Source organism: Mastacembelus armatus, chromosome 15 (genome assembly GCF_900324485.2).
Source record: "Mastacembelus armatus chromosome 15, fMasArm1.2, whole genome shotgun sequence".
Lineage (NCBI taxonomy): Eukaryota > Metazoa > Chordata > Actinopteri > Synbranchiformes > Mastacembelidae > Mastacembelus > Mastacembelus armatus.
Genome location: NC_046647.1, coordinates 22,699,793 through 22,756,661, shown reverse-complemented (window position 1 = coordinate 22,756,661; position 56,869 = coordinate 22,699,793). Strand labels below are relative to the sequence as shown.

The 56,869-nt window shown below is 40.7% G+C and overlaps 3 protein-coding genes and 2 long non-coding RNA genes across 5 annotated transcripts; 2 read left to right on the top strand and 3 right to left on the bottom strand.

Moving 5' to 3' along the window:
• Positions 1-18,154: 18,154 nt before the first annotated feature.
• LOC113132003 (protein phosphatase 1 regulatory subunit 3C-B) lies at positions 18,155-20,701 on the bottom strand. Its single transcript, XM_026309800.2, has 2 exons — positions 20,495-20,701; positions 18,155-20,230 (listed from the first exon to the last, which is right to left on the bottom strand). Exons 1-2 carry the CDS (start codon positions 20,506-20,508, stop codon positions 19,207-19,209), a joined length of 1,038 nt encoding a protein of 345 aa, XP_026165585.1. The 5' UTR covers positions 20,509-20,701; the 3' UTR covers positions 18,155-19,206.
• Positions 20,702-20,860: 159 nt separating this feature from the next.
• Positions 20,861-43,485, top strand: LOC113132005 (uncharacterized). The gene is made up of 3 exons (XR_003295860.2): positions 20,861-21,059; positions 38,425-38,489; positions 43,265-43,485. It is a non-coding gene; the product is annotated as an uncharacterized LOC113132005 (long non-coding RNA).
• On the top strand, positions 25,196-30,925 carry LOC113132006 (uncharacterized). Its single transcript, XR_003295861.2, has 3 exons — positions 25,196-25,432; positions 26,677-26,734; positions 29,907-30,925. It is a non-coding gene; the product is annotated as an uncharacterized LOC113132006 (long non-coding RNA).
• On the bottom strand, positions 35,165-42,166 carry fgfbp3 (fibroblast growth factor binding protein 3). The gene is made up of 3 exons (XM_026309802.1): positions 42,068-42,166; positions 36,858-37,137; positions 35,165-36,591 (listed from the first exon to the last, which is right to left on the bottom strand). The coding sequence occupies exons 2-3, from the start codon at positions 37,130-37,132 to the stop codon at positions 36,162-36,164; spliced, it is 705 nt and encodes a 234-aa protein (XP_026165587.1). The 5' UTR covers positions 37,133-37,137; positions 42,068-42,166; the 3' UTR covers positions 35,165-36,161.
• Positions 43,486-48,663: 5,178 nt separating the features above from the next.
• On the bottom strand, positions 48,664-50,133 carry LOC113131916 (D(1)-like dopamine receptor). The gene has a single exon (XM_026309678.1). It carries the CDS (start codon positions 50,131-50,133, stop codon positions 48,664-48,666), a length of 1,470 nt encoding a protein of 489 aa, XP_026165463.1.
• Between the last annotated feature and the right edge of the window lie 6,736 nt (positions 50,134-56,869).

Here is a 56,869-nt window from a genome sequence, read left to right as displayed (position 1 = left end):
TGCAGCTCCTCTCTGCTCCTCTCTGCTCCTCTGTGCAGCTCCTCTCTGCTCCTCTGTGCAGCTCCTCTCTGCTCCTCTCTGCTCCTCTGTGCAGCTCCTCTCTGCTCCTCTCTGCTCCTCTGTGCAGCTCCTCTCTGCTCCTCTCTGCTCCTCTCTGCTCCTCTCTGCTCTGACTCTGCCCTGGGTCTCCAGACAGTCATGACTCAGTTTGTCACTGGTGATGAGCAACTTAATTAAACTCAGTCATTTATGATTACTGCTCAATAAAGTCTGTAATAACAGTCTGTAATAACAGTCTGTAATAACAGTCTGTAATAACAGTCTGTAATAACAGTCTGTAATAACACAGTACATAATTGTACAATCAGTTAACATCAGCTGCCTGACTGACTGATTCATCTTCATGTCGCTGGTTAAAAGTGGACGAGGGTGGATCAGTAAAATCCCATTAGAAATAAAAACGTGCACAACAAAAGCCATTTAATCCTCCTGTTCTCCATTTGTGTTTTAAATGGATCTTCCTTCATAAATGATTCATTGTGGTACTTTGTTTACACTGGCACCGCGGTGAAATTCCAGATTTATTCTACATCCTCTGTAAAACCTGCGGTGCCAAACAGGACAATGGCCCAAGATAGAATCCCCAGTTCCAGTGTGTCAGGAACACGTGTGTTTGATTACCAGCTCGGAAAAGTCTCATTCCAACATGAGGATAGAGGACCAGGGTCCAGCTCACAGGCAGGACAGAACTCTAGTCCAGAGCACCTTGCTGTTGAAAAAAATATACTGAACTTAATTTAAAAAATGAAAGTGATTGTTTGTTTGTAATCAATCAGTTCAGCTGACCCCAGCAGCTCCTGATAAATATGCAGCTCAGCACAACATTAAACTGATTAAACAGAAAATTGGCTTCATAACAAACTTTACGAAAATTCTCACTTTTCAACCAGATTCAACAAAGTTTTTAGGTTTTGCCACATCTGCAGGTTTTTACTTCACTGTGTATGAGCAAAGTTCACGTCAGCAGCGATCAGATACAACCCGCGTTAATGACCTCGGCATCTCACTCGTTTTGTTGCGTCCATCCACGTCCGCCTATCAGCTACAACATCTGTCCTGCAGAGCCTCAAACTCTGATCCCTCAGCGTCCGATACGTGTCCGTCCAGTTTGTTTTGGTGCCGTCGTTGCCAGAAAGTCTTTGGCGTCTGGTGTAAACAACTGAGAATGGAAACCTGATGTGTGTCCACACTCTCCTGTCACCTCTGCACATGGATGTGGATCCAACAGTGTGTGTGCGTGTGTGCGTGCGTGCGTGTGTGTGTGTGTGTGTAATAAAGTTCATGGCTTGTTGACACTGGTGGATCTCCAGGTGACATAAGTGTGTAACTGACCCATTTCATCATGTTTTGTTTATTTGTGCAACCTGTGTGTGTCAAGATCACTGGAATAAAAGTGGTTTATTTAAAGCATCAATATTTCTTATGGATTTTGAGGCAGAATTATGGATTTAGAAGTTTTGTTAGAACATTTGAGATAAATGCTACAATATTTTTGTTTTGTCATATGTCAATATAAATATCACAGCAGCCGAGGACAACAGAAACATTTACTGCAACGCTGCTGATGATCAGGAGTGTGGTAGGAAAAGTGCATAATGGGAAAATGATTTCCTATGATCAGTTTTTGTCTGTACAACATATCAATCGAGCTCGATGAGCCTTTTCAGTTCAACAGAGTTTGGTCTTCAGGACTGACTGTCCCCCATCCAGGCCCAGACTGCTCAAACATCTGGAGAGGATTGAGGATGCCAGTTCCACTCTGAGAGGATCAGTCAGGAACAACTGGACAAACTGCCCAAATCTAGGTGTGTAAACCTTGTCCAGACTCAGATTCAGTTATTGATGAAAAAACTTTTCACTCATTTCAAATTAAATTACTGCACAGTGAAGTGTAGAGGTCTGAGCCTTGTCTCATAGTGGACTTATTTCAGACTCTTCCACTCTAGAGTCAACATACGTATTGACTTTTCCTCTTGTGTCTGATCAGTGTTTCTTCTCAACATCGGCAGAAACACAAAACATTATGCAACTTTAGGCCAAGTGGCTCGACCATGAAGACCAAGTGAAGCCCCTTCTGCTCAGACACAAATGAAAATTCTCAGGAACTGCTTCCCCCGTAGAACATGTTATACCTGAAACCAGCAAAGCATAAAAACTTATTTCTCAATCGAGTCTGACTCAGGTGTCGAGGCCAGGTAGGGCAGGTAGGAGACAATGGAGGTGACTGACAACTCACAGCGTAACACTTGAATTTCCCATCACCCTGATGATGATTCAGGCCTCAGTCAACAACATCTATGTGCAAGAGTCACAGCGTAGATGTTCTCTGATCGCCAAACAGAAAAAACACAGAAACTCATTATTTCATGATTTAAGCCAGTTCTCCAGGAGAACAACTTCTTCGGGTTCAGGCATTAATTATGGTTCTGTGATGAAAAAACCATCCTACTGTCTGTCCAAAAAGACAGTAGAGTCACATGCTCCTTATTACAAATCTTGTTTTCAGGTATCAGGTGTGAGGTACTGGTTAATAGTCGGGTCCCTGCAGTGGCCATAGCCACAGAACCAGAGGCCAGACCTTCGCAAAGGGCCGCAGTCCACAGAATTATGAGTCTTTGTGCAAACCGAATGTAAACACAACAAGTGGGAATAGTTTCTCAAAAGCAGAGTCACAGTTTCTGTTTTTCTGCAGGCTTTCGAGCTGCGTAACGAGTCAGCGGTTTGATTTAGAAGTGAAGAACTTTTCCTCTCATTTGTGGTTGAATCCTCCTGCTGTCCTCAGCTGACCTGTGTGGCTGCTTTCTCCGCCACTGGCTCCTTAAAGCAGGTGAGACTGCCAAAGCCAAACACACTGGCAAATAAATAAGCATCGTTAAAGGTCACTGAAACCACAATTACACCTTAGTCTGTAAAATGGTTTTGTTGGCTGTTAGTGTCGTTAAAAACTCTCACGCTTCTTGCTTTGCTGTACTCTGTACTTTATTGTAAATGTCTTTGAATTATCAGTGTTAGAGTGTGTTAAAAACACACATGCTGTCACACAACATCAGCCAGGATTTCTGGTCCTTCATGGTGAATCCTGGTCCTCGATCCGTGTGGTCAGACGCTAACGGGCCTCGAGCTCAGAGCTTCCAAACAAAAGTTCTGCTGTTTCACTGTTTTGCTCCCGACCTGCAGGGAGAAGCAGGAACTTGCGTCTTGGGAAACCATGACAGCCTCATGGAGATGGAAGATCTGTGTGTTTGTGGGAGCAGCTCTGGCTCAGGGATGTGAGGTGATGTTACAAATGAGTGTTATTTTTCTCACTACACTTGTGTTTTTCTGTCATTGTGCATTAATGCCGGTCTGACAGAGAGCAGCGGCCCCGTCTGCAGGCCAGGTGGCAGAGTTTCTGTGCAGTCTGGATGGGGTTCACAGTTTGACTCGAAGGATTTACAGCCTTTAACGACCTGGTTTGGTGGAAAAAACCAACTTGGCAGAAAGTGAGATGTGTTGCACAAAGTGGCTGTTCCAGTTTTCTTATTGATTCCTTCTCACAGTGAAAGGACACAACATAAGAATCAGCTCCACGTTTCCATCCCCTCATCCATTAGATTCTCCTCACATGCAATTTACTTTCTCAGCTGAATCAGGAGAAAATTATAGTTGAGGACAAATTGGTCAGTGAAGAGAGTTTTCCAATGATAATACAACCTGGCAACAAAACTCAGAGTTGAGTTTTACCAGTTTACTGTGTGTTTGGATCGAACACAGCCAAAGTCTCATGTATTGTTTGTCATATATTATATCAGTTTGTAGTTACTGTCCTTGCTGCTAAACTACCTAACTACCTTCATCCACCTTAATCTGCACTTTTCCTTTCTGCAAACCACATGAAAACGCTGCACAGTGCATTGGATTAGATTAGATTAGATTAGATTAGATTAGATTAGATTAGATTTATATTAGATTTAGATTAGATTAGATTAGATTAGATTAGATTTAGATTAGATTAGATTAGATTTAGATTAGATTTAGATTAGATTAGATTAGATTTAGATTAGATTAGATTAGATTAGATTAGATTAGATTTATATTAGATTTAGATTAGATTAGATTATATTAGATTAGATTGGGTTAGATTTATATTAGATTTAGATTAGATTAGATTAGATTAGATTAGATTAGATTAGATTAGATTAGATTAGATTAGATTAGATTTAGATTAGATTAGATTAGATTAGATTTATATTAGATTTATATTAGATTTAGATTAGATTAGATTAGATTTAGATTAGATTAGATTAGATTAGATTAGATTAGATTTATATTAGATTTAGATTAGATTAGATTAGATTAGATTAGATTAGATTAGATTTATATTAGATTTAGATTAGATTAGATTATATTAGATTAGATTGGGTTAGATTTATATTAGATTAGATTAGATTAGATTTAGATTAGATTAGATTAGATTAGATTAGATTAGATTTATATTAGATTTAGATTAGATTAGATTAGATTAGATTAGATTTATATTAGATTTAGATTAGATTAGATTATATTAGATTAGATTGGGTTAGATTTATATTAGATTAGATTAGATTAGATTTAGATTAGATTAGATTAGATTAGATTAGATTAGATTAGATTTATATTAGATTTAGATTAGATTAGATTAGATTAGATTAGATTAGATTGGGTTAGATTTATATTAGATTTAGATTAGATTTGATTTATATTATATTATATTAGATTGGATTAAACCTTACTGATTCAGAAATTCAGGTGTTATGACAATTACCTGGTTCAATCCACATCCCATACCAGGGACTTTCCTACTCAGGGTCACACTCGAGTTGTTTGGATGCTTCAGTACCTGGTGAAGTGCCAGACTGTTAAAAAACATGCCCACATGTTTACTCTTCTGTGGCAGGAAGACAAAATAGTGCATTTAAGTAGCATTTTATGGCACAATCGTGGTTCAAATTTTCTGTTTCTAAACTTGTAAAATCTGTAGGAGCTGCTGTTAAAACAATGTGTCATGGTATAATCATAGAGCCAATTATTCTGCTATTTTCTATGTATGTTTTCATTTGACGTAACATTAAATTGCTACTGTAGCACTTCCCATTGGCAAAATAACTCGATATGTGCATGTGTCATCTAGATCAGCAGCTCAGACCAGGTCTGTGTAACAGGTCACATTTAGCAGAAACATCAGAAAATAAACTATAAATTTTAATCAGTGGTAAATCCCGCTGAGGGTCGAAAGACCACCCAAGGGACCTGGCTAAGACAGCAGCGTTACTGAAAACCAGGTAACATTTAGGAGGTTACAAGGCATTTGTCACTGTTAAAGCCCAGACATAAAGGAATCATCCACTGCAGTGACCAAAAGCCTCGATAAACCAAGTTATTTATATGATATTACCGTCTGTAAACTATCCCAAGTGTCTGGAACAGAAAATCAAAGCGCTGCCTTTCCCACCTCTGCCCATACGACAGATACACTACGTGTCTTATGAGCTGAGCTTATGATGAGACGATGAAATGAGCTCAGTTTGCAAAGACATTGAGGTGAGTCTGTTTACACTGCTTTTATAATTAAACCCGAGCAAACATGCACACAGCCCCCTCTGCAGTGCCCAGACCAGTGACAGGTTAATGACTGTAAGGGCTTAATGCATGATAATAAGTTCCATATGCACCTGTGAATTATTTATGTAACGAGAGAATAAAAGTGGGCTGAGGACTCCATTAGTAACAGTTAGCTGGTCTGAGCTGAGCCCATTAGCTTTCACACTGAGACCTGTTAGAAATAAGAACATCATTATTTAAAGCTGCACAGCTCTGCTTCCTCACAATGAGCTCAGGCTTCACTGCAGCAGCGGTACAGCTAAAGAAAAAAGGCTGTGTGTGTGTCAAGCTGTGACCTCAGGGAGGGTTTGACATGATTTTCTTTGTGACCTGATCGGCATCTATGCACTGCACCTACAGCTGCAACAAGAAAAAGATCAGTGTCAGTGAAAACAGTCTGCAATAAATCTGAGGTCACAACAGAAATGTGTTATCATGGGAAGGCCCACATGATGAAATACAGCAGCCAAAGGTTGAAGGAGTGAACTGCAAGTGTGGTCTGATCATATGAGACTGTCACCCAGTTCTGACCTGCAGTGACCTGCGTCGTTTAATGTTGAGACTGCAGTAACAAATGTCCTAAACTGAGCTCAAACACCAGGTTAAACTGTGTCTCTGTGCTAAACAACATCACAGCACTGGCTAAAGCAGATGAATGACCCTGTGGAAAAGCAGCTCACGCTCTGTGCCTGCTGTATATTTACAGGGTCAGTCACTCTGTCCCGATCAAACGGAGGCCTGGCGTTCCTCCATACGGACGCCACGTTGTTCCACTGATGTGCTGCTAATATGTGTTTGTGTTTTTCCTTCTCCAGCTGACAGAAACTGATGGATGTGGAGAAGCCTGTTTGACATTTGACCAGGGAAAAGAGTTGGGGGGAGGGGGGACCCACAGTAAAACAGGTTTGCTGTTCATTTCTGAAATGTCCACACTCAGGATGTAGATGCATGAATTGATGAGCAAAGAGCGTTTCAAATAATTCGAGGTGTTTGAGGAATCTGTTGAGACACAGGAGAGGAGAGAAAGCGTTTCAACTTTTAAAATTTACAAAACTCTCCATTCTTGCACTCTTTCCTCTGTGTCTCTGTGTCTGCTGTTTGGTCTGATATTTATTTCCCCTTCTGGACCATCAAGGAACAGATTGTGATTTATCATAGCAGTGTAGTCAGAGATCTAAGTGTTTATTCTGTTTTCGGGGTCATATTTTAGTTTATAAAGCTGCACTGCTGTAATTCTGTACTTACTAGCACACCCTCTCTGTGTATTTAGATATTTCTCATTATTTCAGGTATTCACTGCTGAATGTACTGTGCAAAATCACTGTGTTGATGGTATTTTATTTATATAAAAGCTTCTTTCTAATTACGTTTTATGTCACTGAGAGGTGGGACCCTACCTGACTAATTAAGAATAAAAAATAAACTGTAACTCAGGCTCCATTCTGTAAATTTACTCGACTTTCTTCAGCCAGTTCAGGCATCGGACTGCAGGTCAAAGTGCAGTATGTATCTTTATATATATCCATACGTCCTACATTCCTTGCAGGACATACAAACGGGACATGTGACGTCTCTTGCGGCTAAATCTCTTCACCTGTTGACCTCAACCTTTACAGACACCTACTGAGACGTGCCAGCAGCTAAAATAACCCACAGAAACCTGTGACGCTGATGAGTGAGGCCCATTGCAGTGACAAGCCATACTTATATTTTCTATAGTTTAGCTCATTCGCTGTTCTTCTTCTTCATCTTTACTTATCTCCACAGACGGGTGCAATAGCTTGTATCTTTCTTTTTGATGCATCTGGAGTTTTACTGCTGCAAATACTGCGTAGTACCCACAGTAAATATCAGTGTGTACTGTATATGCTCCTTCCTTGTTTTCTCTTGGATGCTGTGAAACACTGCCCAGCTCTCACTGGCAGTTTATTATTGCAACACTCAACCTTGTGCTGCTTGAGTGCTGTGCAGCAGCTAAACAGGCTGTGAAAACCACTATAGGATCTTTACACACCTGAGCTTTCAGGTTTAATTCACTTCAGTCATCATTTTGGGGCATTAAGGGTTAGGGTTAGGGTGTAAAATATTGTCCGAGATAAATGCATTAACATGCATTTATTGCAGATCTACAGGTGTAAAATATTGTGCTTCATGTCCATCTGTAACTTGAGCAGAACACATGAATAGGTGATATTCTAGGCTCTAGTAGGAACAGTACTGCTGCTCCACAGAGAATAAAAGATCTAGACAGCACCATAAAATCTTTATTATACATTATTTCTTGCCAGCACATAAATCAGGGCATGGAGAAGGTGCAGCTGAGGTGCTCAGCTCTAGCTCTCTGTTGATATCTGACATACTGATGTGAAAATATACGCCACATTTCTGTTTCTCCTCTAAAGTAAAGCATGAATGAAACAGTAGGAAGGATCCACTTGTAACACTAACATATCTCTGTCTTTGTGGAGAAGAAAGTAACATCTTGGACTCCAAAATCCTCCAGTTTGTTTATCTTCATGGGAGCTGACTCTAGTTTCATCTACAGGTGATTCGTAGGTAGAATCACACCCATCAACACTCATATCATCAGTATTTGGGCTTCTGGGAACGCGTATGTTGTGAAACTTTGGACACACAGAATGTCTTACATAACACGCTGAGTCTTGCCCTACTAAACTAACAGTAATAAGTTCAGTAGGCCAAGTTTGGTGTTGTAGTCAGAATTAATCAGCAGCGTATCTCCTCTGTGGTATGACCTTAGTACTTTCACAGAAAACGGAAATAAGACATCACAGGAAGTAAAACAAGTGCACATCACCAAACTTGGTTCCACATTTGTCAAAAGCATACTGGCTGAAGCAGCAGCCTGTCAGACTCGGTGTAGAGCTGTGCTGCCAGTTGTCCAGCCTAAACACGAGCTGGCACTGATGTGCACTGCTGTAGTGAATGATCAGTGCTTTGTATGTGGGTGCAGCATCATGACTGACAGGGTGCGGTGCCTCTTTGTCTTACTAAACTGGTCTGATAGCAGATCACACACTGTTGGAACTGGCAGCAGAAGTGCTTTTGTTGTGTCATGACAGATGTTTCTACTGAGCTGATTAAACTGTGTTGCTCGAAATCTGTCCACAAATTGTCACACCTGCTTGTTTGCATCGTTTTTAACATGCACACAAAAGCTGCATGGCTTGTTTTTTCAGCAACGAAAACTGGCAACTAAACTTCTCCTTTGACTTCCTTTAGTTTGTTTTGCACTCAGCACAAACCAAAGGAGCCGACAGAGACAGCAGAAACCTTTATATAAATGATAACATCGTCAGCGTAGAGAGGTAACTTTAGTAACTCTAGTACCAAACTACCTGATGTGGTTTGACATGGTGTTTTTCATGGACTGGTCTGACTGTTAATCCAAAGTGGTTTAGGGAGCTCCTGAAAATGTTCTTTTAATTCGTCAACACACTTTCTTTTTAAATGAATCTGATTAGATTAGGACTTTTTTTTTGTACTAGACCAGTACTAGTGCAGTAGACTACATTGGATTTGCAAGATTTGACCTTATGTCCCACCTCTGTCTCTCGCTGTCCTTATATCGACGGTGAGCTGAGGGCGCAGTTGTTGCTGCATTCTGGACAACCTGAACTGTCCTGATTTATCTTTCTGTTCCCAGATATTTCACCCAGTATCTCTCTCTGCCCAAGCATTTATCCTTTCTCTCGTCTCATTAGCTGCTGTCTTTTCGGTTTTCTTTCACCTCTCCCTCAGATTCTCTCCAGCTCTTTGCTTCCCTCTCATCCCCTCTCACTTTTCTCTCACCTCTCTCCCTCTCTGCAGTGTTAGGGCTATGGTATGATCAGCGTTTGGCCAGTGGCCTCATGGTCTTTATTCTAGCTCAGGCATCTGTCTCTCTCATGAGCTGCCACTCAAATTTATCACCTCTGGACAATTAATACGTTCAGTGTTCAGTGTGTATAGTACATTTAATGCTTTAGTACATTTAATACTTTATTACATTTGATGCTTTAGTACATTTGAGGCTTTAGTACATTTGATGTTTTAATGTTTGTCTTTTGTCGGTGTCCGGTTTCAACATTAATTATGAAAATAAGAAAGTAATGAAAAAATACTGCACAAAATTACAACTTCCCAGAGGCCTGAAAAGAATCTGCCAATCAAATTAAAATGCAAAGTGTTGAAACAATATGAATCACTCAGATTTGGATTTGGATTTAGAAAGTGATGAGTGGACTGGTTTCCCCTGTCATTCTGCTTCCTGCACTGCTCAGCCTCATGCTGTGTGTGCCTTCCTGTTACATTTGGTCCTTGTTGTGTGACTTTCAACACCACTTAATCATCCCAGCCTCATTCTGCACCTGCTGCACTTGGCAAAAAGAAGCCTTGAGCAAGCACAATGAAGTGAATGCCCTCTATCTAGTTAGGTCACAGGAACACAGTTAAACCTGTGGCTGGTGTTTTAAACAGTTCTTCATGCTGAAAGACTGAAGAACAGTCCATATATAACAACAGAGCAGCTTCATTAGTTCACACAGCTACAGCACAAAGTCAAAGGGACCTCTGACTGTCCCCCTCCTTTACCTCACCTCATTTGGAATTTGACCTCCGACCTCTGTGAACTTTAGCTGCTCCAAATAATTTGTGAGACTCATGGCAGTGGCAGCATGTTCTCACATTCTGCATGTACAGTATGTCTGTTTGTCTCCAGAGTCTGTGTGTCCGTCTTTGTTTGGATAAGACTCATGTGGACACAGTGTTGGCCTTAATGCATGTGCTACGCTAGCACTACTGCAGTTAAGGCAGAGCTTTGATGCCCTTTTTAGGAACTAATCACAGAAGAACAATCCTAAGGTGATCAAATTATAAAATAATGAAAAAGGAATCCACTGCAGTAGTTTGTTAAAAAGTGCATCTACCAATTGTAGATTTCCAACACCCAGGTACTGTGATGAGTATTTATTACTTCCAGCATGTGCAGTGAGGAAGGTTGTACAGTTAACTACAATATGAAGAGCTTGGAGGGCATCAGCCTGTCTGTCCTAGTGTTTAAAGTGATATTGTCCCTAAGAGAAAGCAACACTCTCATATCTGTCACCATAAGAAATTACCATGGGCAGTAGCTGGTCGTCCTCATTAGCATCCACACAAAATCTTAGAACTGGAACAATCAACCGCAAAATCTCCCCTGGACTAAATCAGACCATGTATGGGACCGTAATTGTTCATCAGAGTCTATTTGAGGGTTGGTGACTGACATGGTGTTCTACATGGAAAGTGAAGGCTTTGTTGACACACGGTGCTCAGTCTAGATTTATCCCAGTTGCACTCTCTCTCCAGTCCGTCTCTCTGTAAATCCTTCACCTCTCTACTATGACTCCCTCCCCCTCTCCAGCCGATCACGCTCTCACAGCGTGCACCGAGCGTGGGGGTACTATCTTGGCATTGCACTGCAGCTACACACTCCTGTGTCACACCCCTTCAGCAGCTGCAGCTCTGCAGGAATAGCTGCTCTTTAAACTTAAACGTGACCCTGGTTGACTTGTAGGGGAGAAGCCGATGCATCAAGCTGAAATGTTTTTCTTGGATGTTCAGGTGCAGCATAAACGGCTGATTTGTTATGTTTTATTACGTTCTGACATTGCAGCCATGTGTACATGTCTAAGTTCAAATGTAACCATAACATTTAGGGGACAGACAGCACTGGGGTGACTTCCTAAGAATTATATAAATTAAATTTTAAAATGCATTTTGGATGAAGTTTGTCCAAACTGCTTTTTTCTAATCATGTCCAAGTGCGTTCAACATTTCTACTGAACTAAAAATATGAAATTAAGGAACAGTGGTTTCATTTGCTGTCTTAAAAATTTTATATGTTTTAAAGACAAACTACTAGATCGTCTGCAGAGACATGGAGACATTGGAGCTTAAGAATCTTATCTGAACCTTGTTAGTTTCTAAAATTCACTGTTACTGAAATAAAACTATGTCCTTTAGTTTCTGTTGAGCGTTTTTACAGCTACAGACGTTTGAGAGTAGCATAAAATATAGTAAATAACCATAAATGTCAGCAGTAGATGTAGAAGGAAAAGGTGCAATACTTCTGTTTGACATAACAAATAGTGAACAATAGTAAGAAGCACTTCCTGTGTCCTGGTGACTTGTGACATTAATTCCACATGCATGTTTTTGCAGATGGCAGGTCATGGTAGGAAAGTGTTTCTTCTGCTGTGTGTTCTTGTGCTGCTGCTGGCTGATGTCAGGGCTTTAAAGCAGTGGATTTTATTAAACACACAATTCCATTACGCATTCCTTTTAATGATTTATGTAACTGAACCTTTATTAAAAAGGCTCTTTGTGAAGCAGCTTGCTACTGGCCAGAAAACATCCACTCTGCTTTCATTCGCTGCACAAATAGAGAGAACTACAGTCCGTCAAAGAAAGAAATCTGAGGCACTCAGAGTCCGGACGTACAATGATTCACAACGTACATGACGTGTGTGTGTTCACATGTACATCAAGCATGTGGGGATGATCGTGACAAGCATGAATAAAGCAAACCCATTTAAAGGCTCCCTCCTGCAGCAGTGTGCAGATGTTTCCACTATACCATTCACTGGATTTTAATGGTGATGGATATAGAAACGCTTTTCTGTTGTTTGTGTCCTGTTGCTGTGCCATGCATCGATTTCTTCTCTATTACAACGGAGGTGAATGGAATTTATGGCAACAATAGTAATACAGCAGCAGAGACATTAAATTCACATCCAACAGTTTCAGTTCGTGGTAGAAAGTTGCTCCAGTGTAAAAGAGGTTCAAGCCTGCACGTCCTGACCTCCAGTCTGCACAGGACTGATACAGAACAATCAGTAAAACTAACCAAACAAATAGGGACACACTTAAAATAACACCACCTGTGCTGGCCACTGTCCCAGCCGCTGTCTCAACTGTTTATCTCTGTGGTCACGTGCCAGAGAAAGGTCTGTCCTATCTCCTGCCCTCTTTAACTTAGACAACATGGCCACACACACATGCAGGTGGCCAATAAGGAACATAAACAAAAAATGAATTTGGCCTTGTGGAGTCTATGAACAGGCTTGTCCTTCTGTAGCTGTGTGGACACTCGCTGCCATAATGAATTCCCTATAGACACTTAGCATTAACCTTAACCTTTAAAATAATTGTTCTAGCAGTCCATGTGCTGGACACTGGTGTGTTTCTATTGTGGCCCTCTAGATGGTTTTAGAGACTCTAATCAGACCTTGTCCATATCAATTACATTATTCAATGGGAGGAAGTGAGTTTTTTGGGTAGTGCAGATACATACAGTCAACACAAAGACACAGTTCACTCTAGGTCACATAATTACACCAACAGAGTTTTATACGGTAGGAAAAAATTCACATGTATTCATGAGTACAGATAAAAAGTCAGAAAATATTTATTTGTCTAAAGGTATTAAAAATATATTTAAAGTCAATTCTTGTCTTAATCGAGTCCCAGCTTTACTGTAGAAAATGACATTAAATGCAGAAAATCTAATTCCAACTTTCTCCAGAAGTCTTTCAGAAATCACACAAAAAAATCTTATTGGGTCCATATTTTTAATTTCTAGTTTATGGTGACACCCATGTACAAGCAGGTATCACACTCATCTGTCCCTAAAGTCTAGCATTTGTCTCTTAACCAGACTAAAAGTATGGAGAACATTCTCTGGAGGACAGTAAAACTTTACTGTGTTGTTTTTTCTGACTAAAGACCACTGACCGTTTCGGTCTCCTTACATGGAACGAAGTGTATAAACAGTTTATCAGTTTCTCAGGAAACCACATACTTGTTAGTGGCTGTGAGCTGGAAATGTTCTGTTGCTGGCCTTATCTGAGCAGCTTCATTTGGTTTTCCTCTGTTTGTGCAGTTATTTTCTTCCTGTTTCATGCACAGGCACATTCAGACATTTTATTCTATACTGCATATCCTCAGTGTATTTTTACTCCTAATGAGTTTTATATGAAAATCACTTGCATCTAAGGCGTGTACAGTACATATCATGGTTTTATCTGCAGGTTTTATCCGCAGAGCAGCGGTTTGACGTAAATACCTTCCTAAATCTCACAGACCTGGATTTGTTTTTGTGACCTTACTGGCACTGTGTGGGAGGTTTCTTTCTTTGCATCCTCATTGCATCATTTTGGTCCATTCATTGTGTGGATGCAGCCCGGCCTCCGTTAATGTTTGACCAGCCTGGACTGTGAGCTACACGTTTCTTTGGCTGCACATTTGGCTGCACAAGTAAAGCAAATCAAATATCCTACGGTGGCAGCAGTCCTTGAACCTACTGTATAACGCACTGTTTCTTCTGTGGTGTATTGATTACAGGTCTGAATAAAGTCTAACGATGATGTTAAACAGCAGATGCTTTCAGTTTGTGAACATGTTGGAGTATACGGGGAAATGAAGGTGCTGATGTTTGGGTTAAAAGACAGCAAATATGTCAAGGATAAAACAATGTGGAGTCCTGCAATAAAATCAATCCATTCATCCATTCAATTATTCACTAATCCATTCATTCGTTTACTAATTAATTAATTCATTATTCATTCATCCATTCATACACGGAGCCTAATAAGGTAGAAAGCAGGTTAATAGATAGTGTAGTGTTTTCTGCCCGTCCGACAGGGGGCGGTAACGAGTCTTTCAGGTGGTTTGCTAGCGGCCTGTCAAAGCAACGAAGCGTAGTTTCAAATCCGCTAATGTTTGTTAAACTGACACTGTCTGTGTTTGTCCTGTAATTTAAGTGCTGGGATGTTTCTGTCATCGTGTTTTAAACCGAGACGTGTTAAGAGCTGAGCTCCGTCAATAATTTCACGGAAATGGCGCAAAAGTCGCGACCTTTAGCCGCGGGTTGTTGCTAACGGTGGTTAGCTTGACCTGAGCTAGCATTAGCAGTGAGTATCGACATTAAAACTTTAATAATGTCACATTTGTGGGTTAATTCTTGTTTACTACATGTTATTAATGTTATTGTTAGATCTTTTACTTAATTTAAGCTAAGTAAAACTATAAACAGTGTAAAAATACCACAAGTAAAAACCTTGGATTCAAAATGTTAAGTAAAGGTAAAAAGTAGTAGCATGAGAAGATACTAGAATTATCAAAAGTACATTTCACACGAATATATGTGATATTATTGCATTATAATTATTGTGTTCGTCACTTTAATGTTGCAGTTGGTAAAGGTGGCGCTAATGTTAACTACCTTATATACTTCTAATTTGAAGTACTTTATGTACTGCTGGGTAGCTGACGTTAACTACCTTATATACTTCTGATTTGAAGTACTTTATGTACCGCTGGGTAACTGATGTTAACTACCTTATGTACTTCTAATTTGAAGTACTTTATGTACCGCTGGGTAACTGATGTTAACTACCTTATGTACTTCTGATTTGAAGTACTTTATGTACCGCTGGGTAGCTGACGTTAACTACCTTATGTACTTCTGATTTGAAGTACTTTATGTACCGCTGGGTAACTGACGTTAACTACCTTATGTACTTCTGATTTGAAGTACTTTATGTACCGCTGGGTAGCTGACGTTAACTACCTTATGTACTTCTGATTTGAAGTACTTTATGTACCGCTGGGTAACTGACGTTAACTACCTTATGTACTTCTGATTTGAAGTACTTTATGTACCGCTGGGTAACTGACGTTAACTACCTTATGTACTTCTGATTTGAAGTACTTTATGTACCGCTGGGTAGCTGACGTTAACTACCTTATGTACTTCTGATTTGAAGTACTTTATGTACCGCTGGGTAGCTGACGTTAACTACCTTATGTACTTCTGATTTGAAGTACTTTATGTACCGCTGGGTAACTGACGTTAACTACCTTATGTACTTCTGATTTGAAGTACTTTATGTACCGCTGGGTAGCTGAGGTTAACTACCTTATATACTTCTGATTTGAAGTACTTTATGTACCGCTGGGTAACTGATGTTAACTACCTTATGTACTTCTGATTTGAAGTAGATGTTGAATAGTTTGCTCCGGATCCTGCCCATCGTTTGCTGCTCAGGGATAACCTCAGGAAACCTTTTGCATCACAGATGGGACGTCTCAGGCTGTGACTGAAACTGGGGGTAAGTTTCCAATAAGCAGTGAGCAACTCCAAACCTTTGTGGTATTGACGTTTTGGCTCATATCCTTGCCTGTATTATTTCTGAGATGGGCTCCCATGATATTTCTGAGCTTATATAATAAGCTAAAAAGGCCTCTCTGCACCCTATTCAGACCCATATGCTCACTCCAGATTTAATATTTTAGTAGATTTATTCATCTCCCAAACTAGAGGGCTGTTGTTAGTATAATGCAGGGCACACATACTGGGATGACAAAGAAAAAGGGAAATTGAGGAGGAGGACTATATTTTAGAGACACTAGACTTGTGTATGAGATATTGGATAGGGAAAATAAAATGTGGAGACACTGTCAGTAAATAATGTGGTATTTATGTCATTTGCTCACATTCCTCTTGAATTCTCCACTGACATTAAGTCAGGAAGGAATACAAAAAGGAAAACAAATGGAGATAGGAAATGAGAGTAGGCCATGCAGTAAATGGAAACAAAATTAATTCTGCTGTAGCAGCAAGAAGCTGCATATGTTTGCAAAGGTAATGAAAAACAAAGATGGATGACTGGGGAGAAACGGGTTGTTTATGGTAATCCATCAGGAAATTACTGGTATTAAAGGAATGTGGTTCTATCAGCCAGCAGGTGGGGATGAGCTGCAGCCTCAGGGTCAGGTTGAGTTCAAGATGATGTTGTCTTTTGAAGCTAATATTAAGGATCAGCTTTTCAATTTTCCACAACAAATTCCTCCATGAGAGCTGAAGGAGCAGGCTGGTGATCTGTAACGATTCCTCCAGGTCAGATTCTCCTCTGAAGATTAAACTGGAATTTGTTTAGATTTTCTAACATACCATTACAAACTGAAATGCGAGGTCCCATACAGTATCATGTACAGTAAGCCTCACACAAACTATATTCTTCCATATAAAGTCATTGGATGTTTTTGCAGAATTTATTTATTTTTTTGGCTTTTCATCACAGATGTGATATAGGTACCAGTTTCAGACGTCGTACCAGTGAGCCATTAAAATGTTATATCACTGCAAAATGTTGTGAGTAAAGATTCCTCCTCTAAAAAAACAATAACCTGAGGAGCAAAATTAAATAGTTACCTGTACTTAAAGAGTTAAAATTCTGGTTATAGCAGGAAATTTCAGACTGCAGAAGTCCATCCTGGTCCTGCCCCGAGGTCCTTCCTTTGTGCATGACAAAGAGGGAGTAAGTGTCTTCCTGCTGAATATCAATCCATCATGGACATAGACACATATACAATAGAGAGCACTGAGGCATTTTCTATGTCTGGACTCTTGAGTTTGAGGTTTTATTGTTTATTTATTTATGTAGGGCTCTTCTGAATGAAGGACAATCATTCAAGTTATGATGTACAGTTGAAATGCCTGAGGCAGAATTGTGTGCGCATTATTTTTGCACACTTATGTCGTAAATGACAATTTGAATAAAGTAAAAATCAGTCTATGCTCAATAACCTGTAATGAAGGAAAGTAACAAATTTGTTATAAAACCATTTCTAAAAAAACAGAAATGGAAAATGTAATGGAAATGGAATAAATCTGGTACCACCAGGGCTCTGCCTGAAGTCGGCTGTCCGGACAAACTGAGTAAACTGAGCCCGATGGGCCTCGATCAGTGAGGAGACTAAGAACATTTCCTCTGACAGATCTTTAGAGGTCCTCTGCACAGTTACATGTGAGAGATTCAGTGTTTTGTTAGTGGTTGTATTGGTTGTATCGCTTTTACGAATGATTCACGTTTTCCAACACAAGCTGACCAATGGATGGTTGTGAAGGAAGGCGTCATGGGGTGGGAGATATTCAGATGGTTGCAGTCTGCAGCCTCGCCACTAGAAGCCACTACACCTTTAAGTTTTGGGAAGGTCTTAGTTTTAGCTTTGCTTGTAGCCTGCACAGACAAGAAAATAAAGGCAAAATAAAAAAATTCCTCTAAACACCGTCGTTGTAAATACATTTTCACTATCATACCGTTTTTATTTAATTGATTTGGAAATAAACAATAAGTTATTATGAATAATGATTACTTCCTGCCTTTTTGAGTGCGTGCTACATTTATTAATGTTAATGGAGTGGAGCACATGGATGTCACTCATGAGACTGGTTTTCACTGAAATGTAAATACCCACATCCTGCCACTAAATGTTTTCTGGGTTTTAACTAGACCATAATGTAGACCAAACTTTTAACTTATTTATATTAAATGTTCATGTGGTTAGACATTTCTTGCAGCACAACACCTAGTATGGTTTGTTTTTCTTGATGGGATCATTAGTGTATAACAAAAGGGGTCAGGAGTCATTTTAGCACAGAAATAGAAATTTATTTCAGAAAGGGAAAACATGACCGACATGGTGCATGTCAGCAACACACGTTTTCACGTGAAACATTAGGGCACAGTCCTTTTCTTCACGGTGAGAAAAAATAGATTGTTTCAAAAAAGAAAAATCTCTATTCCATTCACACATACTCTACCCTCATCACAGAATTGCACTTGAGAATACAAGCAAATAAAAACATTCTGCATTTACGTAATTTCTTCTGTCATAGTGTGTAACCACAGAAATGGCAGAACTTCTTCTTTAAGACAACCCATCACATACAGAGTCCCCTTAGTGACACATCTATTGATAGCAGCTCTGTTCTTTAAATTATCACCATCTAAAGATTTTTCATCAGACAAACGTGCAGTTTATGTGGAGGGAAAGAAAGGATTTAGTGAATTTAAGGTCACTTTGAATCACGTTTTACTTTCTCCTTTGAAGGTGCAAATTTTTAGTGTGCATTTTTCATTAGAAATGAATCAGCTGTGTTTCTTTTTAGCAGAGAAGCATTGTATTGCCATGCACTCCCTGCACTTTCCCTTCAATATGAAGGACTTGAATCTGCTCAATTTCTGCTTCTTCAGTTCACAGACATCACATTGAGAGGACATCTCAATCAGTGCATATTTAACCAATTCATCAGGCCTTCAGAAAGAGCTCAACTTCAGCTGTTGATTGAGTCTGTATTTTAGTGGTCAGGCACTCTGCGAAGGCACATGAATATTTTACAACAGCGAAACATTTCAAACGCAACAGATATTTGCATTAATCCCTGTTTCTGCAGTGACAGATCATGTCTCTCCAGCCAGTTGACCATGTTGCAGCAAAAAGCAGGTCAGTTGAGCACATTACAGATGGGTCTTTGTCTGGTTTGTGCACGTCCTCTACTAAAAAAGCAGAGGTTGTTTGCTACAGTTCAGTTTCTAGCTAAGAAACCAGGCCAACCTCAAACCCACAGTTGGATTTGTATTGAATACGCTGTCAGTCTGTTCTCTGATTTCAGTGCCATTTCAGCAAACATCGACGTGTTCACCAATAAGGCACAGTGTTATCAATGTGACCCCAGCTCTGCCAGCCAGGGAAGAGTCCGCTGGACATACGTGGGCTGCCAAACTGCTCAAACTCCATCTCCAGCACCTTCACACCCCCATTTTTGGGCTCTGAAAGCTTCTGCCCAGCAGAAATGGGCGGTGTCAAGGGGTTCAGGTCCTCTCCGTTCCAGCCGACGTGCTTGACAACATAGTTCTTGCCATCGTTATTGTCCCAGAAGCTTTGGCCCTGGACTTTGAAACAGATGCAGAACTCCACCCGATTGTGTGGTGCGATGTAGGCAGGCAGCTCCAAAACAAATGCAAAGGTGTCAGTATCCTGGCAGCTGTAGATGTTGTTCATGAAGGTGCAGTCGAAGTCGGAGAAGCTGGCCCAGGAGTCGAAGGTGGCACGTACCTGCACTGACTTCTCAAACCCGATGTTTCTGACCTTTATGGTGCCGCTCAGTGAACGCTCCTGTAGTGAGCAGTTCTCCAAGCAGACTGAGTTCTGAATCAGGCGGTTCCGGAAGTTCAGGTAGTCGGCCGAGGGCTGTTTAAAGTCCAGTGCCAGGGTGCGCACTGAATTGATCTTTAGGTCCATTGTGGCCGTTTCCAGGTCCGTCATGTCAAACTGCAGATCCTCTGTGATCCCTCCACAATTCTTGTTTTGATACGGCTCGTCATCAAACTTGGAGAAGACATGTATGGCAGTGAGTGACATGCCCTTCGTGTCTGCAAACACCACCCTCTTCTTGACAGACTTGTTGTTCCAGCTGTCGCAGCTGCCATCATCCTCTGCTTTCTGCTGGCTGCTGAGGCAAGGTCGCAGGGGTTTGTAGAGCTGCTGGTTGTGGCTGTGGGTGGGGGTCTGGTTGACCCGGTTCTTGGCCCTCCTCAGCGCGTCATAGGAGCTGAGGAAACCTCTGAGAGGAGGTGGAGAGTGGCTGATGTAGAATCTCATAGCAACATCCATGGGCATTACTGGGCCAGGCATTGTTGATGGGCTGAAAGACCTGAGCACGCTGAGGGAAGGAAAAGGGAAGAGAAGGGAGGAGGTGTGAGATGGAGGGAGAAGGAAATTGAGAGAAAATTTAAGGGTGGTGGAAAAAGAAAAGGACAGAGATTAGGACAGTGGCCGCTGTTTGAATCTTTTCCTTAAAACATGCATTTGGTTTTAAACTCAGTACTCAGTACATGAAGAATGACACAGATATTTGGCATAATGTGTTTCAGCATAACATGCGTCACATTTGCAAAACCTTAGCCAAGCTGTCTATGATACTTACCTTGCTGTACTCATGGAATAAATAAATAATCAGATCCAGGAAGAAAAGTGTTTAAAAACTGAAGACTGAAGTCTTTTGGTTCTTCAGATCTGTGAAGCAGTTTTTTAAAAGTGTGGGCTGTTGTCACTCCCCCTTTTCTTCTACCTCACGCTTGCTGCTTCCTGACTTCCACTGCCAGGTTCGCTCTGCACTCAGGGATTTCAACTGCCACATAGAGATAATTTGCATATTCTGTCATATGGTTCCTCAAAGAGCCAATGAAAAGTTACCAGAGTTTCTTGCCAACCAATCGTTGCAAATTTGACCTGGGTGCTTTCCAGCTAAGAGGGGAGTGTCCCCTGCCTCATGGCCTCTTGGTCTGGATGCCTCAGCCTGTAGCCTCAGCTGCTATTTGAGAGACATGATGGACCCCTGCTGGTGTTGGAGATAATCTTCAGATTGGTTACTGAAGAGTGCTGCATAAAGCCACTGCCTCTTCTCTGACATGACTGAGATTTTGACTTTATCGGAAGAATAGCATGATCCATTTTAAAGTTCTTAACCATTTTATGATGGTTGGATTCAGGTATTTGATATTTTGCCTTTGAAATGATATTTTATTTCCGTCCACTCGGCTGTGTTGACAGACTTGTGTTAGATTTAAACAGAATCTAAAAGTGAGGTATAAAATCAGGCCATATTGACACTATGACGCTGAGGTTTCTGGACTGTGTTGTGTGAGATAATGAAGGTCATGAGTTGAGTTTATCTGATGGCTTTGTAACACGTTTGGGACGTGATATAATTTACGGTGACACTGTGAACACTGTGAGGCTTTTTTTCTCGAGTGTTTGAGTTACATGGCTGTCAACACATGAGACCAAAATACATTTGATAAGCACTTTTTCTAATTAGCATTGACTGAATTAAATATGCATTTTGAAGATACTTTGTAAAGCATTTTAATGTTCAGACATAAAAACCAGCTTCTGTTTCTCGGTTACAGCTGTTTTGACTTCCAATCATGTTGACAGGGTTGCTATTTTTAAAGTTTATTTGGCTTCATTGATTTTCAGCCGTGGGTTAAACATTACCTTCAGAAACACCAAATGGAGCTATTCACTTCTTCATTTATTTATTTATTCCAGAAGTTGGTCCACCAGAAAACCTGAAATCTCACTTAAGTGTCAGCCTGACAAAGTTTTCATCATTTAGCAACAAGTGAAGGTTCTGTTTGTGCCCCCTAGAGGTGGTGATCCTTCTTAAGTGAAGTGTTCACGCAGATTATTTACAAGTTGTGGCAACACCTGGATAATCTCATTCACATCTCATTCACATTTAACATTTGAATATTCTGTGTTTGGGTTTTCTTTGACTTAGAGCAAAGCTGCTTCCAGACTTTGCACAAAGCCTTCAGGATTCCTTGTCTCTCCTGCCAATGAAGGGTTTTCCCCCCATGCCTGTGTACCTCTGAGTCATCTCCAGGGAGACTTTAGACCCCAACTACCTAACACACTATTTTCACATGGTCATAAAGATAATATTTACCACAGCCATGTCTGGCTTTCTAAGCATTGCCAAGATCAATTGCAGCATGGCCTCTGTATTGCATCAGATAAAAAGATTTCTTTATATAGTAACATTAAACTCTGCAGTGATAGAAAATAAAAAGGTAGTAAAGTTAGGAATATCTAACATAAATTCATATATAATATAAATTCAGCCTGTTTTTTGTTTATATGAAATTATCTGCTTTTGGCAGAAAGTTTTTCTCTTTGTAAGGGTGAAATGTGGGATTTTCAGTCTTGGCTGTTGACTCTTTAAACTCTTATCTATCATGCGCTGTTCATGTGACCCTGCCAAAGTTGGAAGTGTGGGTTTGTAGAGTAAGCCCAGACCACACAGGTTAAACAGTTGTACTGAGGGTGCAGCTGTGCACTGACCTGATGAGTCAAAGGGTAAATAGCTGCATTATGAAAGGTAGGGATTATGATAATACATGCAGGAGTTACACTCTGCTCACTACAGAGCACGTTCACATTATAACACATTCATCCATCCATCCATGATTTTGTTATCAGTTAATACTTTATTGTGATTGATATTATTGTGATTAGGTTCAGTCCATAAAATGTTGGGGGAAAAAACACTATTTTCCCCAGACCGTTTTAATGTCTTGTGCTTGAGTGTAATTAATCAATAACATTGGCTATGATTTATAAAAGCAGTAAGTATAAAGAAAGTTTTAATTTTGTGCTCTCCGTTGGAGCTTTTCACATTTCATTTAAAGTCTCTTTCTTTTGTAATTGAAATGCATGACCTTTACTGGCAAACCTCTGCTGCTTGTGTACACATTGCTAAATCAGGATTTTGTGAAACACAGTAAATTAACCACAAGAAGGAAAGATTTTAGGCAGATCAACATGTAATTTACTTAACTGCAACAAATATAACATGCTGATCAAAAACAATTTTTCATTATATTCATAAAATACAAAGGATGATTATATATTTTAAGCAGTGTACTTTGAAATACTCGTTTACGAGTTTTATGGTAGGCTTTTCTACTAATTTCTACTAATTTCTACTAATAAAGGCAAATGTTTTTCCGTTACATTTGCACTTTATATGACCTGGAAGTTTTTTGTTTGTGTGTAAAATCTAATCTGGGAATCTCCCTGTTTAAACTGAAGCTGTCAGCATTACAACAAGGAACCTGACAGATCTGAAAATGAGAGGAGGGTTGTGACACCTTTGTTAAATCAGCAAGACTGACAGACAGACAGACAGACAGACAGACAGAGGCAACAAGGCAGGCAGTCAGGCAAAGACACAGTCAGACAGACAGGGTCTGTCAGTCAGTCAGACATTTAAACAGGCAGTTAAACAGGCAGACAGACAGTTAAACAGACAGTGTCAGTGCCAGTCAGGGAGACCTTGTAAAGCCTTTGGCTCCTGTTACGATTTCTGGGCTGCCAGTTGGCACAGTTATCATTCACGTAGCAGCCACTCCATGGCCCGGAGACAAAAGGGATCAGAAGAGGCCATGGGTCACTCTTAATTGGCTGTCGGCTGTCACATGACCTGAATTTCTCTTATGATGTTGACAGCTCTAAGGTTATGTATGACTCTATTTCCCACAAGCACTTCAGTCCAGCAGAGAATACTATCAGACATACTTGTATGAGATCCAGAACAGAAATAGTCACAAGTCTTTCCATGTGCTTTTTTCATTTTGATCTTCATTTACTTACGTTGTTAGTATGAAACTAATAAAGACTCCGTCACTGGTCAAGGGCAAACAGTATCAGTACTAACGATCAAATTTCGTTTTTGTAAATAGTCATTGATAGGCTCAAAAAACTAAATTCAAAATGCTTTTCGCTCTGCTCGGTAGTAGAAACTTATAACTTCTGAGAGTATGAATAGAATAATTATCGATGTAAAAAATGTTATTAATGCCCTATGACTGGAGAAAACAGTGAAAAAGGACACCGTATTCCCAAAAGCTACCCAGGATGCATTGCGCCCACTGCATCCCAATGTCCTGTCAGCTGTAGTTCCATTTAATGCCAACTTCTGCTTGATGCATTGGATTTTCTTTTTTTCTAGATTCTGCTGATCATTGAGGAAGGTTTTAGTCATCATGGTGTCCAGGTTGTAGTTCCAGTGGAATATTTTCTTTTTTCCAATGTTTTTGGAAGAGTTTCCAAAGAGCTCTGCATACAGGTCATACAGAGGAAAGCTGAAAGCTGTTACTGAGACAAACACCATGCAGCTGGTTGTACCTCAGCTGTCTCCCTTTAATGTGCAGTTGCTACCGCAAGATAGATAGTATTATATGTATATCCACATCTGTTTAATATAATATTGTGTAATCTGCCTACAAATGGAATTCATAAACACGAACATATTCCTTTGACTACTGTGTATCGTAAAGAGAAGAGTACCTAAAATTGATCTCTGTGGAACCCCTGTGTTGAAGTTGATTAGTTTCTATGGTGCAAACCATCAACCAAAACACACTGGGATCTTTAGTGCTCATTCAGGAACCACTATCTCATAATAAAGGCATATCTGCCTTTGTGATCATCAGTATTAAAATGTCCTAAGTAACCAGAAAGTATTTACTCAGTTATATGGCACATGATCAAGGGAACGTGGTTGAGATGTCTTATGTGCATTCTGAATTTCCACACAAAAACTGATTGAAAATTGATTGTGCAGGGAGATGCAGTATCACTGTAGTGTTTTCTAATCTCAAGTCTACCAAATCAAATCAAAGCACTGTTACTTAAATGATTTAAATACTCAACCCTGCTCTAAACATAACCTAACACCAAATTTGTCGGCTGACCTCAAACATGAGCCACCTTCCTTGTGACGTCTAGGAATAAATCCTGGCAGTTTAATAACAGGTTGAATTTCACATTTGCCAAATTGTTAACATATATATTTTAGTTATGAAAAACACATGGTTCAGGAAATGCTTTGCATTTGCAAAAAGTTGCAAATAAGCATTAATTTGTGAATTGCTTTACTATGTATTATTCTTTAAACAAACACAGGGTGCTCATTCTAAACCTTGGCTGCCATCAGCTGCCTCATTGGCCAGGGCCTAGTATTTGTTGGAGGTGTGTCAAGGGCTGGATTCGGTGCCAGAGTTCATGGATTGATGTTACATATCAGGGCAGACAAAGTCTGTTTGGATTACTACAGAATGGCACCATTATGTTTATGACTGCATTTATAGAATCTGTCTCTGTGTCTTTTTCTTATACTACTCAGTAATATACTACTAAACAGCAAGCAGGAATAGTATATAAGTGGGAAGATTTCCCTTGATTCACTTTTGATGTTGGTGTGATCATCAATACTTTGTGTATTGTGAATTTTGAAGATAATGGTTTTTCATTGGATTAGCTGTTTTTTCTGGGTCATGGTTGAACTCAAATACAGGTTAGTTCTAGTTAGTTAGTTAGTTAGTTTTTTAAGGACGATCTCAGGGCCACTGTGGTCAAGTTTTGTGGTTTGTTACTAAATTTTCATGGTTACTGATGTTTTTAATTTTCAGTGTTATTCCAACACTTATATGTTTCACACTGACTCTGTTTCTGCTTTATTTTTTAAGGTTCAAACATTAGTGTGAGCACATAGTCTAATAAATGCAGGTAACCAGAACCAGGTCGTGGTGTCTCAATGCTATACTACCCCCTCTCCAAGCTAACCTGTTGGTTTTGGTAGCATTAGCCACCTAGCATGGTCATGATCGGACCTTTGGATTGAGTGGATCTGATGTGGATTTGAGAGGAATTGGAGCTTTGGGTAACGTTAGTGCTTTGGGTCACATTAGCAGGAACCAGAGCATCTACTGGACTGACACATTTACTCCTTAGTCAGCTAACGCTAGCTTTGGACTGGAAACTATTTTTATTCTACTCCTAGTGGGGTCAGTTGGTCAGTGCTGACTTTATGCACTTTTAACAATGTGTCCTTATCCACATATTACAACTACAGAAATAGAAGTAGAATTTAGTACTGAGGTCTACAGTAGTCAGGCAATACAGGCTGATCAAACATGTCCCAGTGCAACATGCTTTAGAGGATTGCCAAGTGAAATGAGGTGTTTATGGTCAGCTTATTATAATGATGGAAATATTTCAGGAGGCTGTGACAAGCATTTGCAGGAAGGAGAACAACTGGTTTTTACACTTTAATTGCAGGTGCCACATTAAGCCACATTATTCAGACAGTAATTACATGCAGCAATCAAAAGTTTTAACGAAGCATTAAAAACAGATGTTTACCATCTGATTTCTCTGACCTGACAACATGAATGGTGTGTACACACACACACAGCAGCAGAGAGTATGAGCTGAGACAAATAAATCTTTTGTACTGATTGATGGTAGTCAGCAATACACTTTAAATACAAGTTCTCATACTCACAGTGTCACAGGAAAAGCACAGCTGCAACCAGTAACAAGTCAAGGTACTGAAATAGAAAGCAGAAATTATTTTTAGCAGTCACTGGTTTGATCAATATGGCAAAAATAATATGAAATAAAATATATAATTATCAGAGCAAAGTGGAGCCTAAAACTTGACTTGCAGGACTGATTTAGTTGAGTATCTTTCACCACTGAGCCTTCAGATGTCAGACCCATTACAAATCCATATTGCCATGTTTTTTTAATCGACAGGTTACAGCCTGAATCCAGGGAGGTAAACAAGCTCTCACTGCACGTTCATGTTGTTGAGGTTGGTGAGACAAAGGTGTGGGTGTGTCTGCAGCAAACCTAGTCGGCATGATCCTGCATGCATCCCACACATGCTCTCAGTGTTATAGCTACTCATATTTTATGATCTCTATTTGTGTTTGGCTCCTCCGATTCAGTTGGCACTTGCCTGAGTAGAGAATCTAGGTTGCAGGATGACCCAGTGTAACCCTGGACATAGCATGACACTGCACAACATGTCTATTCTTATGGCCCTGACGATTAGTAATTACTCCAGTGAAGCATCCGAAGCTCTCACTACACCTAAACTTGATTCTGACGTTATTCTGATTTGGTGGTGCTCCCCATACTGTGTATAAAACCAATGACTTGCCAATAGTTAAGGTTAATATCTCAGTCTCCAACTTAGATTAGCTCGTTCGTCTGTTTCATAGACCTCTGCTGTTGAAAAACTATTAAAAACCTGAAGACCTGGCTCAGAATAGCCAGAACAGCCAGCTAGAAAATGGCCTTTTCCTTAAATTTGCAAGGAGAAAGAGAAATCAGGAAAAGCCATGTGTCTGAAATTGTTTTGTATGCTGCCTGCAGTTGAATCTGTTGGTGAATAGCATTCAGGATGAGTCATGTTGTACAAGGTCACTTGTATTGTCATTCTGAGCACTTCTTAAGCCATCAAACCTAATCCGGACAAAAGACCCATGAAGGTGTATTCTGTCTTGCTCTGTCAATCAGCAAACGGAAGCATCCAGAAAGTGTCATTCACATGTTGGTGCTAAATAGGTTTAATCAGCCAGAATAACTGCACATATTCTGGGGAAGTAACGTGACTTCTCACCTGTTTTCCTTCTCTGATTATGCAAAGGCTGGATCAGGTTATGCAGCTATCTTGATAACTGCATGGAGCTATTTCAAAATAAAAGCAACATGAGAAAATAAACCACCATCGCATGATTGTCTGGCCTGAATCCACAGTTACAGAAGCTTTTAAACTGTGGCTCACTGAGGTAGTACCTTCAAATATATGGCTCATTAAAGCAGAAAGGAGAACTTTGCCAAACCTTTTGACCTCGGCCAGAAACTGCACAGATTAAACATGTAAACAGGCTGTTTACAGAATTAACATGAAATAACATACACACCATGACTGTCATATTAACAGTAGATTGACTCCACAGCATATTCTCTGAGGAGAAACTTTATCAGTGTAAAATAATGTGAAATGATAAAAATTTTAAGATCTCATTCTTTAAAAATAGACACCCAATTTCAAGTTAAAAAAACTAAGTGTAAAGGACAGAAATTGAATATAATTATGTTATATAATATACTGTATATATAAGGACAATAAGATAGAGTGTTATCTACAGGCATTTTCAAACATTAACATCCACTACACACAATCTGACAGACACACACACACACACACTGACGTAGGCGCTGTGTTATCTCAGGCTCAGCTGGTCTTGAAATATCCAGGCGACTGTGCCCAGACTGTAATCAAACCATATACATTTTAATGATTATTCAGTGGGAGGGGATTTGTGTGTTTTAAAGTAGTAGTGTATTTTATCAAACTGATGCTGATGAGAATGAGGCCTGAGTTAGTTCTCTGCCTGTCCTCAGCCTTTGGATGTAGAAAACAGGTTATGTTGGAAGCAGATGTGAGAAATGCTCAGTTTTTAATGTGAACGCTGAAGTACATCCATCTGTCAGATCTATGGGTGATAACATGAAGGGTGCAGCACTGAGCCAAGAAACTGTGTTTTTAATTTTTATTTATCAAAATCTTGCCAGGACTGTAAAACAAGTGACATTGTTTAACTGTTGGTTGATGGTTTGATGTTGAGGAGTGACATCAGCTGTCTGCTACTGCATTTTAAGTGGATCCCTATTTGTGTTCCCTACCTAAACCAACACACATGAGCGATTTTCCATTCAAGTCTGTAGCCTATATGATGTTACTGCTTCTCCATCAGCTCTCTCACTGTCTCATGATTTGACTTTAGTGATCCAGTGACGACTCCTGGTGGTGAAATCTGACCCAGTCATGTGTCTGTTGGTGTTCGAAAATAGTAAACATTACCTCAGTATCACTTCCTACTCATTTATAACATTCAAGCTGTGTGGATAGGGGGACATAATATTCATAAGTATTATTCAATATGATATGATCTGAGATTTCATGTATTTTTATTGTGTATGCAGCCACACACTCAGGGTTTTTGAGATCGTGCAGTTTCACAATTTTATTTCATTGTCATAAAAAGTTAAATTGCAATATAGATTAAATACACACGGCTATTACTGATATGGATGTAAGAGACAAAGCCTAAATGGTGCTGCATTTTCTTGATGTTAAGCTCCTGTGTCTCATTTCAAGCTACTCAGCAGCACATTTTGAACAAAATCTGTAGTTATTCTAATTTTGAATATTAGCAATTCTATCCGCCCAAAAAGTTGTGCGTGACCAGCTTTAGTGAGATATTTCCCACCATTGTAGGCACTGGACCCAAATATGCTAAATATAGAGGGAGGTCTGTGTGCACCAGATTCATATTGACTATAAAAACTCAGAAAAGCACATTTGACATCTAAAAGACATTAGCTAACTGACAGCATTCAAGACCTTTTAAGGACAGTATAATAAGTTGCATGTCAATTCAATTCTATTCATTTCTGGTTATCAGCTTAGCTTTATTTTGGATTTACTTTATTCTGGAAATTATACTTTGGCTGCCATGAGTAGTATTTTCCAGCAGAGAGCAGTAGAAACCTGCTGCATCTGGGTCATTTGAATCAGGGATGGACAAACATGAGCTAAGTAAATACTGAACTTTGGAAGGCTTGCACTAATTTGCATCATGTTTAAATGAACTTTAAAACTTAGCGATGTGTGTAGTTGCTTCTGATGCTTTTTGCAAGTGCGTCTGTGTGACTGGCTGTTTTCTCCCAGCTCTCTCTGCCGTGAAGCCGATCTCTGTGAGACTACCTGATTAAATACATGTTATAATGATACACAGTGGACAGTTTGTACACGATTTTTAAAGATGTGTTAAATTCAAATGTCTAAATATTACAGAGCAGTATGTTAGTTTTTGATTTAATCTTAACTTTAAAAGGGCTGTTTTGTGCAGCTGTTGGAAGCTGCATTTTTACTTCTGGACAATAAATGTGTGTATTTATTATTCTTCAAGGATTAAAGATTCCAGAAAAATGACCATGAAGAGAAAAATCTGTTCCCAGGAAGCTTGAGTGACTTCATCTGCAGCCCAATGGAGCCTTGAATCTGTGTGAGCGTGTCCATGGAGGTGTGTGTGCACAATATTTAAAGGGGAGAAGAAAAATGAAGATGGTAAAGAAAAGCTGAGAAATAAAAGCCAAGCTGAGCTGAAGAGGAGAGCTGCCAGATCCTTGCTGGGCCTGAGTCTTTACAGGCAGACAGCCAGCGTCCAGCATGGGGGGTCTTAGTGTCTGAATCTATGGAGGATCTGACCCATGGTGCTTCCTGCTGAGAGAGTGTGTGAATGTGTGTGTGCTTATGTACCTATTCAAGAGTTGTCATTGCACACTCTCCAGCAGGGGGCTTTTAACCCAAGAGGGTATGTTTTAGAGGTTCACTGCTCACTGCTTTCAATCATGTTATAATTATGCCGCTGATCCTGTATAGGGCCTACTGGGATCTAACAACACCCAAGGCTCAGTGGTGCTCATCATGACCAAAGGCATCTGCTCCAATTTTACAGAAAAGCTGCTGCAGCATAAATTGCTGAAAACCGTCCTGCTGCTGTGACAGACAGATGTCAGAACACAGTGATTCCAGCTCACTGTGGGTGAGGCTTTTACAGACCAGTCACAGTGGTCCATGCTGACCCCTGTCCAGCACTGAAAGCTCCTACAATGGACACGACAGCATCCAAACTGGACCAGGGAGCAGCAGAAGGAAAAAGCCTGGTCTGATGAGTAATGTTTTTGTTTACATCACATGGACGGCCAGATCCAGGGAAAGAGATGCTGCATAAAAAAGTATGATCCATGGAGCGCCCACCTCCCAACTTCACAGCTACCAGAACTTAAAGCAGGATGTGTGAATATTAAAGGCAATACAGTTTACTTATTTTTGAAAGGATAAGGACAGCTTTTGCATGCGTTTCCCAATTTCTTTACCACAGTTCCACTTCACGGTGTGAAGGTGTTCTTATTTATTTCATCCCAGATCGGCCAGGGCCACAGGTCCCCTCTTGATAGTTTTCAAAAGAAAACTACAAGACAGTTTTGTACTTATTATAAAAGTGAACCTTTAGATATAAAAGTTGTATCTCTTTGTGTTTTTTATTTTTTTGGCATAGTCGGTTCACTGTTAAGGTAGGAGTGTGTGTGTGCGTGTGTACAAAGACAATCATTCATCCATGGAGATGTGAAGTGGGAGAGGTGATTATGATGTTGCTGTTGGAGTCCTGAATGGAATGCCTAATAATGGCCTGTGACAGGTAATACAGATATTTTTTTTTTTTTTTTTTTTTTTTCCTCTCCAAATTTGCTCTTGTGTGAGCCTTAAATTGAATCCCCTGGGGTCTACTCTATGATCAGAGTCTCAACTGCAGCATGAAAACAAAGATAAAGCTAAAGTGGAATTTATCTGAAATGCAGTCCAATGCTGTATGTCTGCCAAATCCCGCTTTTGTGTGTAATGAATAAGTGTTTTGGTAGTGAGAGTTCATTCATTTAAGTCCCCGATCCTTTACTCTAATCATAACCGTCTGCCGTTAGCATAATTGGAACAAGGTAGGTATATGGTGTGAAATTGGTGTTTGGTGTTCATGTTTAGCAGTGTGTCCAAAGCATCTGTGAACAATGAGGTGGGTTGTGGATGTTATATTTTGGACTTAAACATTTCAGTGGCAGTTTTTAATGTTATTTAAAATCTCAATAATAAACAGCAATATCAGTAATATAATCAAAAATAAGAATGTGCATCCCAGCTTGTGAGACTTGATGATAGTCGATTTAAAACTTGAAAAAAACAAATTGTCCCCTAAAACCTTGGAACAATAACTTGATAACAAAAACCAATCTTGTGGCAGTATGGCCATCGGTGAAATGGGTGGATTATAGAGCTAAATAAGTGCCTAATGCTGACAGCTTTTAATTTAAGGTTTGTTTTAAATGTTTGAATCTTAGCGTGTTGGCACTTTGTAATTTCAACATCATCATATTCTCAGGATTCACATGTGAATGTATGCAGGAGTAGATGAATGACTGCAGAATTTACCTGACTGCTGTGACTGAGCCAAACAAAAAGCTGGGTCTTTAGATTAGTGTGTGTGTGTGTGTGTGTGGTTTTTTTTTGGTGGAGGTGAAATGTTTTAGCCAGACCTTTCGGTACTGTGGGACTCACACCCACTAAAACACCTCTACCCACTGCTCTGTGTCCTGTTCCCCGCAGGACCACCTTCCAGCATTATCTCGCGGGGGGACTTAGCTCGTGCTGCTTCTACTGGCCATGTTGTTATATTATAGTTGCCTATTTTCACTGTAATATCCTTCCTGGTCTTTCGGCTTGTTACTAGCATGACTTCTGTCTTCTGCTCTGCATTGTCAATAATACAATAGCAGTAACATAGGCAAAACCTACAATTTTTGCCTCGTTTGGTACCTCGACTTTTAACACACCATCATACATTATATTCCACAGGAGTGGCCCCAGCATCAAACCCTGCGGGACGTTTCCAGTAATATTATACTCCTCTGGCCCATTGTCTGTATTGTATATGAGGACTCCGTCCTTGAAGTAATCCGCAATAATCCTGAGGATGTATACGGGTATCTTCATTGCCTCCAGCGCCATTAAGATGCGATTCCAGTTAGCTGTATTAAAAGCGTTTTTAATATCTAGGGTCACCACTGCGCAATAGTTTTTGGTGCCTCTTCTCCATCTCTTTCCCACTATCGCTTGCTTGGCTCAGGTAACAACAAGGTTCAATGCATCTATAGTTGAGCGGCCGTTTCGGAAGCCGTTAGTCCCCACTTGCTCTCAATCATTTCCTCCATATGGTTGCAAATTATCCTCTCAAATACCTTTCCCACTGTATGTAACATACATAAAGGCTGGTAAGAAGATGGGTCATCTGGTGGTCTCTTATCTTTAGGAATTAGCACTAACTGTTCTATTTTCCATTTTTTTTAGGGAAAACTCCTTCTCTCATACTGTCATTGTAGATCAGAAGGAACTTGTCTGGCCTCGTTGCTATCTTCCAAGAGCACACTGCGTCGTATATTCGTTTGTGTGCTACCTCATTCAGTGGCCCGCACGTTGAAATCTCTGGCTATAATTAAGGGATAGCGTCCTCGTGCATCATTAGTCAAGTGGTCCAGGAAGTTCTCGTATTCCTCTAAGGTGGTGTTTGGAGGAGCATAGCATCTATAGCTCTGACAAATCCTGCTTCAGGGACCACTGATTTCTGTGTGTGCGCGCGTGTGTGAGAACAAATACACACTTGTGTGTGCTGAATCATACAACCCCTTTAAAACTAATTGCAAGCTACTTTGTACGTCCTGTACAATTGCTGTAGATCTCACTACAACAGAGACTCATGCATGCACACACACACCACCTCTTGTGTTGCTGGCATGGTAACGAATGAGCAGTGTCCAGCCTCTCCAAATTCCTGGTTCTTCCCCTTTTTTTGTCTTTTGGAATTGTTCTATTGCAAAGTTCGGTGTTCTATTATTAAATCAACAATGACTGTTCACTGACTGGAATACTGAGTGGATTTACATCAGGATGAGTCTCAACCTAAACCTCCCAGACTTCTACCTGAGTGACAAACATTATATAATCCTTATGGGTTATATAATGGTCCTTATATTTTTTGGCTGTTTATTACAAAACCCATCCATCGCATATACCAGGGTACTTTGCAGGTTTGGACAACTTTGACCTGTCCATGTCTTAGTGAGACATGCTGCTTTTCTTCGCCTGTACATGGTTTTATAACTTCCAATGTGAAATAGTTCCACTGAAGTAAACCTGCATTAAGGAACTTCTGAAAAAAACAAAAGGTACTCATCTCCCAGCGTAAAGGTGGGTGATTTCAGTAGGTACAGAAGATAAATGGGACTGAATGCTAAAACCGTTATGGGAAGAAACCTTTCTTTACCTGGGGAGCTATTTATCTTTTTCTGAAAATTCATGAGATCTCTTCATTTCACAGAGGACAACAGAGCAGTTTACAGCAGCAAAAGGCAGTCACAGATCAGTGGGAGAGAACTATTAAGAAAAGTGCCACTACAATAATCACAAGGTAACAGTAGTGTCTGATAAGCCACCCACTCGCTTTATGTTTCCCTCCTTTTCTTCTCCGTTCTTTTTGTTATGGATCAATAATCTGGAACAGGACAAGAATCATTGTGAGGCAGAAAGTGAAAAAAACATCCAGAGAGGACACAATAGGTCACTCAGTTCCTCATCTATAATTCATAAATTGATGAGACAGAACAATGAAATATCTGAAATGTGGCTGCGCCTCCAAGGTTTCCCTGAAGGGTCATCAGACTGAATGCACCGACATGTACACAGTGTTCACTGATGGAAGAAGAAGGCCACACAAATATTAAAATCATACTGCACAAATCAGTGTTTTCTGGTAAAAAGCCACAGTCTTTGCATTCCCTTACTAAATAAGAACAATTTCAGCTTTTATATCTAATAATTACTGATGAGAATTTCCTGCAGTTTTGATGTGCTTCGTAATTTAGCACAGCACACTGACATTTATGGATATAAACAGAATTAGTCTCACCTAAGTCTTTTACGTGACCTATCAACATAGCATTGCAATAGTCCAACTAACAGGAAATGAATGCTTGTATCTAGATTTATCCTTAAAGTGATATTAAATTATGTTTATATAGTATTTGCAACATGTTAAATGTTATAATCCATAAAAACAGAGGAGGATAGAAAATTGCAGACTTTGTGCCAGTGAAGCTCAGCACTAACAACAAGGATTTCCATCTTGTCGTTATTAGGCTGGGGCATCCAATTTTTTTGGCTCATATCGTACAGTATTTGAACAGGGCTGAGAGACATAGGTTATAACTATGTGTCATCTGCATAATCATGTGCAACTATGTTTGATAGTTGAGAGGTAGTGTATGTAAGCTAAATCATAATGGACCAAGTATTGATCCTTGTGGGACTCCACATAAAATGTCAGCATCCTTAGAGACAAAACTCATGAAAAATTTGAAGTCTATTAACCAGTCAAATGCAAAAACGTAACATTAATAGCAGCAAACATGTATATTGATAACAATGTGCATCTCTGAGGTGAATGTGTGTTTTTGCATTTTGAAACAGGAAACACATTTGTTGATTTTAAGGTCTTTGTTTTTATTGTGGAATTTCAGAAACAGTGTTAACATTTCTTCAGGAAATATAAAAAATGCTACACAGATCTAACACATCACATCGAACTAAAACCTGATTGTTTTTACGAAGTTATACAAAGTTTATTTGCAAATATTAGTTTCATGTCACAGAAATACAACAGGTCATCCATCCTAAGTACCCATATAATTCATGTGTCCCTACACTCTGATACAACCCAAAGAAGCCTTTACTGAATTAGCCACAGTTAATCTGGTAAAAATCACTGTGGAAAAATAAATAACTGACCCTTTTATGATTTGTCAATGCTATTGTTTGGGCAAAAACCAACTTGGTTTAAGGAATGATTATAGTTTCGATTAAACTTAATAATTACTTAAAGATATTTGTCATGGTTACAGCAATAAACAGGGTCAAATTATATAGTGATTGTGGTCATGGTTGGTCGTTGTTTGGAAACAGGAGCCCCTATGGGGTCACATTTTATGATAGGACAGTCTCCAGAAATAATGATAAATTGGACAAAAATATTTCTAGAGAACAAAGCAAACTATGAAAAACATGACATAGCATAACAATCGTAACACATCTTAAATCTAAATATGCTCAATTAACACAAACAGAACATAAATTAGGTTAATTTTCCTCAATTAAAACAGGTTTTCAGGTGATCTGTGATTCTGATGACTGGGAGGGACATTTAGAATGAACTATATCGTTGATAAGTTTGATTTAATAGTTTTATATAATTAGTGTTTGGTTTTAATCCATTCCATTATAACCATGCACATTAGATGGCAGGAGTTGAATTTGTTAAAAGTTCCTTATTTATTTATCTTAAGACCAAATTCATGCCAGTGAGTAAAAAGTTTTAATTGAACTTTGATGCTTATTATTTAATGATATTGAAAAATATGACGTATTTTATAGTTGAAAATAAAATAAGAAATTTTTGCAAATGAGCTGCTTGGTGCATCCCGTATAATTTAAAAACATCTTTATTTCCATTGTTTTCAGATTGTGAAATTGCACCATCATGTTTTGAAAGTTAGCTTTCCCGTCAACCCTCAAAAAACTTTACAAAGAAGGAGCAGACTGCGTGCCATCCCTCGCTGCAATAACTCTGCACGGGCTCCATGTCGTTCACCATTCCTTCCTCCTCAAACTCCATTATCTCCTCTCTCTTCTTCTGCTCTTCTTCCTCCTCATCCTTCTTCTTCTTCCTCTCTGCCTTCTCTCCATCTGAACTCTTACTGGCCAGTGATACTTTCTTCTTCCCTCCCTTCCTCTCCTCCTCTCCACTGCGTTGGGCGAGTTTCATGTGGGCCTCTGCAGGTGCCTTTTTGCAGGTTTTGGCCTTCATGACCTTCTCTCCTTCACAGGCGTTCTGCCTTTTCTTCAGCTTACCCACCAGCTGCTTCCAGTACTGGCTGGACTTCACCCCATAGCCCTGACAGAGGTCTGGTTTACCAGCATAACGACACCAGTACCTGAAGAGAAAAATATTTGCATTGCTAATTAGGAAGTGCTTCGGAGTTACACTGCTTAGCACTGATTTGAATAATCAGCTCCAGGTCCTTTTCAGGAAGTCAACTCCAAACATTTTCAAATGATGAACATGGATACTTCTATAGACAGTTTTATAGGTGCCATAAATTTAAGGGCATTGAATGAATTATTACGTCCTATCTAGTGTAATCTAGTGCACATTGCACTCTGCAGTCAGGTGACATGTTGTTGCTGAAGCTTCCTTTACCTCTGCTGCTCTCCCAGTGTCTCAATGCTGCAGTTCACCAGCAGGCTCACCAGGCCTTCACCAGACGTCTGCCACGTGCAGTGGTGTCCCTCTTTGGTGGTCAGCTCTCCAGAGCCGGGCACTGAGCGATTTCTGGGTCTCTTGGCCGGTGGCGGGGACGGTGGAGGCTGGCGGGGTTTGTCGGGTTTCCCCTGACCAGACTGCCGCTTGGCCTCAGTGAGGATGGGGAGGCAGATAAGGAGGAGGAAGAAGAAGCTGCAGGGCAGGATGCTCATTGTGGCTGTAGATGAACATTTGTCAAAAAAAATTCAAAGTCAGTTTATTTTCTGGAGCAGTATATTTTATCCCCCTTCAGCTCATAGATTTGATATCAGCGCAGTATGTTTGCATGCTGTTGTGTTATTCTGACTAATTGAGTTACTTTTACGTGTAAACATGTTAGTCTGACTGATTGAATTTCTCTCCAGATAATGAAGTTGGGAGATAAACTACTCCTGAATATACACACCTCAGTCAGACTCTAAATGGCCTCGGTGCTGTGAGTATGCTGCATACTTCCTGCCCCAGGTTTTGACCCAGAAGTCAACAAAATGCGTAACAGAAGAGGCCAGTGATAAAACAAGAGACCTGTACATTTTTAGATTGATGAGGAGACACAGTTTATTTAAAGAATTAAACATTTTAACATACAAGGATGGAAGCAAAACAGCACATGCAAATGTTTCCCTTTTCTCAGACGCTGGTGGAGATCAAAGCAGAGCTAAAAGTCCATGGACCCCTTGGACACTGTGTTTGTTTTGAACACTGTACTGGTCAAACTTGCAGTTTAAATAATTGGGAATGGTAATTTTACATAAAAAACAAGGCTGAAATGGTAAGTTTATAAATTAATTTGTTAGCAGACAGATTGACAGTTTTAAAGAAAACATATCCATACTCGCAGCTCTTTAGACACAGCACTGATTTGACCTAAATGCTAACTGTGGCATTAAGACATTTTCAAAGGGACACTGTTAATAGGCTGGTGTTCAATAGGTATAATATTTCTATCGTAGTTTAGCATGTTAGCATGCTGATATTTGCAAATGAGCAGTAAACACAGCGCACAGTTGAAAAATCATTGTTTTTTTCAGGTGTTTGATTATAAATCAAAGTGTTGGACAAATAAAAATTTCACCAGATACTAGATGAAGTCAATCAATCACCAAAAATAATTGCATGTCTGTGCTAAATCTCATTCATTCCTTCATTAATCCATCCACGGATTAAAATCTTATAGTCTTCATTCTCTGGGAGTCATGGCTGCAAAATGCTCAACTGTTGTTGGCATATTTCAGTCTGAAACAAAGTAGTGGACCAACAGACCGTCCCAGGAACCGTGACGCTGCATGTCAACAAAAAACACCAGAGCCTGAAATAATATGAATTTCTCTTCAGAGCCACAGGAAACATTATACAACAGTTTTTACAGGCTGATTAGTACTCGAGTAAACTTAACATCTGAATATAAAATCGATGGAGAAATAAATATTGAACTAAATAGGACTTTTCTCTTTTCATTCTGTAGGTATTCTTACCACCTGCTGAACGAGTGGGTTGAAGGCAACGTTCAGAAAATTTCAAGCCGTCCATGTGAGTATGGCAGCTGTGTAAATCAGCATTGTTATTTTAATTCTCCACAAGAGATCCCGAACAATGAAACTTTAATGATCCCTGCAAAGCAGCTGGGTCAGTGCAGGATCAAACACAAACAAGAAATTAGCATCATTATATATCAACTCTCACAGCTGCAGTTTTGACAGAAAAATGTGTAAATTATAATAATTTAAATTATTATATATGTTAACTGGATTTGATCAGCATTACTGATCTTTAAAAAAACATTGGAGGACTTTTTTGATGCCATTCTCTGCATCAGTAACCCAGGGGGTCAGAGGGCCAGGGAGACCATGACACATGAGGGCTAGATGTTTGAAGAGTGGACAATGGGGGTAGTGGACCACCAAACTCATGGTCATTTATTTTCACATTTTACATAGAAAGCAAAATATGGAGACAATGAAAATAGCATTAAATGATACGAAAACATAAAAAGAGAATTAAAGTTGATTAATACTTCAATATTTTAAAGGTAGAATAAAATTGCAGGAAATAATTTCAAATAAATGATTTCAATAATAACTATGATGCATCTGTGATAACTAAGTGGCTAATAATAGTTAAACTCTTGTCATAAATTATTAAATGCATATTTATTTAAATATTAATGTGAAAATAAATAATTTACACTTATCAAAATGTTCATATTTCCTTTTGTCTGTTTTTTTTTTGTTTCTCAGTCTGTTTTTGCATTTGCATTCTGCATTTATGTAAACAATTAGAGTCTGGATTAATTAGAGTAAAAACATTCATGCCCTGTGTGCCACTGCGCCCCTGGGTCAGTGTCTAAAAACAGTTTCCTGTTCCTGATGCTGTTGCTAATGAGATGGGAAATTAAATCAGAACATTGTGCTCCTGATCATCATGAGCTGTTTGTTTTTTTGTGCTGCCTGAACAAATTAACGACTTCACAAATCAGGCACTTTGGTACAATTATGTTTTTAATCTACTTCATTAAAACCAAACACATAAACTGAGCTCAGTGTGTGTCTAGATACACTGGCCACATATTAGCAGTGCAGTGTAAACGGTAGTTTGTGACAAGTTGTACGATTGTTTGTTATAGGTCGTATTGCACAGATTAGTATATATATTCTGTAGTCAAAAGTCCTTCCTTTACTTAGAGAACTGGTTTTCTGTCCGTTTGCTATCCCAAATGTTTTCTACACAGAAAAACTCCTGCTGCTTGCATTTGAAGGCAAGATGGCAAAGTGAAAATCGGAAACAGCTTCAAACATAAGGGTCGTCTAAGAATACAGCAGTTTAAAGGTCCTGACCTCACAGGTTCCATTACACATAAAGAGTAGTTTCACTAATTAGATACTGTCAAATTGTGAACACATTTGCACAGTGCTGGTCGGAGCCTGGGGGACTTGATTTCCACTCCTTTCCTCCGCACAGCACCACAGACACCCGCTGATTATATTGACTTGAAATATATGTTTATTTCAACTTGACATATTTCCCCCAGATGTGACTGTTACAGCTCTATGGGCCATGATAACTTTGCACTGGCCACCTCCATTGCAGAGGTTCAGGTAAATGATACTTGCACAAAAGAGGGGAAGCAATGAGAGCCTCCCGCAGCTCCCCAGTCAGTCCAGTCTTAAGGAAAGTTAACATACATAGTTGCTGCCTAAAATGGCTATGCGAACTATGTTAACTTATCTGGCTGTACGTGGAATACTATAAGGACAAGCCATTTCACTGAAGTTGACCGTATTTAACTGGAGTAAACAGCTGAGGAGCCAATAAAGATGGCTGACAGGAAGCAACCCAACCGAAAAGGCAGTGAATCACAAGAAACTGATCGTGTTTGCACAGATGTTGATTCTGACACGTGTTATATTTGAAGTGATGGACACACGACTCTTTGTTTCCGTGAATCTCTACAATGGAGGTGGAATGCAAAGTTAGCACAACCCTCAGAGCCATGACAGCCACATTTAAGATAAATACACCAAGTTGACATAAAACAGAATTATCTTTTAAATAAAGTTATGTCACAGGTTTAAAAAAGGCACCACTTAGAGCCACAATCGCATTGTAAACACCACAGACTAATAACCATAATTCACATGTTGTGCTTAGGCTAAATCCAATTTGAAAAATGTCATGAGCTCTCCTAACATTAAAATTCAGCATATAAACCGCTGAAGTTCAGGGATTTTAATTTCAATTTTGAAAATTTGTTTGAATGTGGCATTTAAAAAAAAAAAAAAGTCTAGGTCGTTTAATGTAATTTGCCTCGTGGTCCAGCAGGGGGTGATCTTAAAATTCACTACTAGCTTGACCTTTTGCAGGCCCAGTTTTAACTAGTGCTGATAGGACAGTAATGAAGCACCAGGTGAGGCAGACAGGTGAACGTAACCAAAGACAATACAGCAGAATCAGCTCACCCCTTACTTTCCACCACGCTTAAATTAAATATGTCCTACATAAACTTGTCAATATATAATCAATGATAAATTAGTATGCTTTATTTGCAGGGGTTATAAATGATGTGGCTACCATTATTTATCTATTTATTTATTTATGGACGAAGGTTGGGGGCACTGCATTCAGACATCGTCATAATTTCTGTAAAAACCAAGAAAGCCAGTTATATTATGAGATGATGGACCTGCCTGCACACCTGTGTCCAATTTCCTAGTATGTTACAAGAAATTAAGAAACACTTGTGAGCCAATCTAAATTCAACATTTTCAGTGATCGTGGTACATTAAAAGGACTGATTTTCTGTGATCTAAACGGGTATTGGTGGCCAAAGTATAAAGTGGGTTATCTACTCTGGCCAGACTTCAGAGTAATTTATCCATAACCACATGGCTCATTGTGCATCTTTCCATGCGAATTAGATCAGTGTGAGTTTTAAGTTCAACAATCAGCATGTGGAGAACATTTCTGTGGTCTCATTGAGCATAAACATATTTTTCAAATGTTTTTAAAACGCAAACATTGTGTCTGTCTGAGCTTAACATGACCTGACGTCCAACCAATATCTCTCCAGTGAAGTATTCAAGGAGCAAATGTTAAAAAAATCAGTTTAGCTCAGTGAATTAACAAAACAGAAAATTTCTTTCCTGAATAGTTTTGCATCAACAATAAGTAACATCAGGTCCCAGTGCTGGTTCTGTAGACATGTTGACCGTGTTTTAACTCAAAAAATAAAAAGCCCAGTTCATCTTGTATATATGTAGCTTTAGATATAATACTTCAAGTCTTTGTTATTGCTTTGACATATTCAGGATTTTCTCAAGTTCATCCTGAAATAAGAATAAAAAGCAAAGAACGGTTTTAACAGATTTTTAACAGGCATATCAGAGAGATGCAAAACAAAGACGCACAGGAAGAAAACAAAAAATAATCCCCCCTCCAAGCGCACCGCCCTCCTCCAAATCCATCCCTCATCAATAAGTCATGAGAAAAGCCAAGTTTTCGTCATCGTCTCAAACACTAATATTTCGTTTGAAAGTTTCAGGAAGAAGCAGAAATGCAGAGCAGATTAGTTTTTGAGGTTTGTTGTTTAGTGTGAGGCCCAGTGTTCTTACCATGTGACGCTCCACGGCTCTGAGTCGCTGTGAGAATGTGGGGGCCACAAACACTCGGATAAAAGAGGGGGAAGATGAGAATAAAGGAGGAAGGAGGAAGGAGGGGGTTCACGGAATAAGGACTATACGAAAAACTGCCCACCCTAAACCAAGGACACCTCCCACATTCACCCCTCCTGACAAAACCCTGCGTGTGTGTTCGTGAGAGATACAACAGGACAACAGACACACTTGCCAAGACTTCTCACTGTGCACGGCACTGACAACACCTCCAGAGTCTGGAGCTTCACTGTCGTTCATGTCGGAACAAAACATGTCTTTGTTCATCAGTGGTGACATTTGTCCTACAAGACTGACTGAGAAGCCACCATACCTTTATTTCAATTAAATTTAACCAGTTAGTTGAAAAAATAAAAACAAGGGAGTGATGAGGCCAGGTTTAGTCACTGAAGCTTTTAAATCTAATTTTTATTATTGGAGTTCCAACCATTACATTTAGAATTAATTTAAAAAACTATAAGCAGTAATATTATCTGGAAATGCTGTGGTCTGGTGTTGAATTTGAGAGCTGAAAGTGCTCTGCTCTAAATAAGCAGCAGGACAAAACAGGCATAAATAATTTAAAACCCCAGAGTCACATCAGCAGCTTTGTGGGACTCAGGGAACAGTGACTTCCGACAACAATCCATAAAAACCACACACTGATGTAAAAACCAACGTGGCTTCTTATGCTGAAAGTTAATTTTCATGGTGAATGATTGGAAAATGATGGAAATGATTGGAAATTCCTTTGTTTTTCTGAGTAAAATAGCCAGTAAAAAAATTTCTGCTGTATCTGCTTTGTGACTGAAAAACATTGAGAAAATAAACACAACATACGGAATAGCTGTTGTAACAGAGGTTTAAATTATAATTCTAAAATGTAAAGTTATATTATAAAGCAGCTCCAGACATCAGGGTTGAGATGGTGAATAAGCAGAACGACTAAAGAAACAACCAAACTGAGGCTGGATGTGACTTTAACTCTAGGGGCCTTTACAGCACAACTCAATGTCCAGGTTTAAAATGAAACAAATACTATATGAACAAATATCTGGAAAGCTTCTCAATTGCACATGGACCCAAATTAATCCATAAAGCACGAGCCTCTTGCTCGGTCCTGAGTGGGATGAATGAGGAATCTTCTCTCTCCTCCAGGACAAAGACTCATGCAGGAATCTGGGTCACAGCTTAACCCCCCGCTGACACCCTGTCATCGCCGCCGGGCTCCTTCTCATTCAGCTCAGGGGTTGGTGGAGCTCCGAGGACGGCTCTTTCTCCACACACGCTGCCAAAAATCTGCCTGGCGAGGGAAGGATGCTCTGAAAAACAAGTGAGCCACAGTAAACACGTCGTTCTGCCCGGTCTGGGCCGATCAGGAACAAGTATGTCACCTCGGTTTGGGCTGGAAGTGCAATTCTCTGATTTGTTAAGAATCAGATCAGTGGTTCTGTGTACCCCAATAGAGAACAGCATAAATAATATGTAGAAATGAAAGAGACATTTTTATTTCTTCTCATGTTCATTCTGTTTTATTTCACATTCACATTTTTACACATCATAGTGAAAGAATAAAAGACAAATCCTTTATTTAATAAAATTAACAGTATAAACATGTAAAACAGTTGAGTGGAAGTAAAAATCCTGCATTCAATGTTTTACTTAAAGCGTCCTTCATTGTTTTTAGGCCACCAGGGGGTAGAAGGACTCCACAACATGTCCTGGCACCGTGTCGCTCCAGGAAGTGTTTCTGGCCAACAGGCAAGTAAACAGCTGCCTCCTTCCAGGTGACACTGATGTAGTTGTCAATATCTACAACCCCACTCCACACAACATGTAATCAAATCCGTGAGCTCACAGTAGGGGGCAGTGTAGGGAAGTGCCTGGAAGGGCAGGGTAACATGCAGGTGCACAACATCCCAGAATTGCCTGAAACAATACACACAACAGCACACTGATGCATTTAAATAGATTATGTTTACTTGTCTCCAGTGTTACAACCCACTGTTGGTTCTGTTCAGTTTTTCTTTGGGCTCTTTCTTGTGTGTTTTTAGTCTAAAAGAGATGAAAACACAGATGAAGACCTGAGTGTTTCTGTTGCTGTGCTAATCTGCTGCATGAGTGGTTGCTAACTTGTCATGCACATTAGGAAGCGTATGTGTGAGAACATGTTTGCAAATGTGAGAAACTGTGTCCTTTTGTGTGTTGCCACATGTCACAGAGATGCAGCTGGGACTCTGTTGCCTCCTACTGGTGTTTTTTAGAAAGATCCAGTCACAGAGATCAAGAGACCTGGAAAAGGCAACTCTTCACCCGTTCATGTGTGGAAACTGTCGGCTGTGCACAAACATCAGGAGTAATAGCTGCTCAAAAATACAATATGTGCATCTGCAGGTTTCCATAAAGCAAGTGATGTACACTGATAAATATATTAATCTCTAATTTTTACAGTTGTATTTTTTAACTGGAGAATAACCCGCCTGACTGACTGACTGTGTGTGTGTGTGTGTGTGTGTGTGTGAGTGAGTGTGAGAGAGAGAGAGAGAGAGAGAGTGAAATGAGCTGGTGATGACTCCGAGTCCTTGACAGCAAACACGGGCGTCTACTCGCCACTTTTCAACGGTTGTTGAGAGGCGGCCGCAATCAGGGCGCCATCACCGTCTCCTCCTCTGCCGTGATTACCACGATGATTATGACACCAAAGCCTGACCTTCAGTGTGTCTGAGTGTGTGTGTGTGTGTGTGTGTTACAGAGACAAAAGGCCAGTAGACTGAAGGTGGAATAGAAAGAGAATGGGGTGAGACTGAAGATGAGCTGTGAGAGCTGTTCTCTATTGTTTAAACTGCTAATGATGTAAAAGGGTTTTTGTGTCAGCTGGTGTGAGCACTGCTGCGCTGTCGATGTTTGTAGCTACATCGTCTATTTCTTATTTGCAAATAAAACACAACTAAGACCTTCTTTAGGTGTCTCCACATAAGCAAATAAAACAAAAGTGAATATTGTTAAGAAGAAAAACATGATTAAATGTGGAATCACTGTGATCATTGAGTTGACAAAAATGTGGCATCTGCCTTCCTCTAAAATATATTGTTCATTGTTTTACACAAGTATGTAGTAAGTTGATTTAAGGATTTTCTTTTCATCTCGTCTCCCCCATGAGATGTGTCACATTAAAACCTGTCACGGTTCCTGTCTCAGCTGAGGCCATTTTCTGCACCTTCATTTTATTTGTCCAGCCTCTGCTCCTTTCCTGACTCTGCTCACCTGCTTCCACTTCCCTCACCAGTTCCAAAAAGCCTCTCAGCCTCCTGTTGCCATGTGTTCCTCGTCCTTTACTCGTGTATTGGGCTTAAGTTCCTCTTCTGGACTCTGTTTTTAACTCTGTTGTCTCCTCCTCAGGAATTCACCTGGGTGTTTGACCTCTTGACTCCTGTTCTGCCTGCACAGACTCTTAAGTAAGTTTTGTTCTTTTCTGATTCTAACGCAGCTGAGCTGTCTAGTCTGTCCTCTCGCTCTCTAAATGCATCGTAAACATGAGGTGGTTTGTGCCGAATTAGCTGAACATTCACAGCAGAAGAGATATGTTTTAAAAGCTGAAGCTAAAACAGATGAAAACAGGCGTGTGTTTGTGTGTGTGCACTCTTGCTGCTGTGTGGCTGTACCTGTCTGGTGTGTGTGGATCTAAGTTTTATGATAAATGTGTTTCAAATGCCACTGAGCTGCAGACATACAGTTACAATCCTGACAATTTAGTTTTGCATCCTGTTGACAGATGCACTGAGAGACGCTGCAGCCTTCATGTCACATACCGTAACTTCAACCCAGAGAAAAACAACAGGTGTTGTTACACAGCGGTGCTTTGTGCTCAATGCCATCAGCCTGCCCAAGGAGGGAATGTCAGCATATTAATGTTTGGCAGGTATGTGTTCAACATCTTAAGTTACTGCACAGCTGAAGTTGGGAAGAATGGTATGGGTTTTGCAGATATTTATTCATAAATCAATGTTTTGGATTCATCTAAATTCAAAATGCTTTCAGTTTGAAGATATTTAAATCAGAAATTAAAATCTCCACCTGGTGCTAGAGGAAAAGTCAGAGGATCACCAACATGAGTAAGGTTTGTTTCCTGAAAAACTTAAATTTCATAGCAGCCCATTTAATCACGGTGCAGGTGTTTATGTGGGCAGTGTGGTTTAATAATGACACATGGCACAAACCCTCAGTTTGTGCAGTTTCCCTTTGTCTGTTTGGCTGATTTTCTGATCAGCGAGCCACTATACGCTGCTTCACTCTGCAGGCTGCCTTTTAGATTATCAGGCACAAGAAAGCTCAGGGTGACAGTAAAAGCAAACACCTTTAATCGTTGGTCTGTGATGTTTGTGCTGCATCAAAGCTGGAAGCACAGCTCATGCATTCACATCCCCACCTTCATATTTCTAAAACGTACTGGAATAAGCAAAGTTGCATTATTTGGTTTCTCTCTGCCTCGACACTGGTACGTATTTCGCCTCACAGCAGTACAGATGTACCCATAGAGGACACCTGTGTGGTTCATGGTGTTGTCCCCTCTCTGGCCCCTGGGAGCCTCCAGTCTGTTTCAACTCCACCACTGACTGAAGATGAAAGGAGCCGGCAGAGACCGAGACAGAAAAACTGAACAAAGTGTAGTGAACAAGAAGAAATCCCTGAATCCCCAATCCCTGTTTCTTTAATGTTGGATTTATTTGGGCATATCAGTGATGTTTTGCCACTGGACTAGTTTTTGCAGTTGTCTGAGAATTAGAACTTATAAATAATAAGGATAAAACTGTCGCCTACGCACATAAATGTACAGGTGGTTCAGTTTTAAGGCAGAGGGAGTTTTTGTCTGTATGACGTCGACTTTCCTCCCTCCTTAGTTGGAAATGGTCTCACATAGTGACATGTGTTTGAGACCTTCAAGAGATCAAACTCTGTCAGAGCTTTTATCATCAAACTATTATTGAACTCCAGTAACACAGATATGGGAGTGCTGCATAAAAACTGCAGCCAGTAGCTGCTGCAGTTACAGAGCGGATGAATGTCCATTGTGTTTAACCAGCTGTTAAACAGCTGTGACCCCAAACAAAAGTCATATAGCAGGAGTCAAAAGGACGTGATGGTTCGTTAGTTTCTTTGAACCACCAAGCAGAACAGAATCTGCCTCGGACATTTTGAATTTTCATTTAATTTTTGAGACGAATGACAACAGATGCAATAGTGGAAACTCAGCAGAATGTTTCTGTTTGGGGAGTCAGCCTGAGATTCCCTGACCAGACTCTTAAGACCCCCATGTGGCCTACACGAGCTCTGCAGAAACACAAACAACCTGCTGTAGTCTGAGCAGAGAATAACAGGGAACAAGCTCCTTTTACTTCATTTCACCTTCATATCCTCCTGATTTAACATGTAAGGCAGCAGCGTTTACCTGTTACACATTTGCCATTTTACCTCCAGTTTGCACTAATCGTTAAATCGGATTAGTTGGGTGGTTTTAATGTTTTTGTCAGCTCTGAAGCGTTTTCCTGTTCTACATTAAATCCCAGGAAAAAGCCTTTTGTGCTCTAATTATCTGAACAACATAAAAACGTCCTTGCTGCAAATGTTTTCCATGTTTTGCTTCTTAAACCTGCCTGATGACTTGACTCCTTGAACCCGCTTGTCTGCACAGGCCTGCACGAATTAACCAGCTTATCAGTGCTGATCCCTGCCTTCACACTAATTCCTTATTAATGACTTTAATGTTCTGTGTAAATGCAGAAAACAATGCAGGTGTGTGTTGACTTAATGGACCCAGCTCATTCACATCTTCAACAAATCCTCTCATGCATTAAGAAGCTGCAGCAGTGAACCTAATCAATAGCTTTAAAAGGCCAGTGCCCATGAGCTCAATTTCAGCTTACAGAACTGAATTACCTCAAAATCTCTTTAGAATTAGGGAACTCATTCACGGTTAACATTCAATCACCTTTTATTTTTGTGTAACGTTACATTCAGGTCTGCTCCGGCACCTGAGGATTATTGATCAGTCACCAAAAATATCACACTGATGATCTGCCCTTAAAGAAAATCCAATCCAGGTCACAAAGAAGGATGTGAAGTGTGCTGCGACCGTCGCTGCTGCTGCTGCAGACAACTCTCAGCAGTGACAAGGTTAAATTTTCAGAAACTAAAGAAATGATTCTGTGATTCAGTCCTGGACTTTGTAAAACATTAATCTTGTCCTTGATCCAGGGTGTGAAGAGCACTAAACCTGCATGTTTTATATTTAAAAGCATTGTGAACACTGAATTCTGTGCTTCTGTGGAAAAAATTGTGTTTATGTCAAACAGTCATTCATTAATTTGTGGCCTTGCTGCATCCGGGAGGTCTAATCACTAAAACTACTTCCATTTAGGTGGCACTGGGCAGTCAGAGAAAATGTTCTGGTTCTAGGTTAGAAGTTTTCCAGCAGCAAATATGATAAAGAAAGATTAACTGGTAAACTGGTGTTTTTATTTTGAAGTACTTCCTGTTTGGCCATGGTCGCATCTTCGGTCCTACCCATCCTGGTGCACCTGTCCAGGTATCAGTGCGTCACTCTCCAGCCCGGCCGCCGACGTGAACGGGGTGATGGTTTCCAAGGAGATCTCTGGGTCGTCCTCGAACTGGGCGGTGGCAGGAAGGAGCAGCAGCCTGTTGTGGCTCCGGGAACCATTAGAGACGAGAGAGTCCTCATCGAACTGTGCACTCACGTCCTCCAGGTGGTCGGACCCGGCGTTGATGGTGCGCGGATGCTGCTGCAGCTGTGCGGGGACCAGCGCCTCCTTGTGGAGCGTCGTGTCGTGGTGGTACGAAACGAGCTCATTGCTGAAGTTCACCGCCTCTACCGCGTTGTTGGAGCAGATCCTGTTGCAGCCCAGGATGGTGGCGAAGGCCCGGCGGAAGTCCGCGTTGAATGCGTAAATGACCGGGTTGAGGGAGGAGTTGGCCCAACCGAACCAGACAAACACGGTGAAGGTGGTGTCACTGACGCAGGGCGGGTCGCAGAACGGGACGGTGCAGTTGAGGACGAAGAACGGCAGCCAGCAGAAGACAAACACCCCCATGATGATGGAGAGGGTCTTCAGGACTTTGGTTTCCTTCTTAAAGGACGACTTCAAGGAGGCCTCGTCGTTGGGCCTGCGCTGCTGTTGCTGCTGGTTCCGGTTCACACCGTAACCCTGGTTCTGCGCCTGCTCTGCCGCCCGCTCCAAAGACGTGATGCGGCGGATTTGGGTCTGCGCAATCCGATAGATCCGGGTGTAGGTAGCGACCATGATCACCACCGGGATGTAGAAGCTGATGAGGGACGAGGAGATGGCGTAGGTTTTGTTCAGGTTGGCCACACAGCTCTTGGCCTCAGAGCTGCCGTTGAAGGTGCTGCTGTGCGTGAAGTTCCCACCGCTGGTGAACTTCGCTTCCACCTCCTCCTCCCCGGTCTGGTGCCAGTTCAGCTGCACCGGGATAAAGGAGATCAGGATGGACAGCGTCCACGCCACCCCGATCATGACAAACGCCACCCGGTGAGTCATTTTGCGCTCGTACTTGAACGGACTGGCGATGGCCCAGTAGCGGTCCACGCTTATGATGCACAGGTTGAGGATGGACGCTGTGGAGCACATGATGTCAAAGGCGATCCAAACACCACAGAACCGGCCGAACAGCCACGTGCCAGTCACCTCAGTGATGGCCTCCCAGGGCATCACCAGCACGGCCACGAACAGGTCGGACACTGCCAGAGAGATGACGAAGAAGTTGGTGACTTTGGAGCGCAGGTGGCGGAATTTGACCACGGCGGCGCACACCAGCGTGTTCCCGAGCAGCGTGGACACGACGAGCAGGAAGAGGATGCAGCCGATGAGGACGCGCAGACCGCTGCTCCGTTCACCGCTGCCGCCGTCGTCCTCCTCGTCCTCTTCCTCACCGCCTGTCCCGTCCAGCTTCGACACAACTTGGGTGAAATTAGTCCACGTTGTGTAGTTTTCCATGTTTTTTTTTCTGCACGCAGGTTGATGAAAAGTAGTCAATCAATCAATCAGTCAGTCAATCAATCAATATGCGCACCCAGGACCTTTCATGCTTCCCGCTGCTCCTGGTACTCACGCGTCCTCTGCTTTCTCCGTGAGGAATAAAAACAGAAGAGGAAAAAGTGACTCCCTTCATAAAAATCCTACTTGCTCGGTATTTGCATGCGTTTCTTCTCAGATCCTTGGGATCCTGCGGACAGCCTCGGCGCAGATCAGTTCCCGGAAAAGCGCTCTGCGAGTATTTACCCACAGAAATAATGACAACGATTCAATAATAATAATAATCATTTAGAAGCAGCGATACTGACCAATCCTGCAGAAGTTCGGCGTCTCTGCCCCGGTGTGACTCATAGTGGACCGCCGTTCTGATGTGACGCGCTCAGACTCACGGTCAGGTGGAAACCGCTGCAGAGCGCGTTACCTCCCGGGTAATAGATTACTGCAGCCCAGGTCGGTGCGGGGCGTTTCAGCTTCAGCTGACCTCCAGTAAAAACTTCATGTGGGGATTTTCGGTGTGAGACACTGCAGCAAAGGTCCAGACAATAAATCTACGTGCGTAATTTTACTTTCCCATCGCATTAACAGATAATAAGACAAGACGGGTCGCTAGTATTTTCATATTATAGCGCGATGGTCACAAATTATTCATGGTAAGCGGGTGGAAAACGAGAACATATTTTACTTTTCCTCCACTCTTGGTCCTGGTGCCATTTGGTTCAATTTAATTGAACAAATTAAATAATAATCTGACATGTGCCAGGCTTTTGTTCTGTCAGCTCAAAGGAATAAACAAGAAAAGCAGCTCAGTTATTTCGTTACTGATTTGTTTTCTCATTCATTGATTAGTCAGTTGTTGTAAATGGGCTTTTTAAAAGATTACTTAGTTTTTAGTCCATAAAAAGTCCTAAAACCTTTGATAGATCCAAACAAATGGTCGGTCATGTTTAGGTGAAGCAGATTATTTTAAATAGCTTTGGTTAAATCACAAATCACGGTAATGTTTTTATGTGTTTGTAGAAAAAAAAAACCTGGATCTGGATTTTTATTTTGACCAAAGTTGAGCACAAGAGCTTAATCTCAGGGTTGTGGGTTTGAACCCCAGATTGTAATTTTATTCCATCCTGATAAATGAGACTTGAACCTTACAGTTTTTGTTTCATGTCCACCTTAATTTTTCCAGTTTCCAGTATGGATGTGACTTAAATTGCACTCAGCTTTGACAAAAGCTGGTAAAGGTTTTCAGTTGAATTTTGTGATTGTTGCAGAAACCCTGGGAGGGTTCAGTAGGCGGCGCTGTGGTTCTGGGTGTGAACAGGTTGCCATGTATGGTTGGCTTGCCAGGTGCATCACTACCTATCCTGTTCTTTCAAAAGGCAGATTGATGAAAATGACTTGTTTTTAAAGTGACTCTTTGCTGTTGGGTCTGATCATCTTCTGTAATCAGCTGCCCTGATCCTCAGCCCTCGGTGATTTAACTACAGGCTGTTTGTTCAGAAAATAGAGAAACTGAAAACCATCGGTTTCTTCTCCTTCGGCTGATTATCTGCAAAATTACAGGGACAACTAAAAGCTCGCAGTCTGGAATGAGCCACTTTGTTGTACTGTGAAGACCAGATGCAGCCAGCAGGTGGCGCCACCTGTCTGCTGTTCCGGCCCTATTAGCACAGCTCGCTCTATTTAGCTGGAGGGCCTGTTGTTCTACAGGTGGTGGGAGTGACCCCTGAAGTTCCCTTTGGGTGTTAACAAAGCCTATCTTATCTTGTCCTCTGTTGTTTGTCCCATGTGCAAATATTCTGTCTTTGTCTACTCGCATGTGACTTTGTGATTATAAGATGTTTCTGTTCTTAATGAGTTTTCTTCAAATATGTATCAGAAATAAGCTGAAATATTTAAAGCAGGCATAGTGCAAAAGTTGTATTCAGCAGCTTGTCCTCATTGTTCGCTCCTATGTTGTTGTTTTTTTCCAAGCATATTTCGGCGGAGAGAGTTTCCCAGTCAAGGTGATTGAGTAATTCAGACACTCCTGCTGCTGCCTCAGTGTGTTTCTGCAGGTCTCTGTGCAGATTTGTCCTGTGTTGCTCTGTGCAGCATCAGACCTGCTCCAGGAGCATCACGTCCCCTTACCCACCTGTGGTAACGCAGGGCTGTGACTGCATCTAATGACCGTTATCACTTCATCATGGCGTCATGTTTCCTGTCGTGATTGTGATCTGCTCTCAGTTTTAATGCGAAGTGGAAGCTCGCACATCTGGGAGGGGAAGGGTTTAAAGAAGCTTCACTATGTAATTTCAGTTACACTGTTCCCCTTGTGGGATCAAAATGTAGATTTTACTGTTTCCCTCAAACCTTGAAATGAATCTGCCCTCAGATGAACTTCCATAATATTAACTTTCATAAAACTCCAGAAAACAGTAATTTCAGCACCTTCACTTACCCTGTGTGTGTGTGTGTGTGTGTGTGTGTGAGAGATGACATTTTGTCCTCAGTTCTTTTAATGTGCTAATTGAGGGTTAAGACACGTTTTTAGGTCTACAGGCTAGAATTATGTTAGGGTTGGGGTGCATCATAACACTTTCATTTATGGCGAAGCAGATTGTTCACTGTGAATTTTTCAGTTCATGCTTCCATGGGTGTGTTTCTAAGGTTGTGTGTCAGACTGTGTACCTGTACCTACCTGAACTTTCTGCCTTTCTGCTTCTGTTTTTTTTTTTTTTTTATTGCTCTTATGCTTTGAGGTTGCACTGTGCACAGATTTTTTTTTTTTTTAATCTTTATTTTTTTAAGTGTACATTTGTGTACGTTGTCGTGCTCTTTCCCACGAGCAGAAGGCAGATTCATCTGTGACGCAGGCAGGCTGATCGGGCTGGACCGCCGCCCGTCTCCTCCTCGCCTGTAATTACACCCAGTGGCAGATCTGCCGGTTCGATGCTGAGGTGAAGAGTTGAAACTCTAATCACTGTTTTAGTTTGACTGTTGAGAAGCAGAGATGACGGCTTTTTCTGTGTGTGTGTGTGTGTGTGTGTGTATAGTCTGTGTTTGTGTAGGCTGATATTTTTGTTTTGAGTTGTATCTTGAATATAAAAAGTTTTCTCTTTGCATCTTTTGTCTGTTGTGCAGCACGTACATGTGTGTGTATGTGCAAAACTGTGATTGCAACGAGGAACCAACCGTTTTCCTCTTTACTCTGTTGCCAAATGGACTAAATCAAGTCTAATTAGGTGTTTCTCACTGTATCTCCTTTACAATCCAGTTGTACCTGCTGTTAAATCAAAGGCCTGCGAATGTGTGTGTTTGTGTGTGTGTGTGTGTGTGTGTATAGGTGTGGTGTAGTTGAACTAGATTGAACCCGCAGGTCGTGCAGCGAACTCGGCGGTGCGGCTTCATCTAAAGACGAGCGTCTCTGCCTGTCGGAGGCATCTCTCTAACATAAACAGTGTGGCAGCTCGCAGGGCGCGGCTCACCTGCAGCTCCTCTGGAAGCAAAAGAGAAACTGGATTCAAAGTGTGTGTTAACTGCGCGTTGTGAAGGGAATCGAGTCACCTGATGGCAAAACACACCTGTAATTCCTTCCATTTACAGGAATGGGTTTGTGTGGCTGCAAACATGAATGCTTTAAATCACTTCTTTCAGATTGACTTTCTTCCTTCCAGGCAGAGAAGTTTTAGTTCACTTCAGTAAACCGTAAAAAAGCATGTAGAGACTTGAAATGTGTTGGCTATAGGAAGGCTTTTCAGAGAAAGATCAGTTTTTACACCCTGGCTCTGTCCATCATCGTAACATTTCCTGCAGCGTGTTCATTGCAAAGATCTGTGGCAGGAGCATGAGCAGAAACCGAATTAGGCCAAATACAAGTAAATAGGACAAAAACATTGTAAAGATCCGTTTTACGTTTCCTTTCCTAAGTTAAAATGAAATTAGGAGCCTCCTAGTTGTTCATCACACAAGTTCAGTCCCTGTAGATTGTTTTGATGTTCATCAGGTAAACATGTTCAGTCAAGCAAGGATAATATTTTACGTCCAGTTTCTTCTTTGTATCTGACAGGTGAGGGTGCAAAGTTATGTAACGACTCAACTGACTCGACTATTCCTGGGATCAGAAAATAGCTTAGATTGATAAAGAATAAAGCTTTCTGTTTTTATTGGCAGGATTTTTATCTTCCAGGTTTCAGAGATTTTACTGCAAAGCGGAGCTATAGTCGGTGACAGTAATAGTTCTGATTACAAGTTTGACCTGTACCAGTAGTGAAGTCGCTGTGATTCCCAGAGAGAGAGAGAAAGGTCCAGCCATAAATCCTGTTGTCTGACAGCAAACACACGGCAGGGTCACGAAGACAAACACACAGGGCCTGTAGCCCCTGGCTGCTGACAAGAGGAAGTGTGTGTTCAGCTAAGTTAGTTAGTTTATCAGCTAAATGAGAAAAAACCCAGGCAGTTGCTGTGTGTGCATGAAGCCTTTTGTTCTTCCAGCAGAATAATGATGTTTCATTTCAATTCAAAACATCACAGAAGGAGTTTGAGAGAAGGATCGTGAAGCTGTTTGTTTTTCCTGGAGCAGCTCGTGTTAATGTTCTTGTAGCTCAGCTCTGTTGGTAACGTACCAAGTTATGGATCCAGACTGAGGGCTGGTACTCTGGGGCTAATTAGCTCTGCTGATTGCAGGCCAGGTCACTTATTGATGAGGTAACGAGAGTATTGACGAGGCTGATGAATGAAGAGAAGTCATTTAGATGCTGTTGATATTATCGTATCGATTCACCACAAACAGCAATGGCAGAAAAATGTCGCTGGGACGTTTTGTTAAAGAAGGTGAAGGTTTTTTCTCGTTTCGTTTTGCAGCCTGTCACGTGCGTGTTGTCCTGCTGATCCTCTGCTGAGCTTCTCTCCAACGAGTCTGGTTGGTGGTGCGGTCGCCTTCCTTTTGTTTGTATGTAGTATGATGGCTGTCAGACCATGAAGTGACTCACTACCACCACCCACAGCGATGAAGAGCACCTTTGGTGTCTTTTAAAGTGTTTCAGTAAACACTTCCATTTTAGAAAAAGTAGGTTTAGTAGGTTAATTGTGAGTGTTTGGTATTTTCTTCCAAATTTCATTATAAAAAACTGACTTGTTTCACTTTGAAAAGTCCTAAAGTCTTGGTTTAAACCTTTTACAATCTGAACAATGAAAGCGTTTGTTGGGGTTTGTACCGAGACCAACAGATATTTGTTTTCCAGCAGGGAACCTGTCAACTTTCTGTTTGGAGACACAGAAAGTGTCAGACTGGAGTGTTAACAGTGGCAAGAGCTTTTAGTTGTGACACTGAGGCCGAGTGAACATCTGAGCAGCAGGAAGATGAGGAAACCTCAGTCCTAAATATTTACAGTCAGAGCAGACAGCAGCCATTTCTGAAAAAGAAAGAGGGTCAAAGAAAGTTCAGTTGTTTCGGTCCTGGTCAGCGAGTGATCGTAAAATCAGCTGAGGAGGAGTTTTCATGGTTTTTCTTAATTTTCCTGTGTAACTGCTGGAGTCTTTGTGCAGTTTGTGGTTATTCAAAAATGTAAGTCTGCCGCTACAGATTTGCTTTCACCTCAGTTTGCAGTTTTCTTTGTGTTTCAGTCCAGTTGCGTCTTTGCACTCTTTTCATTTCACGTTCAGTCGCAGCTGCAGCTGAAGATTCAGAATCCGTTTTCTGTTTATGTCATGTCACTGGTTTGTTTTACTTTGCTTGGTCCATTGAGTCACAATCTTTAGACAAAATTGGAAAATATTTTTTAAAATATCAGTGGAAATAAACTCAGAGTCCATGTTTCCAGAAATACGTTGTAAAAGTGCTGCTGTTTGGTGACAAACCACTATCCAAAAAGGGGCACAGCTGTTATAAACTCTGGTTTGATTAAAGCTGAGACATCTGCTATAACTCCCACTAACAAACATTCACTCACAGACCTTAAGGTTCAACTGCAGGTGCCAGGAGCAAAAAGCTCAAGCTAGAACTTTGTAAAAACCTGCAGTTTAGAACATTTTACCAATAAATTCTTGCTCAGTTTTTCATAACTTCACTTATTATGGCACCACTTCTGTTCCCAACTGCAGCACCAACGTGCGTCGGGCTCTCTGACTTTTCAAAAATTTCCATTTGATGGTCGGACCATGAACCTCTAGCACTGAAGGAAGTTGATAAGATCGTTAAAAGAAACACAAATGGAAATGTACTGTGGGAAAATATACACAAAATACAACTCTAAATGTAGAAATGATGAGATAAAGAGTGATGTTTGGGGATTTCACAGTGGATGTTCTCCTACGTTTTATCTGCTCAGTGTGAAATTTGAATTCTGTGTGAATGGAAGGAGTCAAAAGTGAACGTACAGACCAACCTGGGAACCAACGCTACAGCGATAATGATCTAAATACTAAAAGACCTGGTACTGGTCTTCTTGATGCTGAAAAACACCATCTGAAGAGTTGAAATCCAGTCTCTACAGGTTTACAAAAGAGGCAACGGGTGAGGCCTCTGACATGCTTCATGTCACTTGCTTTTAGGTGCCTGTAAGCATTGGTTGTGCTAAAATAACAACATCATGACTGTTGAAGCTGCAGTTGGACCAAACCGCGTCAGAGAACAGAGTCGTGGCTGCAAGAGTTAAACAGACGCTGCTGCTCCCTCTCCCTAAAAGCTTCCAGCAGCTCTGAGAGGCTCAGAGCTTTCACAGCA

Excerpts from the sequence above, each read along its gene's own strand:
- fgfbp3 (XM_026309802.1), bottom strand. The coding sequence starts at position 37,132 with ATGAGCATCCTGCCCTGCAGCTTCTTCTTCCTCCTCCTTATCTGCCTC. Across the intron at positions 36,592-36,857 it reads ACACTGGGAGAGCAGCAGAG|GTACTGGTGTCGTTATGCTG; the intron begins GTAAAGGAAGCT and ends TTTTCTCTTCAG.
- LOC113131916 (XM_026309678.1), bottom strand. The coding sequence starts at position 50,133 with ATGGAAAACTACACAACGTGGACTAATTTCACCCAAGTTGTGTCGAAG.